Source organism: Aedes aegypti, chromosome 2 (assembly GCF_002204515.2).
Source record: "Aedes aegypti strain LVP_AGWG chromosome 2, AaegL5.0 Primary Assembly, whole genome shotgun sequence".
Lineage (NCBI taxonomy): Eukaryota > Metazoa > Arthropoda > Insecta > Diptera > Culicidae > Aedes > Aedes aegypti.
The window spans coordinates 100,039,406-100,111,494 of record NC_035108.1 but is presented as its reverse complement, the minus strand read 5'-3'; the positions used below and the strand labels follow the sequence as shown (position 1 = coordinate 100,111,494).

Genomic DNA, 72,089 nt, shown 5'->3' with positions numbered 1-72,089 from the left:
TCACTGAGAAGACGTGAAGTTTTTTTTCACAAATTTCACATCAGTTTGTCCATTTAATCCGATTTCAATGTTTAGTTTTTCGGTAGTTGAATGCATTTATCAACTACCGAAAAACTAAACATTGCAATCGGATTGAATGGACAAATTGATGTGAAATTTGCGAAAAAAACTTCACGTCTTATGACAGCGAAAAGTGATAGTTTAAATGGTTGTAGGACAAAAGGTCGAAGGACAAAGGGACGAACGGACAAAAGGTCGAATTGAAGAAAGGTCCAAATTGTACCGTTGAAAAGATTACCCCACACTCAGCTGCTCACATTTTGACTACAAATTCCTCCCTTCGCATCTGAAGTTTTTCCTTCTTTTAAATGATAGCTGTTCTTTAACATTACCGTTTGAAGCAATAATTTGTATTAAGTCTATTATTTTTTAAGCAAAAGATCAATTTTCTGAACGTGGGTTGTTATTATTTTGATACGCATAGAGTTATTTTCATTAGCTTTTCATTTGATACATTTTCAATAGAGATTTGTCCTTCTTCTAAACATTGGCTGTTGTTTTGAAGTTATACATTATAGTGATTTTATACTGTTGTAGACAATTGTATCGAAGATTATCCCTTCTATTATACATCGGCTGTTCTTTCACTTTTACATCTTGCCTGTATATATTTTTTTAGATTGATATGTTGGCTTCTTATGAATATCGGCTGTTCTTCATGCTTTACAGAGTTTATGGGCATTTCAATTGCATTTCTAACAAAGGATTTTCCTTCTTTGGAAGTTTTGCTGTTTTTAGGGCTATGCATTAGAGTTTTATCTGACTGTTGGTTTCGACTGATTTAAATTAGCATCAGGAAAAAATAGTAATCATTTTCTGGAATTAGGTCCCGACTAAGGTAGAACCTGCTTCTCAGCTACCCAAGCATTTACTGAGAGCTTTTCTGATAATTTGATCATTTTTGCATTTGTGAATCGTGCTTTTCATTGGGAGATGATCTGCAACCCGAACTGTGAGAAGATAATTCAATGAATGCGGGTGTGATGTCACACCTCCAACGACCTGAAATCTACCCATGCTCTGAATGGAGGCTTACAGAAAACACATACATTACTCTTGGACTCATTTCTCTTCGGAACCACCTGATGGTTTTACTTCGAGGAGAGGCTGTTGCATGTATCACTTAAACAGATGCAGCAGAAAAAGCCCAGGCAAACTGCTTCTCCTAGCCGCCTTGAACATTGTTATAGGAAACCAGCCTCGTCTTGAAAATGATTCTGAGGCTTCCTCCTATTATGTACTAACCATGATGGTTGAAAACATCTTAGCGTCAGTCATCATCATCAATAATCATTTGCTACGCGCGCGAACAATCACGCAAAGCGTATGCGTAAGTAAACTGGCATCACTGATGCCAGTTATAAAAACAAAATAAACCGCTGAAGAAAGGTCTTCAGTTTGTACACTTCAATCGAACAACAAGTTTATTTAGTGATCCAGAAGAAAACCCCCAAATTAGAAAAAGAGTTTGAGTTTGTAGTTAGTTTTCGGTTGTGGCTGTTTCTCCTCCAGCAGTTGGACTTTTGGTTAGTGGTTCCTGGTCCCGGTACTCCAGATATAGCAGTGGCGACGAGGAAAACGGAGCGGCGGAACAATTTTCGGCGACTTAAGTGACGGCAGACCGGAGTATCAGGTAGTCCACTTTAATCACCACCAGCAGCAGCGTTTTATTGCGTTCGTCAAGGAGACGACAGCACCGACGGTGCAGGTAATCAAGGTAATGAAAAGTGCTGCATAAGTGGAGACTATTGAGAAAAAGTGATTTTCGGCGGAAAATTTTTTTGTCGGTAGTGACTATTAGTGCCATTTTTTTTTGCGGCGTGGGTTTTAGTGAAACAAAAGAACAATAAATTAGCATTTCTTTTCAAAGCTAATCCTTTCAGTGGAAACCATTTTATACAATCAATTAAGAGTGTTTTTTTCTTTGTTCTTGGAGAGCCTAGGTTCTGCACAGTGGAATTGTGTGGCAGGAAATTTGGCCGGAAGTTATTCTAGAACTGCAAACCTTTCGCTAGGTGGCGAGTGGAGCTGGCCGTACGAATCGTTTCGCTGGGTGGCGGCCGTTTCTGGATTCCTTTCTCCCCGTTGGCAATTGGTGCTGGCCATTTGGCATCGTAGTGTGAGTGACGTAGTGCTTGGGTGAGTAACAAAATCTTTTTATTTCTTATTGGAAACGAACATTAGGCTGGCCCAATTTGTGATTGCATTTATTTTGTGAATTTTTTTGTAAAAGATTTTCTCTTTGTTTTTTTTTTTTCAATTGTTGCTTAGATATTGGCAAATATGGCCTATGTAGTGGCTCCCAATATTGAACCCTTCCGCAAGGGTCAAACTTTTGCAACTTGGATCCGTCGTTTAACCTATCATTTCCGTGTGAACAAGGTTCAGGATAACGATAAAAAGGATCAAATGTTCTTGTTGGGCGGTGATTACCTGTTCAGCGAGGCAGAAAAACTTTATCCGACGGAGGCACTGTTGGATGAAGTGTCCTATGAGGTGCTAGTTCAAAAGCTTAGGGAGCGTTTAGACAGAACCGATTCTGTATTGCTTCAACGGTACCATTTTAGTTCGAAATTACAACAGGCCGGTGAGTCGGCAAGCGATTTTATTTTTTCCCTTAAACTACAAGCTGAGCATTGCGAGTTTGGGGACCAGAAGAACAGGTTGATTTTGGACCGTCTTCTGGTTGGTTTGTCAGATACTAAGCTAAAACATCGCCTCCTCACTGAGGACAGTGCAAAGTTAACGCTAGAACAGGCGGAAAAGATCATTGCGACATGGGAAATGGCGGCGACCCATACAAAAGCCTTGGCAAACAATGAGGATGTTGGCTTGGTAGGTTCTTTGAATGCAAGGTACCCTCTAACTGGAGGCAGAGGAGCAGTGATTCAACGATTCAGGGAAGCAGCTCAGGGTTTCCGTGGTCCGGTGAAAAGTCGGCTTGGTGTGCGACCGGAAATTCGACCAGCGGAGGATCGTAAGCAAGAACGTCAGTCCAATTCACGAGTTCGATTCAGATCCCAACAATCCAACCGCCGGGATGCTTCAGTTAGTCCAGCTCATCGGAGGTTCCAGCGAGGATTCCAGCGGGGCAATGAACAATGGCCGGTGGATCAGCGCTACTGTGAATATTGCCAGCGTACTGGTCATGTTCGCAGGAAATGCTACAAGTTGAGGAATGAGCGGAACAGCGAGGTCAACCATGTCGACATGCAGGAAGCGAACAGCAGCACAGGTAGTTTGAGCCAGCTGGCCGAGCGTCTGGACCGGTTGAGGTCCGGGAACTGGGATTCGGATGAAGACGATTCAGGTGATTTACATTGTATGCATGTTTCTTCTATAAATAAGATAAGTGATCCCTGTTTATTGAATATTTCCATTGAAAATCACACGGTACAAATGGAGGTTGACAGTGGCTCGTCTGTTACAGTAATGGGCAAAAATCTATTCACTTCCAATTTTGATCTTCCTTTGGTGAAAAGTTCTAAACAATTAATTGTGATAAATGGTTCTAGGTTAAAAGTTTCTGGAGAAGTTGGAGTTAAAGTTGAATACAATGGTAAAACAGCTAATTTGACACTTTTAGTGCTTGATTGTGACTACCAGTTTATTCCTTTGCTGGGTCGACCCTGGTTGGATGAATTTTTTCCCAACTGGAGAAATTTTTTTGGTAATTTTATGCCATTACACAATATTTTAGAAACTAAAAATGAAGCACTAATTGCTGACATTAAGTTAAATTTTTCTGACATTTTTGTCAAGAATTTCTCTAAGCCTATAAAACACTATGAAGCTGATTTGGTTTTGAAAAGTGACACTCCAATTTTTAAAAAGGCTTATGACGTTCCTTATCGTTTGAGGGAGAAAGTTTTAACATATTTGGACAAGCTTGAGGCAGAAAAAGTGATTACTCCTATTCAAACCAGTGAGTGGGCATCACCTGTTGTTGTTGTCATGAAGAAAAATAATGACATACGACTAGTAATTGATTGCAAGGTTTCAATAAATAAGCTAATAATACCAAATACTTACCCATTACCTGTTTCTCAGGATATTTTCGCTAGTTTGGCGGGATGCACAGTTTTTTGTTCCCTTGATTTGGAGGGCGCATATACACAGCTATCATTATCAAAGCGATCAAGAAAATTTATGGTAATTAACACAATTAAGGGACTTTTTACTTACAATAGATTGCCACAGGGGGCTTCCTCTAGTGCATCTATTTTCCAGCAAGTTATGGATCAGGTATTGCATGGTATTGAGAACGTTTGCGTCTATTTGGATGATGTGCTTATTGCAGGTAAAGACTTGAAGGATTGTAAAGCAAAACTTTACAAAGTGTTAGATAGATTGTCTAAAGTAAACATCAAGATTAACTGGGAAAAGTGCAAGTTTTTTGTTACTGAATTGGAATATTTGGGTCATATGATTAGTGATAAAGGTTTAACTCCTTGTGCTAGCAAAATTGCTACTATAAGAGAAGCTAAAGTACCAACAAATGTGACTGAATTGAAGTCCTTTTTAGGACTCATCAATTACTATAACAAATTTATTCCCAATTTGTCTTCAAAATTGTATTACTTGTACAATTTGTTGAAGAACAATGTGAAATTTGAATGGGACAGTAATTGTGATAAAGCCTTTGAAAATTCTAAAAAGTTGTTGCTTGACACCGATTTTCTTGAGTTTTATGACCCTGAAAAGCAAATAGTTGTAGTTACAGATGCATCTGGCTATGGTTTGGGTGGAGTAATTGCTCATGTTATTGACGAGGTTGAAAAACCAATATGTTTCACGTCTTTTTCGTTAAACGCGGCACAAAAGAAATACCCCATTTTACATTTAGAAGCACTTGCACTTGTTTGCACAATTAAGAAATTCCATAAATACTTGTATGGTCAAAAATTTACAGTTTTTACCGACCACAAACCATTAGTGGGGATTTTTGGTAAAGAAGGCAAGCATTCAATATTCGTGACAAGAATTCAACGCTATATTTTAGAACTATCAGTGTATGATTTTGAAATCCAGTATCGTCCTTCAGCCAAAATGGGTAATGCGGATTTCTGCTCACGATTCCCACTGGACGTGGCAGTTCCCAGTGAATATGACCAAGAATTTGTAAAAAGTATCAATTTTGGGGACAATTCGCCTATAGATTTTTTGGTTATTGCTGAAAAGACGAAAAAGGATGCTAGTTTACAGAAAATTTTGAGTTTTATGCTCGATGGTTGGCCAAAAAGGATAGACAAGCAATTTGTAGATATTTTTACGAATAGGCATGATTTGGAGATCGTTGAAGACTGTTTGTTGTTTCAAGAAAGGGTTGTAATACCGCAGTTACTGAAAAACGACATTTTAAAACTTTTACATGGCAACCATGCTGGTATTGTAAAAATGAAAAGATTGGCGAGAAAAACAGTTTACTGGTTTGGAATCAACACGGATATTGAAAAGTTTGTTGCTGCTTGTGATGTCTGTGCAAGTATGGCAATAGTTCCAAAACAAAACATTACGTCAAACTGGATACCTACCTTGAGACCATTTAGCAGGATACACATTGACTTCTTTTATTTTGAGCATCGTACTTTCTTATCGGTAGTGGACAGTTATTCTAAATTGTTGGAGGTAAAATGGATGAGGAAAGGTACCAACTCTTCGGAGGTTTTGACAAAACTTATCGAGTATTTTGCTCGTTTTGGATTGCCGGACGTCATAGTGTCGGACAATGGTCCTCCTTTCAACTCGCATTCATTTAAAAGCTTTCTTGAAAGACAAGGCATAAAGGTTTTGAACAGTCCTCCATACAATCCTGCTAGTAATGGCCAGGCAGAGAGACTTGTTAGAACGGTGAAAGATGTGCTTAAGAAATTCTTATTAGAACCTGGAATGTTAGAGTTGAAATTGGAAGCTAGCTTAGCTTAGCTTAGCTTAGACTGACTACACATATCAATGGTTGCTATTCCGTGATTGACCGAAGTCAGTGAAAATGCACAAAGAATCAACTAGAAGTTCGGCTGGGATTGGCCATAATCTTCTTCAGTGTGCATAATTCAGTGCCTCTATTTATACAGGGTCAATAACGGCGCCGGCCACGTCCTTGCAGTCAGGTGGGATTGGAGGAAGGAATGTTAGTGTGTAACCTTTGCTATATGGAGACCGTGTTTACCTCTGCATCTCCACAAAGGTTACTGGGAGGGATGTTTGTTAATGGGGAGGATCGTTGGGTCACAGGATTCACTTTGATAAGCGATTAGACCATGATAAATTGTTTGACGCGAGCTAAGGATCGAACACTACCAACCTGCTTCGCGAACCGCGCCACTAATAAATCATGCCACGCGAGCGACGCGCGACACGATTGATCCTGCTCACATCACCCGCCCCCGCAGGAGCAAGCGACGCGAGCAAAGGATCAAACACAACTAACCTGCTTCGCGAACCGCGCCACTAATAGATCATGCCACGCGAGCGACGCGCGACACGATTGATCCTGCTCACATCACCCGCCCCCGCAGGAGCAAGTGACGCGAGCAAAGGATCAAACACTACTAACCTGCTTCGCGATCCGCGCCACTAATAGATCATGCCACGCGAGCGACGTGCGACACGATTGATCCTGCGACGCGAGCAAAGGATCAAACACAACTAACCTGCTTCGCGATCCGTGACACTAATAAATCATGCCACGCGAGCGACGCGCGACACGATTGATCCTGCTCACATCACCCGCCCCCGCAGGAGCAAGCGACGCGAGCAAAGGATCAAACACAACTAACCTGCTTCGCGAACCGCGCCACTAATAGATCATGCCACGCGAGCGACGCGCGACACGATTGATCCTGCTCACATCACCCGCCCCCGCGAGAGCAAGCGACGCGAGCAAAGGATCAAACACAACTAACCTGCTTCGCGATCCGCGACACTAATAGATCATGCCACGCGAGCGACGCGCGACACGATTGATCCTGCTCACATCACCCGCCCCCGCGAGAGCAAGCGACGCGAGCAAAGGATCAAACACAACTAACCTGCTTCGCGAACCGCGCCACTAATAGATCATGCCACGCGAGCGACGCGCGACACGATTGATCCTGCGACGCGAGCAAAGGATCAAACACAACTAACCTGCTTCGCGATCCGCGACACTAATAAATCATGCCACGCGAGCGACGCGCGACACGATTGATCCTGCTCACATCACCCGCCCCCGCAGGAGCAAGCGACGCGAGCAAAGGATCAAACACAACTAACCTGCTTCGCGATCCGCGACACTAATAAATCATGCCACGCGAGCGACGCGCGACACGATTGATCCTGCTCACATCACCCGCCCCCGCGAGAGCAAGCGACGCGAGCAAAGGATCAAACACAACTAACCTGCTTCGCGATCCGCGACACTAATAAATCATGCCACGCGAGCGACGCGCGACACGATTGATCCTGCTCACATCACCCGCCCCCGCAGGAGCAAGTGACGCGAGCAAAGGATCAAACACAACTAACCTGCTTCGCGAACCGCGCCACTAATAGATCATGCCACGCGAGCGACGCGCGACACGATTGATCCTGCTCACATCACCCGCCCCCGCGAGAGCAAGCGACGCGAGCAAAGGATCAAACACAACTAACCTGCTTCGCGATCCGCGACACTAATCTGTTAGAGTTGAAATTGGAAGATCAGATAAACTTGTTTTTATTTAACTATAGAAATAGCAATTTGACGTTGGAAGGTAGTTTCCCTTCTGAAAAAGTGTTTGGTTATACACCAAAGATGTTGATCGATTTGATTAACCCAAAAAAACATTATAAACAAATGCTGGTACCACGTTCCCCCGATGATGATGTTAAAACTAATCAAAATGTCAACGATCAATCTGATCCGTTGGATGCACTGATACCAGGGGATTTGGTGTGGTACAAGCATAATATACCAAATTTACGCGAAAAATGGATTAAAGCATCTTTTCTAAAACGGTTCTCTAAAAATATTCTACAGATCATGGTTGGAAACGAGGCGACGACTACCGCTCATCCAACCCAAATCCGGCTCGTTAAGGACGGAAGTGGTTCGGGTCAGCCAAGACGGTCGATGGTAGTGGTCGATAATGGTCGGTCGATGCTGACTACCGCTGAGCCCGGAGGAACGGCCGTAAACGATGACGATGTCCGGCAACTACCGGATCGAAGCAGCCCGAGAACGGTCGCTCAACCCGGAGAGAGAATCGTGGAGGAACCCGATGTCCGGCAAATACCGGATCTGAGTGTTAACGAAGAAAGAAGAAAAAGTGATCAAATAATAGATAGAAGAAATAGAAAAAGAAAATCACTGTCGGATATGGTAGAGCTCACTGGCCTACCCCGGCGTTCTAAAAGAATTAGAAATATTAAGCATGATGATGAATTCGAATATTATTAATTTTTATTTGTTGAATTATTGTTAAATCTTTGTAAGAGTGAAGAGCTATTATGTACTAACCATGATGGTTGAAAACATCTTAGCGTCAGTCATCATCATCAATAATCATTTGCTACGCGCGCGAACAATCACGCAAAGCGTATGCGTAAGTAAACTGGCATCACTGATGCCAGTTATAAAAACAAAATAAACCGCTGAAGAAAGGTCTTCAGTTTGTACACTTCAATCGAACAACAAGTTTATTTAGTGATCCAGAAGAAAACCCCCAAATTAGAAAAAGAGTTTGAGTTTGTAGTTAGTTTTCGGTTGTGGCTGTTTCTCCTCCAGCAGTTGGACTTTTGGTTAGTGGTTCCTGGTCCCGGTACTCCAGATATAGCACCTCCCTGGTATAGTACCAATGAGTTACATAGAATATCCAATGTTGAAACATTGGAACAAATGTCAAATACAATCATTAATAATTTCAGGCAAAAATCGTTACAATCTTCTATTGCCACGATTAATGCGTTATATGTTTAGGTTAAGTTAGGTTAAGTATATTAAAAACATTTTTTTTTCTTATAAGCAGGTGAAATCAACTCACCTGTAAAAAAAAAACTGAACTGCAACGGCAAATGAAATGTAATATGTTGTTAACAAAATGTTAATTAAATCTTAAATTTGTTTTACCAAATTAGGATGATAGTGTTGTCAAATAACACAGAACACCTAGATATAAGAAATCAATGTAATGTTTGGAATGATACTAATAAAGCCATACTGCCCATAACTGCATATTTGTAACATTCGACAAAAGTAGGCATTGAGTAAATGAAATACCAAGTTTGCGTTTATGGCAGAATGGGAGGAAACTAAAATTTCTTAAAATTACCAAGAACTGAAAACTGATTCTTTAAGTCTGAAATTTTGTACAACTCATATCACATGTTGGGTGAATAGTCAGAAAATAATTCTGATGGGAATTTCATTGATACTATATTATGCGGCTCATGTATAATCTCAATGTGACTGTTATGCGGTTACAATTGCCAATGTGACAAAACAACTTGATATTTTTTTTTCAAATTTTCTAGAACAATCTCACAAATTTCAGTAAGTTGATCGAAAGTATTTATCATTTGATGACTCTCCATGGTATTAACTCCAATTAGTCAAAAATGTCGAATGTGACTGTTATGCAGTTATGGGCAGCATAGGTGCTATAATTCCAGTATAATCTGAATGACAGTCGCAGTTACTGCATTCCAGCATTCGGCATCCCAACACATAGCACTTCGAGTGCCATATACCTCGATGTACCGTTTTGATTCATATTACGGACAGCTTTTTATTCCGGACACTCTACTTTGTATGGGAAACATTTCGCATGAAATGTTTCAATTGTTGGCCGTTCAAAAGTTCACAATCTTAAGGCTCGTTTAAATCAAAATTTTCTATAGATATCTATGGATATTTGTCATACTCAACTGCCTTAGACGCCTTTTTATTTGTTTACCAATTTCAAATAATGATTTGACTCGTGTTTTTATGATTCTCATGAGCTGTCCGGAATTTGAATCAAAGTGTCCGGAGTATGAGGCAAAAGTAAGGAAGCGTCCGGAATAAGAATCATGGAAAGTCCACACATTTATATTTATTTAAAATTATTTATGTAACAGAAACAAAATATTCGCCCACCAGTCGAAAGCTAAGTGTTTTGAAGGCTCGATAGCGCCGAGGAATCATACAGAATGATTTATTTTATATGCTTCCTGATGGGTTATACTTCATTGAGGCCTTAAGTGTCCGTAATATGAATCAAAACGGTACTTAGAGTTACATAATTACCAGGAGAACATAATAGTAGTTTACGGAACAAGTTGCAGAATGATGATTTTTACAGCACGAGTTGTAAATTTATCCTACGAGGCTTGCCGAGTAGGATAATTACGACGAGTGCTGTAAAAATCGAGTTCTGCAACGAGTTACGTACAACATTTTTTGCAATTTTGTAAAAGACCGCTTGAGGGTATCAGAAATTATATCAGAATGCATTCACCTTTATTTTACAATTTCTGAAAAATTGTTGTGTAATGATTCATTACGCAACTCAAAATAGTTACGTAATGAAAAAGCGTTGCGTAATGAATCATTACAGCACTGGTTTCAGTTAGGTAATGACTATTCCCGTACTCCATACTTCAGTGCAGGAAAGTAGGCCGTTCCATGACAGATTGGCATGATGAAAAACAGCCTATTACGATGAGAAATTGCAAAAATGAACTAACGAGTCTCCAACCAAACCGCTTTTCAACGCATCAGAATCGTAGTGTGCTGCGCTAGCCGGATGTTCACGAAAATTCTGAAAGTGCGCGCTAGGGGAGAATCGTTACATGCGCTACTCGGTGCTACGCTCACCATCGGTATCCAAGTTGCAAAACAACTGCTTAGTAACGAAGAGTCTTTACAACTATTTTTTCCTTATAATGCAGATGTCTAGATGGTCTACATAATATGGTTGAAGACGTGCGATCTGGAAGTTACAATTTCGATTCTCGTTTTAGAATTTTGTCTTCACATCAATTATTGTGCTGTTTTTGAACAACACATGTGACGGAGCGCATGAGAAATATCTAAAGAAAAACGAGGAACACCAAACATAGGTCTCAAAATGCACGGGTGAGTCTGAAAGGAATGTGGCTCTTGCACATAAGGCTACAGCACATACACAGTAACTCTGGATGCACTACGACCTAAAAAGTCTAACAAAATTTCACCCCGAAAAGATAGTTGACCAGCTGAAATTGATCCTATATTTCGTCACGTTTAATTTAGCTGTAGCACTTGTGCTTGGTTTAGTGATAGCTTGCTTTTTAATCTAAAGAGTATAGCCTTTTGTTCTTCCTAAATTTATGACCATTCGACATTCTTTGTAATTCGACCTTTTGCCCATTCGACCTTTTATCATTCGACCTTTTGCCCTTCGACCTTTTGTCATAGATTCGGTTTAAATTGGTATCTTTTCTCCACAACTTCATTCATTTTCTGTAGCCGAAGAAGCAAAGGAACAGGACTCCAACAAATCTACATTCCGGCTTGCTCAAGAACATAATTGCAAAATCATAAAACATTTTCAATTTCTCTCAAAATTATGTTACACCTTTTGAAAGTTTGAACTACAATCGATGAAAATGTATGGAAAGACCTCCCTATCTTTCATTTCTGAAAATGATCAAAACGGTTCAATTTCGAAGCTCGCTTGAAGATTGTGATGATTGAAAATGACATCCACGCTTTAAAGCAACGGCGGTTACTCATCTGGAGACGAGGACGAGACCTAGAATTCATCCGCATCAACTACGAATACTAATTCCGACCAGTAGCGACTTGATGAGCACTATTGTTGTTGATACCAGATTACATCCGCCTGCCGAGCACGTGCGAATCGAACTTCGTCCGTTGCAATAAATTTGCATACCATATTGTAAGAAGACCAACAAATATGACCTTCGCGGGGACGCAAAACAGCCGGGGTTCGTCGTCTGCGCGGATCGATGTCACCGCACGCCACTAAGCGCTGCGTGCGAGCAGATACATATAGTATAGATAGAGCTGCCCATGTGACTAAAGGTGCTCTCCATTTAAGTGTTATTAGCCTATATGGACGGCACAGATATAGGAGAGTCACGGTGGGGCTGAAACCGTTATCAACGAAAAATATGACCATCAATATGTAATTGATAATGGAGTTGTTCTGCACCCATCATCCGAAAGATGTGGTGGCTTAACAAATTAGCTAAAATGAGGATTTTTTTTTTGAGAAAACTACTTTTAATTAAGACTAGTTTTAATTTAAGACAAATTTGATGATCTACAAACTTATCATAAATTTCATTTTGAAGAGAATGATGCTAAGAGCTTCAATATTGGTAAGAAACAAAGTTATAAAGACTTCACTGAAGGTTATAATTTATAACTTGGAAATTCATCTTTAAGCCGCTTTCACTACCTCTAAATTTTAATATTTTTGACTCAATCTTTGAGGTATCTCTTTTTATGTGATTTGAAATCGTCAAATGAATTTTTGATTTAGAAAACTTCGAAAAAACATGCCACACCCTATTGTGCACTCAAATAGCTGAAAAAGTATCATCATAATGTCTGCATGTAAGCACTTATAACTGGTGATACTTTCCCAAAACAATAGAGAGTTTTATAGATTGTGCTACTATTTCACGAATGTCGTTTTCCCGGATGTCATTTCCTCTATTGCCAGTTCCCCGAATGGCTTGTTTGCTCGAAAGCCATTTCCCCGAATGACAATTATGAGAACCGAAAACTTCTCGGAGAACTGGGCTTTTCGGGGAAACGTGATATTCGGAGAACTGGCATTCGAGGAACTGGAGTTCGGTGAAACGACATTCGGGAAAACGTAGCTCAACCAGTTTTATTACTTTGGAATTGTGACAAATGAGTGACGATGGTTTTTGTAAAACCGAACATTGTGTACATGAGTGATCTATGTTACTCCCACCGTTGGTGCTTTCGTTACCCTCGATGAAAAATTTTCAGTTCACGAAGAGTTTTCTAGGACACCATGTCATCTAAATGGTGGGTGCATGGTCATTTTTTTGCTAATAACGGTTTCAGACTCACTGTGAGAGTGACCATTGTTACGTTATCATCACCGGGTAGAGGGGCAATGGCAAGCCGTGGCATCCGTTTCGGAATTCACATTTTCCAATGACATCGTTTGACGCATGGGTCATATAACGATAAATTTTGCATACCATTTTGGAGCCCTGTGACTGTGAGGTTGACGGCGAAGAAGATCATAATGTCCTGGCCATCGTTACATCATTCGGGGCTTCATTATCATTTCAATATTTCGGTGGATAGCTGTACCAATCTGGGCGATGGTCAATGTGCGTGCCAACAAAGACGGTAGCAGGTCATCCTTATCACCCCACGAATACTGGTCTTCAATGTCACCCCCCATTTGGCTGTAAGAGAGTGGAGCTTGGCCCATTCAAAAATTGATATGCTGTTGAAGGGAAATGTGTAAAGCAAACCGGCTTTATCGCTTAAAATGATTGCATCGAAACGAGAGCAGGTATTTTGTGGAGAGAAATGAGGAAATGGCATCGAGAAGTGCGAGCCGAAAATTGATTGGAGCTTTTCCAGTTGATTTATTACAATGGTTCTTGAATGTACCTTAAAATAATCAGCTTAAGAATCTTAAGTTAAGGTCCAATGCCATTTTGAAAACGATGATGGCGAACTGAAAATCATGATTTCGATAGCAAATTCCCTAAGGCTCAAGAATCCATCATCTTATCATTACAAACGAAAACCCGTTTTCTCGTTAAAAATTAAAGACATCCTCAGAAAAATTTATCACAGCAATTCGGATATGAAGGGGATTTCAATGATGGATTTTAATAAACATTGCTTCAGTGTTGAGAAAAAAAAGGGGATTGAAAAGTTATAAACCGATTTCGTTAATTTCCTCTCAAAGCTCATCAAACGTTGAAAAAACACTAAAGCCACTATTCTCAGTAAAATGGTCGCTGAGTTCACTGTTGTCGGGACGTGAAGAAAAAGAAACGACAATCTGATAATTTTGGACAAACATTAGATAAGGACCCAAAAGGTCTTGAGCCTTTTTCCAGAAATGTAACTGTTGAGCCCTTTTTAGCCCGCCCACGCACTAATGATGGTGGTATATCAGGAAGATCAAAAGTTAGCTTTTCCTGATAGTGGTATTGGTGAGCGCGATCGAGTTGAATGGGGCTCAACTGCGTATTGCAAAACCATTGTTTACCAATGGCGATGTGACCTTTTCAAATGTTTGTCCAGAATTTAGTTTTTCATATTTTTTTATTCTAAAAACGAACATAAAAAACTAAACTTGATCTCACCCCATTTTCTCGGAATCCAAAATAGTTTTATCGAAATAATTTTGTACAATACTTCTTATCTACAAAAGACAGAACTAGAAACTCACAAAAAATATTATTGCAGCATTTGTTTTTAACCCCTCTATCGGCAGCTTAATTTTTTATCGCTAAAAAAATATTCGAATCGCGATAACTTTTCTGATTCTCAATACTAATATGTTTACACCATTTTTTCATAAGACCTCAAAAAACTCTTCAAGTTTAAGAGTCCGTGCCGACATAAATCATTGGTGATCTAGTTTTGAAAATATTTCGATGTTCCTTGGGGGGCCAATCTTCTCCATATAAAATGTTTTAGGCGGCCATTTTGTTTTTGGTCAGTTTATAAAAAAAAAAAATACGTACTAACAATGCCAGGTAATAAGGAGCTACTCTGAAAAAATCATATAAATCGGTTCAGTATTCTTGGAGAAATTTGAAAATTACGATATGAGGTTTTATAGAGTTTTCAAGATCTTTATTTGTACAGCGTGGTACCAGAAACATAAATGCTCATTACTTAAACACGGCTACACCAAATTTCTTCATTTTTTCACAACATACTCGCATTAATGCATTCCGAGTAGTGAACATCCGGATACGATAAAAAATCTGTAGCCTGAGATATTTACGTGAGCTATGGCTACGCGTTGGTCCTCCAAGGAATCTTGGAATATTTTTGGATCCAGATGACCAATGATTAATATCGACGCATATTCTAAAACTAGAAGAGTATTTTGAGGGCTTGTGAAAAAAATGGTGCAAAAATATCGAGAAACAAAAAAGTCATCGCGATTTAAATATTTTTTTAGCGGTAAAATATGAAGCTGCCGGTAGAAGGGTTAATAACTCAAATAAATTTCAGCAAAGATCTTTCGAACGGCGTAGAAAAATCATTAAAACTAAAATTAAAAAAAAAAAACAAATGGAAATCGCCAAGATACAAGATCAGATGGAATCAATTAGATGCAGTAAAAAATGTATGTGTGGTATTTGTATTTCGGATTTCTAATCAAAACTATTAGCAAAACTCAAATAATCTTAATGTTTCAAACCATCTAAACTTGTTTTTTAGTACCGTAACATTGATCATTTTTTTATATTTCTTAAAAATTTCATTTGAAAATACATATGTTGCAAGTTTTATATTTATAAAACAAGTACTGGCACCCAACGCTCGTGTCCATATACTGTATTTTGTTTTCTGAAAGTTTTAAGCATGTTCAAAAATATTTTAAGTGATTTTTTATTCAGCTGATATGGAATGAACACAACGTTTGGTAATATTGAAATAGTTATTTATGCAACAAGTTGCAAAATTATGATTTTTAGCTTCGGTTCCTGAAATGGCCAATTACATAAATTTCTTATGAGAGTGGCCAAATTAGGAGTACCTTGGTCAGATTAGGTGTATGGGAGTTAAAATTATAAGGAAAATAAATCATTTTTCTTATGTTTTGAATAAATTTGGACGAGTAAATGAATTGAGCTCTGTCATGTGAATGTGATCTACTGAACACAACAAGTTTCATGCTGACAGACTGTGTAAAACGGTGTATAATCCGCTATGGCTACGACTGGCGTATGGCCAAAACCGGTTCTTGTCCCCTACATGGAACGGAATTGCAAAAACTACCTTTTAGAACACATTTATCATTTGTAAACTGAATGTTTTAATACAAAAGGTGTACGTACCAGTGATTTGTAATAAGTTACAATGCACCAGGGAATTTAAAAATGTATAATTAACCTAGAATGATGCTGAGGCCTCCAGAACATTCTGAAATTTTGTCCATTATATACGCAGGTTCAAAATAGTAGTTTACGGAACAAGTTGCAGAATGATGATTTTTACAGCACGAGTCGTAAATATACACTTTTATTTCAGTGCCTCTATTTATACAGGGTCAATAACGGCGCCGGCCACGTCCTTGCAGTCAGGTGGGAATGGGGGAAGGAATGTTAGTGTGTAACCTTTGCTATTTGGAGACCGTGTTTGCCTCTGCATCTCCACAAAGGTTATTGGGAAGGATGTTTGTTAATGGGGAGGATCGTTGGGTCACAGGATTCACTTTGATAAGCGATTAGACCATGATAAATAATTATTTGTGAGATATAAACATGCTTATATGTAAACATAATATTTTCATTTGATTGAAAAATTTCTATGTAGAGGAAAATTATGCCGACACTTGAGGTCAGTGATGCATTTTAAACTGAACGCGAGCCAAAAATGAACTGAACGCGTTCTAATTTTGCACGTGAACGCAGTAAACATTGAACTCTCGTGCAAGTTTCTGACGCTGCTCACGAACGGCCCGTTCACTTTAAAATGCACACTGAAGCACAAAACTTAAAAAGTACTACTTTGAACAGCACTGAGTTCGTATCCCGTACAATGTATGGAACCTTTCATGTTCCTTGACATCTCTAGTAAATATTTCTGCTGTTAAATTTGTTTTAATCTGCCATGAAAACAATTTTCCTTTCGCGTTCATTTTTCTGCTCTTTTGCGTTCAAATTTTTGAACTGCTCAATGTTCAAGCCTACTTGATCTTTCGTTCAAAAATTTGAACTGGAACGCGAACTGAACGCGTTCAAATGCAACACTGCTTGAGGTGACGAACCATTCAAAGTTTGTTGAACAAATACCTAAATGTAACATTCCTAATACTCTTATTCTTATGCCGACACTTGCCTTATGCCGACAGTGACGAACCATCCAAAGTTTGTTCAATAAAGTGAACCTTTCGCAAGTCTACACTTGTAGTGTCGAACCATTCAAAGTATTTTTAATTACAAAAATAAAGGTAAAAATTAAATCAAAAAATCATATATACGATTAAATGTGCAGTCATATATATTTTATAGATTAGAAATAGTAGCATGAAACGAGCTCACCAATTAATCCGTCATCCTTGACTGAGCAGCAACAATCTACTTTCAGATTAACCTTCCTAATGCATTAAGAAAAAGTTACACATTATGCATTAAGGGTTAAAAATGACCCATGACTTTAAAACGCTCTCAAAAATCCATTTCTCAACCGATTTTCGTTCTTTTAGCTTTGTTTAGCTTGTTTCATTTTTGCTAGAAGTACTTTGAATTAATGGAAGAAATTTAAACATAATTGAAACAAAACCATATTAACCAAAGCTGCTTCAAATTTGTTACTAGTTAGAACATAATTATAACACATTTTTTTAAAAAATATGTGAGAGCAATTGCTTATAACAAATTTTGCTATAAATCAGTAATGGAAAATAACAAAATGAGTTAAATTTGGGTTTGATTCGAAACATATTGAGTTACACTTTTGATTGAATTATAACATATTTTATTTCAGTTTAGTTTAGTTTAGAGTAAATTGTGTTATAATTTTTATTATTTTAACTACTAATCATTCAAAATTATACCATACTTTTTTAGAAAACACGCACTAACGGAATAGCAAAATCCTTCCTTGTTCTCTGGTCCGTTCAAAATCCAGTTATGCTGAGTTGACTGTATAATCACTTTTTTTTTGTTTCTAATTTGGCCGTAACGGAAATGATATTCTAATATAATATTTTATGTTTGGGAAGCTAGGGGGGGGGGGGGGGTGGTACTATATGATGGTCTGAAAATGTCCACATCACACCCTAGCGAAACCGGTTCCGGAATACTCCGAAATACCGGCCAAATCTAAATGTTGGTCCTCTTGGTGCTCTTGTAAATCGGAATGAAAAACCATGAAATTTGAACCGTCGTTATATACATGTGTATGAACTGCTGAATGTGATATACGCCAGTTCTTTCTGAAAACAGGTTCCCTTGTGCCCAGAATGGCCATACTGACAAACAATTTCCAGGGTTCCATTCTTGAGTTCCATATCTTTCATATAAAGCTAAAAGAACGAAAATCGGTTGAGAAATGGATTTTTGAGAGCGTTTTAAAGCCATGGGTCATTTTTGACCCTTAATGCATAATGTGTCACTTTTTTTGTAGCGCCGCTCCTAGAGGTCGCTGAAAGCTTTTTCTAGCACGAAAATGTTCGTTTTCAAAAGTTAGGAAAAGTCAGAAAATTTCAGATTTATATCTCTTTTCTCTACAAAGTTACAGCTTATTTACCGTGCCGATTGGTCAAAAATGACCCCAATGCACAAGGAAGGTTAACTCGTTGACTCGGCAATATAAAAGTACTCAGAGAAAATAGGCGCGCGACCCGAGAGGGAAAACAACTGACAACTTCTCGGGCTTTCTTGACGCACTGCCTAGGAGCAAGCGTCAAGGTCGAAGGATCAAAAAGAACTAATCGAACGCGGCACTTTTTCACTCTTAACTATCGACGCGCGACATGTTTGATCCAGCCCTAATCGCCCGCTCCCACAGGAGCAAGCCTCAAGGTCGAAGGATCAAACTTCTTACTGAACCTCAGAAGTTTTCAATCAAAAAGCTGAAAGTTCGGTATTTTTTAAGATTTACAATTCGTACCCAGTATAAAAAAATACCGAACAAGAAAATCTTGATTCAGTGTGTAAACGGAGCCACAAATCCTTTGACTTCTTTTGACGCAATTCGGCTCTTCCATGGGATAACCCAAATTTGGGTTAACTGACATATTCCTATCATTAGGTAGTTTTCGTTTGACAACAGCGAAAAAACAACTCAGTGCAAAACAAAATCTACCCAGCGTTAGCTCTCGAAGTCTTCGTGGTGGGTTAAAACAACTTATAATTGGGTAAACTCGAAAGAACCCAAATTTGGCTTATTCCATTGAACTTTGACGATGGGTCGGTGCGTCGCTCTCTGTTTTTGACAACATTGCTGTTGTGAGAGGCGCAAAACAACCCAACCGTGGGTAAAAACTAAATGTAGTTTACCCAAGTTTGAGTTTAAAGAACTTATTTTTTGAGTAGTCTGATTTTTCCGTGTAGGACGATCTTCGGCGGTGTGCAGGAAAACGGTGTGTGGCGGCGAAGGATGAACCGCGAGCTCGCCCAACTCTACGGCGAACCCAGTATCCAGAAGGTGGTCAAGGCTGGAATGATACGATGGGCAGGGCATGTTGCAAGAATGCCGGACAGCAACCCTGCAAAGATGGTGTTCGCGTCGGATCCGGTTGGTACAAAAAGGCGTGGAGCGCAGCGATCTAGGTGGGCGGATAAGTGCGTATCGATTTGGCGAGCGTGGGCAGAACCGAGTATGGAGAGATGGGGCCACGAACCGAGTATTGTGGTGTGAAATTGTTGATCCAGTCTTATCTGTTTAGATAAATGAAAAATGAATTAAAGGTGTAGAGAAGCGAATTGTATTAAGCGTAAGAAATATGACAGTCTTCAGTGGGCTGGTGAAGAAGGTTAAAAAAATCGATCCATCATCCTTTGGTTTTCTGTAATGATTCTTCAAACTCAGGTATCTGTATTGAGAACAAATCTTATATTTCGTTACGGTAAATTAACTTATGCCATTTAATTCATATATTAATCCACACACCTATTTCGAACCTGGCACGGTTCTATCTGTTTGAGAACAATTGGACTTAAACCATTCGATAACAAATCTCATTTTATTTAACCGCTGCTCTGAAATCGAACTCGTTTTCTTTTATCTAGGTGTATAGTTATATGTTTGTTTTGTTGATGCAAGTTCTATTCATTGTTGTTATTCATTTGTAGAGAGCACAGATTTTGTATGCCCCAAGCCGCAATCGCTCCACGGTGCAACCAATACTAATGGCTTTTTAAGGACGAGTTATTTAAAACGAAAATATTACACGTATTATACCAGCCGGGAGGAAGCTACCAAAGTCGACGAAACGTAGTAAATCGATTTTTCAGAAATATAAAACAGTACATAAAACTGCAGTTAATAAATATACAATTCAAATCAACTGGAAGCCAGAGGGGGCTGTTCAACAGGCAAAACTATAGTTCCTAAGATATTAACGCTACACTTAAAAGAAGATCTAGTTCCGTGCAGCTCCACTGCCGGATTGCGTTTCCTCACACGCACATGCATAGTAAAAATATCACAAACGGGTCTTTTCGTAATACACCCTCGCACACACAAAGACACGCACACGCCCGATTCGTACAATAATCTCACGGGATTCTCCCTTTATCTGGACAAAGACTCGATCACACAATTCTAGGGTGGTTTCCGCAAACGACGAGCTTGGGGCAGGTCACAAACTGTACAAATGAAACTCTGACTCTCTTTGAGTGGGAAGGAAAGGGAATCTCTACTGTGGCTGCTTGGGTTGCTTCAGGGTTACGCCAAGATTTTCGCGTAGTTCGGCGATTTCCTGGGGGCCTTGCAGCAGTCGTTTGACGCCCCGTGGAAGACCCCGACAGGAGGACAGGTTGATCGAATTGATGTGCGGACAGCAGGTGAGGACTTCCTTGACGGCCTCTAGCGAAACGGATGAACCACAGAGGTTGAGGTGGCTGTGAGGGGGGAGGAAATGTTAGATATGTTCTTTGAAGGTATAGTGGATCCTAATACTTACTTCAGCGGTGATTCGGGACCTTTGTCGGCTAGTGCCTTGAGGGCGTCGTCCAACGGTTTGGTGGCGTTGGCCCAAGCAAGATCGAACTCGATGAGGCTGTGGGCCCACTTGGAGGCTATCAGCTCCAGGCCAGATCTGTAATAAGAAAAAGAAAAGTTTGTTATATAAGGTAGATACTTCATTAATACATTCAATCCACTATTTACGTAATGTTACGTAAATAGAATGTGTATGCACTTAATGCAACGAAGCTGTAGGTTGGCACACACTTACGAATGATGTCTATACTCGGAACATTGAAACTTGTGCGAAGACAAGACAACATCTTCGTTGCTACAGTATCGGACATCACATATAAAATGCACCAAAGCCGTTTTCCTATACAAAATTGCTAACTTCAGGGAGCTATACTGCCGTGAATCGCAAGTCAGTCCCATCTGTAAAAAGTAGGCATTGAGAAAATGGACTGTGAAGTATTCAAACTCGTTTTGCATACGAATATTCAAAAAATTCCAGAGGATTGGAACATGTTCCAATCTGAATGAAACTTTCACAACTTGCTTTGCACTACACTATCTTTTCGAGAAAAATATAAATATGATCTAAACAAGTTACATTTTTGTGTTCCACGGTGCGAAAGTCTGTAGTGGGACTGATATGCGGTTACATTTTATTATGGGACAATTTGACTTGCTGTTTTTTCCTATTTTTTCCGAACAAATCATATTATTTCGTTAGTGCAGCTGAAAGAGCACTGGAAGAGATGTTGAAAACTGAACTCAACTCAATTTTGACGAAAATGCAGATGGGACTGACTTGCGATTCACGGCAGTATATTTCCGTCGTTTCTCCACCGATTCTTTTTTTTTTCTGTGGCAAACTAAAAATTATCATAATTTTTTATAAGTTAAAAAAAAATAACAATAAATATGCACCAAGACACCATGCGTCGTATCATCTTGTAACTTCAGAGCATTTGATAATTGAGTGGCCACAGACCAAATGCGTTGAAGACACCAAAATGATACGACGTATAGTTTGTCCGCTACATCATTTTTTGTCCTGGTGCATTTTTTTGGTCAAATTTCAACCTATCCGTAACTTTTGAATCAATAGTTTTCACACAACTATTTCAATAGTTAGCAAAAAAATGAAAAGAATCTGTTGAGAAACGACGGAGAAATAGCTCCCTGAAATTGACCATTTTGTATAGGAAAACTTCGGTGCATTTTATATTGAACATAGGATATATCTCTTTACATTGCGGAATTCCTTGGAGTATCGGTATTCTGATCTATAGGGTTAGCTTTATCGTTGCATTTCATGCTCACTTAACGCTCTCTTTCCACTATGGGCGGTTTCCATACAGACTGGCGGCCAAAGATATTTTTTCAATCTCATGTCCTATTTATGAGTGTTGTGATACAAATTTAATGTTTTATTATCAAAAACAAGTTTTCGAGACTAACTTTTGAATAGGGCCTATAGCGAAATAATAAGTTTTGTTACTAATGATGCATATAAGTCATTTATGTGATTGACGTTGTGCAAATCATTATGAATATTAGAACTCACATAGAAATGATTATATGAATGATTTAGCGATATTCAGTTATTCTCTGAATTATTTTTTAGCTGTTTTTAATTGAAAATTGTTAAAAATAAAGGAAAAATTCAAAAAGCCCTAAATTAAAAAAGTGCAAATTTGTGCAGCTGAATCCTTCACGATCCTTTAGTTTATATCTTAAAGTATTCTTGGAAATACATTTTAGCCTGGGACAACTTGGGACAAAAAAGTATGGGATGTGTAAATTTTCGATAAAAAATCAAATATATTTTTTCAGTGCACTCCCCGCATTTTTTCCGACCCAAAGTACGAAATTGCATTTTATTTTATTTTTCTAAGATAGCTTTTTGAATAAGTTTTCGGACAGTGTATAAAGATATGTATAAAATATTACGGTTATGAAGTATATTGTATTCAATGTGTACCTCGTGTTTGTACTGAATTCTTTATTTTTCTTAAAAACTCTAACTTTGACATACCCCGCATAATCAAGAACTATATTCGTACTGTATCCCATAGTGTACACAACTATTTGCAACAATATAACAATAATTTCGTACAACATCAAAAATAACAATAAATCGACAGTACTGCAAACGATTTTTACAATTTGGTGAACAGTAATCGGGAAAATAACAATATGGGGAATAGGCGGTTAAGTTATGTAACCATTTAAAAATGACGATTTTCCCGAATAAAATTTTTCGTTTACATTTCGTCAAATGGTAGACATACTATCCATTTTTTGGCTAATTTACCATCAACGAAATAGGTTTGATACAGTTGAACTGTAAAATTGAAACAAAAAACAAATACTATAAGTGAAACTATTTATTTATGGTGCCATATGGTATTTTAATTCAATGCTTTACTGTTCCGTTACGTTTACATTGTATGGAAATAATTGATGAATATATACTGCTTTGCGTTAGAAAATGATAAATCAACCAATAAAAATCAACTTTTTACTCGTTTCGTCACATTGCCATGCATTTTGTGTTTAAAATGCGGCAAAATGAATGAAAATACATCGTGGTACTTTGGTTTATCAATTTTCTGACGCAAAGTATTATATGCGGAATAAGAAGCAATAGAACTATTACCATTTAAAAATAAAGACGAATCTTCCTTCATTTTGATTAAATCTCATTCTAATTTAGGGTTTATTCACAAATTTCATAACGCTGAAGGGGGTGGATGAGTGTCCCGAAGTTGTTACAGTTCATACAAAATCCGAAAAATATTCATAAAAAATGCGTTTCGAGATATGTGAACGAACCCTTATAATTGAATACGTGAGCTTACCTATTTGAAGTTTCCGACAGATTTAACTAGTCCAATCCTGTCCGGTCTAGCTTTTCCCTATTGAACAGAATCGAACTCCGTATAGCATTTTCTCCAATTTTGTGGCTGGAGGAGAGGTTTATGATGGCATTAGCAGCACCTTTGCTTGAGCTATTTCCACAACAATTTTTCACTTTCAGCAATGGTGACTATATCACAATTTTGTTACGTATCAGTGCAAATTCCGGTACGAAACTGTTGGTCTTCGAATCAACACGAATATTTGAATTTTACTTGAGATTTTTCAGGTCCACATTTTGTTTTTTTTTTTCAACTGAAAGTGTAAAATTGAATCATACGCAACCACGATGTGAGTTGACGAATACATAGAGCGCATGACAGTTTGCCAAACTGTTCATTTAATGTAAAATATAGTGAAATGGGCATGTATTGGTGTGATCCGCAAGAATTAATTAAAACCGTTCGACAAATTGTAATGTTATATTGCCACTATTTTGTGCGAACATTCATCCCTATATAATTTAACATTATGTGGACAGTTCAATAAACTGTCACTGTTTTGCATATGTAATAAAAAGCGTTCTATATAGTTGAAGGGTTCTGGTTTCATATTGTCCAGCAAAAAAGCAACAGTTTGGGGTACACTAACCCTTTCAGTTAAGAGAACCGTACGGTTTGGAAAGTAAGTCGAACTGTGATTTTCTATGCGGGACTGTATCAATTAAACTATAAAAGATCTTGCCCTGATATTCCAGGAACATCTTAATAGAAGTGTTTACTATGGAATGATGTACAAGAAAACCCTTTCAGGACAAGTCAGTTTTTCGATTATTGGCCTCCTGATTGCCTATAGTGCTTTCCCATGGTAGCACAGGTGGTCCGATTTTCGACGCTTTAGCAATAATGATTGCTCATTTGTCTCATCAAATATCGAAATAAGTAACCTTAGGGTAAAAGTATTGTATTGTTCAAGCAATTCTTATAAAAACCCCATTTTGACAGTTAAATAGGGTCCTAAAGCCCTGTCCCAATTTTAGTGCCAAACGCTTAAGATTAGGCCAAAAACACATGTTTACTTCTTTTTTTTTAGATTTTGTCACACCCCTTGGCTTAAACTCAAATTTTTGGTGTATTTTGTTTTTTTTTTTTTGTTAAGTGTCAAGGTTCATTTATGGACCCAATTTTTAAATTAAAGTTTAAACATGATATAGCCGTTATTTGAGCGGGAAAAATGGCTGAAGTAGATACAGTAAGATGTTTTTTCGTGTTATTGAATAAAAACAAGATTTCATTAAAATTTTTAGGACCCAATTGTCAAACAAAGCTGTGGGAAAGAAAGTGTCAAACAACTATGATCTGTTTTGTTTTCAGTTCAAAGGCTATCTAAGTACCCTTTGAATCTATGACTTCAAATCTACACGCATAACCAGCGTTAGGTTTACACCCAAACAGAATCAATCAAACATGTCCTATCAAGTTTTTAAGCCAACGATTGTTTACGCTTGTCCAAAAACGTCTTTGAGCTAAAGGATTCGTGTCTACCACCAGAGATTTTTCGGAAATTTATGAATGAGGTTCATATCCAAGCAGACTCAAGCAAACATATTCTATTAAGTTTGGAGTCCAACAGCATTCCGAGGTTATTGAAGAACTCTTTAGATCAATAAAAGTGCAATCTCTTGAAGATAAATCAACAAGCTTTACACTCATGTGGGCTCGAACGAATATATCAAACTAGATCAACGTTTTCAGATTACCATTTAAATTCTTCGAGTTATAGCCTTCATTAATAAGGTTTACACTCAAACAGACTAAATAATATATGTCCTATCAAGTTCCTAAATCAAAGATTGTTAGCGGTGTGTGTGTGTGTGTGTGTGTGTGTGTGTGTGTGTATTCCATCTAACACCCACTGTCCGGCAGTGAAATTATGGAAAAAAACCTATCTGCAATGCTACTTTGCTTTTGCAGATAGCTTTAGTCCAGGAGTTAGAAGGTGATAGCTCTATTGCAGATCCAGTGACCCATTTCAGAATGGCTGGAGAGACACGTCCATTCAGAAGTCACCTTCACTTACAATAAGCCCCGCATGTATGCATTACCGTTATCAAATGGATAATGATAATACAAACACACTTCCAAATTCTAAAAATATACTTTTTAGAATTGGCTCGTATTTAGTTTATCAAAGCAACAATCATAACCAGAACAATCTCACCGAATTCATCCAAGTCGGTCGCGGCGCCGTCATCGCCATGGAAACCTGCCAAGCGCCTAACTGATCTTTTTTTTCATCATATTCGCAAATATTCAGCGAACGTAAAATACACGGTTCATTTTCTCAACATTGTGATGAAAAGCATACGCAAATATTATTTCACAAAACAGTTGTTTCTTCAACATATGACGGGTGGCATAGCACCATTAGACAATTATAATATTCACCGGCCGAAAGCCGCTAAGTCGCAAAAACCGTGACAACACACACAACAACACAGCCAAACCCACGTGATTGCAGGAATTTTGTATTTCACTCATGGGCTATAATTCAAATTGTGTATCACCAGCCAAACTACAAGAAATATCACTTCACATCACTTCTTTCTTCGAATTATCTTCCGGGTGGCATAGCACCAAAAACCGTTTAAGCACTTCACCAGCCGAATTCAATATTTTACGGTTCCGATATAAAGGTGACAGCAAAAAACAAAAGCAGCCATTCGCGCGCACAGCCTGTTGCGATCCTAAATCAAAGATTGTTAGCGGTTATCCAAAAACGTTTTTGAGTGAATGACCTTTGTAACCTTCGAAAGTTTATGAGTAAGGTTCATACCCAAAGCACACACATACAAACATATTCCAATAACTTTGGAGTCCGTCGGTATTCTAAGGATTTTCATGAACTCCGTTGAGTATATGGGGTGTGATTTGTGAGCACCCCTATGGACCTATGCACGAGTTCACTAATTTGACGTTTGAGCGATGCCGAATTCACTCGTTGCCATGGTCACATAAATAACACGGCACCGCTCAAACGTCAGATAGTGCACTCGTGCATTGGTCCATTGCAGTGATTTATGATCACCCCTGTCGCAGCGCATCACGAACATTGAAAACAGAGTGGAGAATGAAAAGTGGAGACATCTGTGGCGCCATTCATGTTGCGCCAACCGAAGAGTAAAGAATCACGTTCAGACTTTTGAAGAGGAAATAAATTAGTTATAGATTCAATTCGGTGTATTCATTCTTAATCGCTTCCGTCCACCACAGTTGGTGACCCCGACGTGATTTCGCGGATAAGTTAACGCGTCAGTGATAATCTCGTTAAAATCCGGTTTCGGTTTCGATCGGTTCAGTTTCTGGTTACGTCACCTAACTTCCGCCGATTTTTCGCCATGCCAGATAACGAAGTTCAAAACGTTGCGTCGCAAGCTGCCGTTGTGTCCGTGAAGCTTCCAGAATTCTGGAAAACGGATCCAGAAATGTGGTTCGCCCAGGCGGAAGCGCAATTTGTCCTTGCGAATGTCACGAAGGACGAAACGAAATTCTACCACATTGTGGCGAAGGTGGATCAATCGGTGATATGCCATATCGCCGATCTTGTGTCGACACCACCTCAGCAAAATAAGTACCAAGCAGTTAAAGATCGACTGGTTTCTCGATTTGCTCTTTCGCCACAAGTACGATTGGAACGTCTTCTGGGTTCCTTTGATCTCGGTGACATGCGTCCAACGCATCTTTTGGCCAAGATGCAAGAACTGGCCAACGGCCTGAACGTTAACGAAGAGCTGCGGAAAATGTTATTTTTGCAACGGATGCCGTCTAACATCCGGCCCATATTGGCCATCAGCGACGGTACGTTGGCTAAGTTGGCGGAAATGGCCGACAAAATGGTTGAATCGCCTCAAACATCTGCAGTGTCGTTTACGCTAATCGTCAACGAGCAAATGGAAAAGATGAAGGAGCAACTAGAGGTGCTTAGTGCGGAATTTCGCCGTTTGAAAGCCAGCCCATCTTCCGGTCCGGACCGACGTCGTAACCGCTCATCATCACGCATCAGGAATGGAGCAGAAATATGTTGGTACCACCGTAAGTTTGGCCAACATGCCGAGCATTGCAAGGAAACCTGCAAATACAATCAATCAAAAAACTAAATTCCAACCCATCTGAGTCGGCTGAGGTGGGTAGTGTGTTTTCAAGCCGGCGACTAAAACTATTCGACAAAACAAGTGGTATTCGTTTCCTGATTGACACCGGTTCCGACGTCTCCATCGTTCCAGCTTCAAGACAAGACAAACTCTTCGCTACGATTCCGTTTTTTCTTCATGCTGCTAATGGCTCGGAAATAAAATCATTTTAGACTAAATTTATTACAACGGATCTTGGCCTCAGGAGACGTTTCACTTGGAATTTCCTGGTATCTGACGTCAGCCACGCGATAATTGGAGCCGATTTCTTGGCTCATTTCGGCCTTCTTATCGATATGAGAAACAGAAGCCTCATCGACGTCAAAACAAACTTGCGATCCGCTGGAGAATTGATGATAGCTGATATCCACACTATCACCACCTTCAGTTGTGAACATCCTTTCCACGAGCTGCTAAAGGAGTTTAGAGAAATCACCCTTCCAGCCACTATGCAAGCCGAGACTCAACATGACGTCACACACCATATTGTCACCAAAGGACCCCACGCCGCATCGAAGGCAAGAAGAATGCACCCAGACAAACTCAAAGCAGCCAAAGAAGTATTCGCTCTTATGACCGAACTTGGAATATGTCGTCCATCGAGTAGTAGCTGGGCAAGTCCACTCCATTGCCTGATGAAGAAGAATGGACAATTTCGATTTGTCGGAGATTACCGGGGATTAAATAAAGCCACAGTTCCTGACCGTTACCCGGTGCCACACGTGCATGATCTTCTGAACTCCCTGCAAGGTAAGAAGATTTTTACTAGCTTAGATCTAGAACGCGCCTATCACCAAATTCCGGTGGAGGAAGCTGACATTCCAAAAACAGCCGTTATTACGCCTTTTAGACTTTATGAATTCACCAGGATGCAGTTTGGCTTATGCAACGCGAGCCAGACTTTTCAACGCTTCATGAATAAGATTCTGGGTGATTTAGATTTCGTGGTTACATTCATTGACGACGTTTGCATCGCTTCCGAGTCAGCAAAACAACATAAGGAACATGTCCGAATTGTATTTGAACGGCTGAAACAGAACGGTCTAGTAATTAACGTATCGAAGTGTAAATTTGCACAGCCCGAAGTCGAGTTTCTAGGCTATTTGGTAAACAGCGACGGAATCAAACCCTTACCCTCAAGAGTGGAAGCGATTACTAAATACGAACGCCCAACGACAGTGAAGGAGCTTCGAAGATTCCTGGCACTGATCAACGTGTACAAGCGATTCATCCCAAAAGCAGTAGACATGCAGTTGGATTTACGGAAGATGATTCCTGAAAACCGCAAGAATGACAACCGAACGCTATCGTGGAACGATCAGACAACTTCTGCTTTTGAACGATGCAAGACTTCCTTAGCTGAAACCGCGCTTTTGTATTATCCAGATTCAACTAAGGATTTAGCACTAATGATCGATGCGTCAAATACTGCAGCCGGTGCGGTTCTTCAACAATCATCTGGGTCGTCTTGGCAACCGATTGGTTTCTATTCAGAGAAGTTCGCGGATTCACAGAAGAATTATTTGGACGCGAATTGACGGCTATGAAGATGGCTGTCAAGTATTTCAGATATTTCCTGGAAGGTCGAAAATTCGTCATTTTTACCGACCATTAACCTCTCACTTACGCCATGACCACAAACTCCTCCAGTAGGCTTCCCCATGAAGAACGATACTTGAAATACATATCGCAGTTTACCACTGATATCCGTCACATCAATGGTAACGAAAACACCGTTGCTGACGCTCTTTCCCGCGTGGAAGGTATAAGTGGCATTGACCTTTCGGCCATAGGAGAGGATCAAGCGACCGATGAGCAGTTGAAACACCTGATGAAATCATCGACTCTTAGGATTGAACCTGTCCGAATCTCCAATATCTCTCGGCCCGTTTATTGCGACGTGTCCTTGGAAAATCGTATTCGACCCTTCGTGCCAGAAAAGTATGGTCCACCATCATGCAGCACTTTCATGGTCTATCTCATCCAAGGACGAAAGCCACAAGGAGACTAATCTGCGATAGATTCATATGGGCGTCGATGAATCGAGACATTAACAAATTCGTTCAAGCTTGTGTCGATTGCCAGCTATCAAAAATAAATCGTCACACTATTTCGGCAATGGCTCAGTTTGATCCACCTAAATCTAGATTTCGACATATACACTCCCGTGCAAAAGTTTGGGTTCACCCCCTCAAAAACATACAAAAGTGTTCTGTCCATATATCTGTGAATATTCGTCCAATTGAAACTCTTTAAGCCGCATTCGAAAGGCAAAGAGTTATTCTTACTTCGTATGTATTTTTCTAAAAACGTTTTTTGAATTTTGTATACTAAATTTTAACTTAAAGTTGTGACATTTTTTTAAAAACACACTGAAAAATCATATCTAATTTCCTCAGTTTTGGATCGACGAAAATTTTAAATCGAAGTGTCATTAGAATCGTTATCTCATATTCTTTGAAGAGACCTCACGAAATTTTGGCGGAAAAATCTGGAAAGTATTCAAAATCAATGAAACAGTCAGTCAAGTCATCGTGCAAAAGTTTGGGTTCACCCCTCAATATGATGCAAATCGTGCAAAAGTTTGGGTTCACCTGAGCCGCACGCACATCATTTTTGTCAATATCTCTGCCATTTTTCAACCGATTTTAATAGTTTAAAGCTTTTTCGAGCGCAAATAATGATTGGTTTGAGATTTCACAGATTTTTCATGTTTAAAGTATGTTAAGGTGAACCCAAACTTTTGCACGATACACCATACTGAGGGGTGAACCCAAACTTTTGCACGATGACTTGACTGACTGTTTCATTGATTTTGAATAGTTATCAGATTTTTCCGCGAAAAATTCGTGAGTGCTCGTCAAAGAATATAAGATTACGATTCTAATGACACTTTGATTAAAAATTTTGGTCGATCCAATGCAGAGGAAATTAGATATGATTTTTCAGTGTGTTTTTTGAAAAATGTCACAACTTTAAGTAAAAATTTAGTATACAAAATTCAAAAAATGTTTTTGGAAAAATACATACGAAGTAAGAATAACTCTTTGCCTTTCGAATGCGGCTTAGAGAGTTTCAATTGGACGTATATTCACAGAGATATGGACAGAACACTTTTGTATGTTTTTTAGGGGGTGAACCCAAACTTATGCACGGGAGTGTACATATTGATCTTGTAGGTCCATTGCCGCCATCGAAGGGAAATCGATATGTATTGACTATCATCGATCGTTTCACACGTTGGCCCGAAGCAGTACCATTGCCCGACATGGTAGCCCCCACCGTGGCTAGGGCATTAACTTCGATTTAAATATCCCGATTCGGTACTCCTGAGACCATAACATCGGACCAAGGTCGTCAGTTCGAGTCGGACTTATTTCGTGAGTTGGTTTACATTCTAGCCAACGGATTGGTGGAACGTTTCCATCGAACTTTGAAGGCAGCTTTGATGTGTAGTGCTTATAGAGAAGATTTGAAATGCTCTGCTGCTGATCTCGTCTACGGCCAACCATTGCGCCTACCTGGAGAATTTTTCGATCCTCCCGCTTCGAATGTTGATCGATCGGATTTCGCAAAGGCACTCCATCAGTATTTCTCGAACATGCGGGCACCCAGAACTCATCACCACTCCAAGCCATCGGTCTTTCAACACAGTGCGCTTAAAACTTGTAGTCATGTGTTTGTTCGTGTCGATTCGGTACGACGATCTCTGCAGCAGCCATACGAAGGACCCTTTCAGGTGGTAAGCCGCAACGACAAACATTTCGAAGTAGTCATTTCTGGAAAGAAGCAGATCATTTCGATAGATAGAGTCAAACCAGCGTTCATGTGCGATCAGCAAATCGGAGATCACCCAGCAGATGATACGCGAACAGTAGTTACCCAATCTGGTCATCGTGTCCGATTTTTGGTGTAACTGGGGGGGCGCCTATGGGGTGTGATTTGTGAGCACCCCTATTGCAGTGATTTATGATCACCCCTGTCGCAGCGCATCACGAACATTGAAAACAGAGTGGAGAATGAAAAGTGGAGACATCTGTGGCGCCATTCATGTTACGCCAACCGAAGAGTAAAGAATCACGTTCAGACTTGAGAAGAGGAAATAAATTAGTAATAGATTCAATTCGGTGTATTCATTCTTAATCCCTTCCGTCCTCCACAAGTACATAACATCAGATAAAAAAAACATAACCAGTAATCTCTTGAAAATAAATCAACAAGAATTTAACCTATGTGGACTCATACAATTATGGTGAACCAAATTTAACAGTTTCCGGTATTCAAAACTTGACGGAATATATTTTCTTGAGCTTATTTATCTATATATTTATCTATATTTAGCACCCAATGGTCGTGTCAAACACAGTATTCGAAACAGTGCCCATTATAATCACCGAATTTTCACAGATCATAAGATAAACAACTTACCCCAAATCCCTCGTGATGGAGCATCCGGACAGAAACAGATGCTTCAGGTCCCACGTCGGCAGCCGAATCAAACTGTCGTGGGTCAGTCGGGAGCAGCCTCGAACGTCCAGCAGCTTTAACTGGGTGCTGGTTTTCAGAATCCTCTGGAGGTACTCATCGTTGAACAGCCGCGATTCGTCGGCCAGCGAAGCGACCGAGAGCTCCTCCAGCTCCGGGAAACCGGGTGACTCCATCTGTAGGTTAAGGAGAGAAGCATTGGCGAGTTTGTGTTTATGATAGATAAGATTCATTAACAAACCTGTTCCTGAAGGGTTGCCGTACTCATGTTGATATGCGAATTGGTTATCCGGAGAACCTTCAACTTTTGGCATCCGGCCTGGAGCTGCTCGATGTTGAGTATACCGTGTGAGATGGCGATGGTGGTTACGTTGGAAAGATCCAGTAGTACGAGGTTTGGACATTGAGTCTACACGAGGATAAGTACATCAATAGTTGAACAGTTCGGGTGACGAGGAGAAGGTTAGTACTTACCGACAATGCCTTAACGATTTGTGGAATGCCACTGAGACGATTGTGGGCCAGATAGAGATGGGTTAACCGTTCGCCCATCTCCGTGATGGCTGTGCACAACGAAACTTGGCCGACGGCCGTTTTGTTCGCATTGACTTCGGCCTTAAAAACAATAGATTCCATTATTGAACAAACATTGACCGCATACAACACAACTCACGTTTATTGAGCTAAGATCCAATCTCCGCAGACTTTTGAACTTTTGCACGAGAAACATGAGATGGTCGGAAGTGAGTTGCTTCCAACCCGTCAGGGTGATTCCCGTAAGGTTTGGCGCGGCTACAAGCAGCTTATCCAATACACATTGCACATTGGTGACTTTCCAGTTTCCTGTCAATCAAGAGAATCGAACTGTATAGATCGAGAACCCTGAGCTCTTTCAACTGTTTGAAACTTACCAAAACTGACATCGGTACTATTGCGGAGGCGGTTCTCAATCAGCCATTTGAGTTTAAGTTCGGTTTTGAACCGTTCCTTGGTCCAGTTACCGAGATCCACTGTCCGCCAGAGGGAAGGCACCAGGGAAGCTTTGTGCCACGCGGAGCACACCTTTCCGAACCGGATCAACGATGGAATGCAACCGTCGTCTTGGATGACGTGTTGAAAAATCTAAACAAGAAAGATAGGAGCTCAACTCAGGATTCATTTAAGTATGTAAGGGCAAATTACCTCGCACAGCACATGCTCCGGAAGTTGGTCGGCCCACGCGCTCTGATCTTCGGGCCGTTTGTACTCCTCCGGCGGGGCGACGGCGGCCTTCTCCGTGTTGTTGTTTGTCCGCCGGGAGGTGTCCCGTGGTCGTCGGGTGCGCTTTTCCGGCGAGGCGGCCACCGTCGGTTCCTCCTCGTCGCTGTCCGCTTGGGTAAGGCTCTTGGGTTTGCGTGTCCGCTTGCGGCTTGCTTTCTTTGGTTGTTGTACTGTTGCATCAGATGCCTTCTTTATGCACAGCTTTATGCCGATTTTGTTCTCGCTTATCTGGAAAGGTGATAGAAGAGAAGTTTAATATCCATATCAGTCCATGAGAATCATTTTGGTTGAAACATTTTTTTCGCTCAAATTAGTTATACAGAACTCCTCCGAGTATAGGCCATCAGATCTTAAGGTGATTATAGAATGAAGCCATACCTTGAATTTTCAAGAGCACAAGACTTGTGAACCAAACAGCGCTCCGCGTTGAAAATGTATCCCATTGGTCACCATCAGCAAGCAAGTAATTTGATTGATTTTCAACGCGAACTGTTGTCAGATTCTTCAGTCTTGTGCACTTGAAAATTCGAAGTTTGGCTTCGTTTTATAATCACCTTAAAGCGTAATCAGTGATTTTTTGGAGATTTGTGCACAATAAAGAGTCTAAATTATAAAGAGACGAAATCTGATCATATTTAAAATAAATCAGCTAGCAACTATGCCAAATCTATTACGCAGCACTGCCAATGTTGATTCCCACGCTAAAAGTGAGACACAGGTTTGATGTGTTGAATTTTCACAGGTTTGGATAACGAATGAAAAATTGACTGAATGTATGGAAAACCAATGTAATGAATAGAGCATTATTTATGCAAAGCATGAAAATTGCAACCGACACTCATGTATTCAGAAAATATGCTACTTCAGAAGAAGCAAAATTTTCGTGGGCGCTAACATTTTTGTGTGAGCCGTTTTCAGCTTGTGTGAAAAAGTGTTTGACAAGTCTCCTGCTCGATTGGAATGACATTGACAGTAAACTTGGAATTCCAATTGGAACATTTCGCTTCTTTGCATATAGTTTCTTTAGTTTGCATAGAACATGGGACAAGTAGGCGTTGAAGGGCAGTAGGCTCTTTAACCCTTCTACCGACAGCTTCCATTTTTACTGCCAACAAAATATACGAATCGCGATAACTTTTTTGTTCTCCGATATTTTTGCACCATTTTTCAACAAGCTCTCAAAAAACTCTTCTAGTTTTAGAACATGTGTCGATATTGACAATTCGATATTTCCAATCCAAAGTTTTAGCGGCTCCAGGTATTGAAATACATTGTTGATTAATTAGAAATCGACGTTACGCCTTCAGAAGGCTTCGTAGCCGTGCGGTTAGTGTCACCAGGCATTTAGCCGTAGCGTGCTAGGGAGTGTGGGTTCGATTTCCGCCTCGGCCGGTAAACTTTTCGTGAGGACTGTTTTCCGACTGTGCCACTGGGCGTTGCATGCTAGTCCGTTGTCTAGTGTGGTGCTTCCTTCGAAGGGCATAAATGCCTACTGGAAGCATTAACGCGTCAGTGTCTTAAAAAAAAACTTAAAATTTCGTTAAAGGTTTTTTTTTAATATACCCAGAGGTGTAGAATGAGTAAATGTTTATGTTTTGATGGCAATTTTTGTTTGATAATGACGGTCAATGAAGCACCGTGTATGAATTTTCACTAACCTTTCAACGCCTTTAAATCTTCTGGATAATTTGACGAAACATAATTTTTAACAACTAGTCTGCCCATAACTGCATATTTGTAACATTCGACAAAAGTAGGCATTGAGTAAATGGGATACCAAGTTTGCATTTTATTGCAGTATGGGAGGGAACTGATATTTCAAAAAATCACTAAGAATTCAAAAGTGCTTATTTCAGGCTGAAATTTTGTACAACTCATATCGCTTATTGGGTGAATAGTCAGAAAAAATTCTGATAGAAATTTCGTTGCCACTGCATTATGAGGCTGATGTATAATCTCAATGTGACTGTTATGCGATTACAATTGCCAATGTGACAAAACAACTTGGTATTTTTTTCGAATTTTCTAGAACAATCTCACAGATTTTAGTAAGTGGATCGAAAGTATTTGTTATTTGATGACTCTCCCCGGTATTAACTCGAAATTGTCAAAAATGTCGAATGTGACTGTTATGCAGTTATGGGCAGTAGTGGTCCTGGCAAACTTCATCTTGCCATCAAATAGGCTGTTAAAATTATCATTTAATCTCTTGAAGAAAATAAGCGATTAGTCTGACTAATTTAGTCCCATTTTCCCATTATTCCGGAGACTTTACTAATTATTTTTTTGTCGCGCAAGCACGTCTGAACTCTTGACAAATGGAAAGGTGAAAAAATCATGTACATTCCCGTGCAAAAGTTTGGGTTCATCCCCTCAAAATCATAAAAAAGTGTTCTGCCCATATATCTGTGATTACACGTCCAATTGAAAATATTTAAGCCGCATTCGAAAGGCAAAGAGTTATTCTTACTTCGTACGTATTTGTAATTGTAATTGTAATTCCTCGATCCACACCCTGGCAGACATCCGTCCGCCTATCTAGACACGGGCTAGGTGAGGACCTACCAAGCCTCCCCCGTTAACATGTCCTATACCGTTTAGCACACCGGGATCTTCCACAAGCAGGCGCCGGTATTTAAAGCGGTCCCACAAGTTTCAGATACATTAAATAGATATAGTCCCTCTGGCACTAAACCGAATAGCGCCCTCCACATCATCACCAGCACTGCCCATCCCGCGCGCCAACAAAATGCCGGAAGTAGCGTGCCGTGTAGCACATCAGATGTTTTACACAGCACACCACCTCCGACACCATGCTCAACGTACAGCAAAGACAGCGCTGATAAAAAGCGGAATGCGTCATTCGATTCAGTACCAGAGGGACTATAAATGTAACGAAGAGGAAATGAAAAAGATAGTAGAGATGATTTGGCTGTTGGATTGCTGAAACGAGAAGAAATAAATAAAGTTATTACGTTAAAACGTGGTTTTTATAGTTAAATAAATGTATCGATAGTTTCTCATCTGTTTCTTTTCCGTATCGTAGTTGCGTCGATTATATCCAACTCGAGTTTTATCGTCTCCGCTCGGGCAATGAGGACCGCGATGAAATGAAAATATAAAAATATGAGCATTACTGTTAATCTATTATTTAATGTGGTTCTCATTTGCTTTCCAATACCTAAGTAACATGTGAACTCTGCCTCTATCAGAAAATTCTAATAAATTATAATTTATCCTCCTACACTTCCCTAACACAAAGTATCTCTATTAAATAAAACATTTACAAGTGCAAAAGCGCAAATAATAACCAAAAAAATACCCCAAAATTCTTTCTCATTGTACGACAAACATTTCAAAACAATTACGAAATGCTAAAATTCAACAATAACTACCCTCAACAAAACTTTCATTCAATCACCCTTAAAATACCTACACAGTCATCAGTAGACCCTGCACTATAATAACCTCCTAATATAACGCAGAGCTAAAAATGCTCTCTTGCGTTACACAATCTAAACAAGAAGCCATTTTCAAATACTTCCCATAATTTGTGCGCGGCAAAACAGATTCCACTTTCTACATAATGTAACCCAGCATGAACAGCTGCCCAACTCTCCAGATCTGCGCCCTCCAAGTTCCAAGGTGCTGCTGCCTTACGTTGAAAACTTCTTTCCTCAAAGTCTGTCTATCAATTCCGAACTCTATTGCATTCTACCATACCAATCAGACCCTATCCCTGACTAGACACAAAGTCATAACCCCAATGTGATGGATTTACCCAGTAAATCCACAACCTTGTCATAACCCCTTTTACGTTAAGCAATCCTCGAGAGTCATCCATATTGATGCTTGGCAAAAAAATATAGGTGTCAGTATTCAATCCACAAATTCCAAATTACACCACATTACGTTGGTCCGTTTGGCGTCGCCGGTGGATACCTGTTCTGGCATTCGTTTCTTTCAAATTTTACTTCTGTCCTCCCACTTTATCAATACGAATGTTGACGAATCACGATAATCTGAAGATCGTGACCAGAACGGAGGTAGGATTTATCACTAGGGACCAACCACCACCTTACTTCGTACGTATTTTTCCAAAAACATATTTTGAATTTTGTATACTAAATTTTTATTTGAAGTTGTGCCATTTAAAAAAAAAACACGCTGAAAAATCATATCTAATTTCCTCAGCATGGGATCGACCACAATTTTAAATCAAAGTATCATTATAATCGCAATCTTATATTCTTTGAAGAGACCCCACGAAATTTTGGCGGAAAAATCTGAAAAGTATTCAAAATATATGAAACAGTCAGTCAAGTAATCCCTACCTCCTCGCGGTACTGGCCGGGGTACGAGTAACCTTGGGGAAGATCGGGTAACCAACCCCCGGTGGGAACTTTGGTCGTATGCTGACAGGGAAGGAAAGGGGGGGGGTATGCTTCTGCTTTTGCTTCTGCAAACCTGGAGCGTCTGTACTCCATGTTAGGAGCGGCTCACAACAGCGTCTGTTCCCCATGTCAGGGGCGGCTGATCATCGTCCGAGTGCCAGAGAAGGACTCTAAGCCAAACTGTGCACTATGGCCCTCCGAACATTTAGGGGGAATGGTCCTCTGGAAATCAAGGGGGTTTGTGTCAGGCTCTGCAAGCCAGCCGTAAAAACATCAAGCAACGAATAATCAACGAGAGAATACGAACCGGGACAATCGGTGAAGACCATAGCGATGGATAGGGACTAGCGATTGGAAGCTCGGTACGGGGACAGGGTTGTCCACGATATTTCCAGGATTTTCCAGGTATTACAAAATAATTCCAGGTTTAAGAAATACTCTGATTTTGTGTGACTAAAACAAAATAATGACAAGTTTTAAAGTGATTTTGATTTAATAGCAATGTATTTACTTCTAGACATTTTTTAACGCCGCATGCTGAAGCTATTCCAATATCCAATATGAAGGTGCTTATAATACCAAAGTTCAAGCACAGACAAACAGACGTAACACTTAGAACAAATCTCGATCAAAATCAAAGTCACGAGGACATGTACGCCCAATGCTAAAATTAGTGTGATTGGCCGGCAGGCCAACAGATGGCGGTAGTTTGTAAACGTCAAACGCAAACAAAAACGATGCGAGCGCTGCGGGTGGTGGATTAGCCACCTACCATATTTTTGAATCGACCGTTAAAAGGTGGTCGATGGACAATGATGAGAGTGTGACGTCTGTTTGTCTGTGGTTCAAGTTTTATTCAAATGAATTTTATTTGCCTATGATGGACTTTTTATTTCGTTTGCAAGAGCTTTATTCATCATCGTGAACGGAATTTTCAAGTGCATTAGTATGCTTCTTATTGAAATTTGTTTCAGTACTGCGTTCTCGCAAGTGTACTATTCATTTCCATTGGTTATTTGGATACCTAAATTTTTAGTTGGATTTGTGACAATATGTTAAAATAAAACTAAGTTTGCCAATATTTTCGGAAGTACTTATAAAGTTCTGACCTGCAAAAATGGCCAAATTCTTTAAAATATTTCAATTTTTTTTTTTTTTTTTAGTATCATTCCAAACATTACATTCATTTCTAATATCTAGGTGTTCTGTGTTATTAGACAACACTATCATCCTAATTTGGTAAAACAAATTTAAGATTTTATTAACATTTTGTTAACAACATATAACATTTCATTTGCCGTAGCAGTTCAGATTTTTTACAGGTGAGTTAATTTCACCTGCTTATAAGAGAAAAAAAAACGTTTTGAATATACTGAACCTAACTTAACCTAAACATATAACGCATTAATCGTGGCAATAGAAGATTGTAACGATTTTTGCCTGAAATTATTAATTATTTTATTTGACATTTTTTCCAATGTTTTAACATTGGATATTATATGTAACTCATTGGTACTATACCAGGGAGGAAGCTTCAGAATCATTATCAAAATTTTATTTAGAATTCTCTGCAGAGCTTTCTTCCTGGTATTACAACAGCTAGTCCATATTGGTACAGCATACAACATGGCTGGTCTTAAAATTTGTTTGAATATCAAAAGCTTGTTCTTAAGACAAAGTTTTGATTTTCTATTAATAAGTGGATAGAGACATTTTACATATTTGTTACATTTGGCTTGTATGCCCTCAATGTGATTTTTGAAAGTTAAATTTTTATCTAGCATGAGCCCTAGATACTTAACTTCATCTGACCAATTTATTGGAACTCCTCTCATCGTGACAACATGTCTACTTGTAGGTTTCAAATAAAGAGCTTTTGGTTTATGTGGGAATATTATCAGTTGAGTTTTGGAAGCATTAGGAGAAATCTTCCATTCTTGCAAGTATGAAGAAAAAATATCCAAACTTTTTTGCAATCGACTACAGATGACACGAAAGCTTCGTCCTTTGGCGGAGAGGCCTGTGTCATCCGCAAACAGGGATTTTTGATATCCCTGAGGTAACTCAGGTAAGTCAGATGTGAAAATATTGTATAATAATGGTCCCAAAATGCTGCCTTGAGGAACACCAGCTCTTACAGGAAGCCTTTCAGACCTGGAGTTCTGATAAATAACCTGAAGTGTACGATTTGACAGATAACTTTGAATTATTCTAACAATGTATGTTGGAAAATTAAAGTTTTTTAATTTTACAATCAAACCTTCGTGCCAAATACTGTCGAATGCTTTTTCTATGTCTAGAAGAGCAAGACCAGTAGAATAGCCTTCAAAAAATATTTCAAATTGATTGAATCGTGATAATGATTGTTACAAAAGCCATCTGCTACATATTTGATAAGGTATATTCTCATCCCTGGATTCCTATTTTTCGGATAATAGAAGCATTATCAAGCCCCAGCTTAATCACGTCCGACCTGTGTAACATTTAAATGTGGTAATTAAAATAAATGATGAATTATTACATTTCATTCGAAAGAGTGCTAAATTAAACCTCTTTTTCCATGGTAGCTCCAGAATTCCTTTGATTTTTGACGAACTCAAGAAAAACTGAATCAGATAAATGCAATACAATAGTTACATAAATATGATTCTATGCACATTAGACTAACCCAATACTCAATTAACTGTTCAAATAGTAAAACTATTGATAAACAATATTTTTTCAATTCTGTTTTTTGGCTACGCAGTCTTGATTTTTACAAATTTGCTCGAGGTTTCGACAAGGCATAATTGATTCTACCACATAGTCGATTCTTTACCAGCTCAACAATATTTTTTCTATTGAAAAACAAATATTATCTTACTGTTTCGAATTCCTTAGCAATTTCCATTTGCAATCCTATTTGCTTAACCAATTTTTAAAAACACTTTTTTGTAAATAAATAGTCGATTCAAGTTGTGGAAAAGAGAGGGTTGAATTGTCATGAAATTTTAAATTTATAGCTGTTCAAACTCCAGATTAGGGAAGGTGTACCGGTATTCGCCTTGCACCAGTTATTCGCCACCCAGATTATATACCGTTTTACGACATATATGGTTGCCAATTGTTTAGTGTTCGCTAAATTGCTTTAAGATGATACGGAAATATTCTTGGAAATCGCAAAATTTGCTCAGAAAATAATAGAAAAAAATCATTTTCCTTCAAATTTTTGCTCCTCTGCACCTATTTTTCGCCACCTGTTCCTGATTCGCCACCCTCCATAAGAAATCAACGTAAGTGACGAATTCAGAAATCAAAATTAAAATCGTGGCGAATACTGGTGCAAACGGTCCAGTATTCACCACCACCATTTTTAATACAAAAACAAAGTTTCTGATTAGTTTTTATATTTTCCCTGCTGAGCATGGATTGAAAGCATTCGTTTGATGTATTGACAGTAACCAAAGGTCTTTTGATTTATAAATAAACAATATTTTTCCTTAGGGTGGCCAAAACTGGTACACTTACCCTACTTTTCCAAAATATTTTTGACGTTAACTACGTCTTACGGCAATATACTGGGTGTCAATTGAAAATCTAAATGTTGCGACCGTCGCGACATTATGTAAGATTTTAAATACTAATAACTCAGCCATTTATCGGTAGATTTTCAATATTTTCCCACCAATCGGTCGGAAATTTATATAACATTTTACTCAAATGGAGAAAACTTTTGATTTTTTGACGATAGACTATCGAAAATTGGGAAAATGTCGACCCCTTTCTTACGCAACCAAACTCGTTCATATTGTCTTCCACGATTCTTTTGGGTTGGGAAGCGCACTATAAAAGGAGACTATTTTCTGCTTCTTCGCTCATTCTTCTTTTGATGTTAACTACATCTTACGGCAATATACTGGGTGTCAATTAAAAATCTAAAATGTTGCGACCGTACACAACCCCCTCTGATTTTTTTTTTGAAATCAAATTGGACAAATTGGAAATTTATCGTGGCATTGCGACACAAAATGTCTTCATATATTACTCCTAATCAAGAAAGCCCTTAGTTTCCCAGGACTTTATCCGGTGTTTGTTTCATCGGTTTTTCTAGAATATAATCTAAGACTCCAGTTTTAAACATGTTGGAATATTCAACCAGAAACTACTCCAGATGTCTCCAAGGATTTCTTAGAATTTTCTACAAAATTGTCCTTCATAATTTTTTCAAGATTTTAACTACAAATATCTCTAAATATACTTTCAGGAATTAGTCCAGAGATTGCTCCTAAGATTTCTTCGGGAAGTCATCCAATAATTCTAAAGGATTTTTAAGGAAGTTAAAAAAAACAAGCACTCTTCCAGGAGTGTTCCATGTATTTCTCCATGGAAACGTGAATAAAATTTTCCAGAAAGCTGAGAAATTGAGGAAAAAAAATCATTACGTATTCGTAAAGCAAATCGAAAGGTAACTTCTGTTAAAACTTGTGTAAGTTCTTAAGTCACACTTGATAAATAATGATTTCTAGGGGAACTCAATCTTGATGAAATCTTACAAAATTTTCTAGATTATTGCAAAGATAATTGAAAAAAAAGAAAAAAAAATCAATTGAGCCTCTGGATAATATCCAGCAGAATTTTGTGAAGGAACTCCTGGAAATACTTAGGAAATCCTTAAAAAAGTTGTAGGAATGATCGGAGGATTTCTTGAAAAAAAATGCTGTATTGTTAACTAGTATAAACTGAACTTTTGAATATTCCATGGGGATTTTTTGAGTAATTCATTGAAAAATGTTTGGAAGAACTGCAGTAATCCTAGAATTTAATGCTGGAGAAATTCCTAAAAAAAAAAGAGATTCTAGAGTAACTACTGGAGAATTCGGTCAAAAAGTTAGTGAAAAAATATCTGAAGGAAGTCCTAGGATAGCCCTGAGAAAATTACTAGAAGTACTAACGTTGAAGTGCTCAATGATTTCCTTAAGCAAATTCAGGAAAAAATCCTTCAAGCATCCTTGGAAAAATTACCAAAAGAATTGGTAGAGGAATTTCTTCAAGAATTTCTGAAGAGAACCCTATATTAATTCCTGATAGTATTTTAGATTAAATCCCTGGAGAAGCCAGTAGGATAGTTCCTGAAGCTTCATAATGCATCTTAATGACATATAAGAAAGATAAGGAAAAAAGAGACTTTAGAGATCATTTTGGGAAAAATAAAGACTTGAGATACTTTTCATCAAAAATAGAGACTTTTTAGAGACTTGCATATAAATAAAGACCAAATCTCTAAAAGGAAACTTGCTACCAGCCCTAGATATGACTTTGGGTTTTGACGCAAAAATTCTTTGTCGTGAATATATTTTATCATGAATTACGGCCTCAAAACAATTTCCCTGATTGTGATCGAAATTCCCTGAGAATTCCAGGTTTTTTCCAGGTTGAATAAAATTCCCTGATAATTCCAATGAGCTGGATGAAGCCCCTCTTGAGGACTGCTGGAGAACAGTGAAAGCAGCCATCAACGATGCAGCTGAGAGCAACGTCGGGTACGTGGGACGGAGTCGACGGAACGATTGCTTCGATAAGGAATTTAGGCAGATTTTGGAGGAGAAGAACGCAGCGCGGGTGGTCATGCTGCAGCAAGGGACCAGGCGGAACGTGGAGCGTTATAAACGGAAACGGCAACAGCAGACCCGCCTCTTTAGGGAGAAAAAACGCCGCCAGGAGGAGACGGAGTGCGAGGAGATGGAACAGCTGTGCCGGTCTTAAGAAACACGCAAGTTCTATCAGAAGCTCAACGCATCCCGCAACGGCTTCGTGCTGCGAGCCGAGATGTGCAGGGATAAGGATGGGAGCATTTTGACGGACGAGCGTGAGGTGATCGAAAGGTGGAAGCAGCACTTCGACGAACATCTGAATGGCGCTGAGAGCACAGGCAATGGAGGTAAGGAGAACGGAGGAAATGCCTTCGTCGGTACTGCGGAGGATGGAAACCAACCAACCCCCACTTTGAGGGAGGTTAAGGATGCCATTCACCAGCTCAAGAACAATAAAGCTGCTGGTAAGGATGGTATCGGAGCTGAACTCATAAAGATGGGCCCGGAGAGGCTGGCCATTTGTCTGCACCGGCTGATAGGCACAATCTGGGAAACAGAACAGCTACCCGAGGAGTGGAAGGAAGGGGTAATATGTCCCATCTACAAGAAAGGCGACAAGTTAGATTGTGAGAACTTTCGAGCGATCACCATTCTAAATGTGGCCTACAAAGTATTATCCCAGATCATCTTCCGTCGTCTATCACCTATAGTAAGCGAGTTCGTGGGAAGTTATCAAACCGGCTTCGATGACGGCCGATCGACAACGGACCAGATCTTTACTGCACGGGAAATCCTCCAAAAATGTCGTGAATACCAGGTCCCAACGCATCACCTTTTCATCGATTTTAAGGCGGCATACGATAGCATCGACCGCGTAGAGCTATGGAAAATCATGGACGAGAAAAGCTTTCCCGGGAAGCTCACGAGACAGATAAGAGCGACGATGGAAGATGTGCAAAATTGTGTGAGGGTTTCAGGCGAACATTTCAGTTCGTTTGAATCCCGCCGGGAACTACGACAAGGTGATAGACTTTCGTGCCTGTTGTTCAATATTGCGCTTGAAGGTGTTATGCGGAGAGCCGGGCTCAACAGCCGGGGTACGATTTTTACGAGATCCGGACAATTTGTATGCTTCGCGGATGATATGGACATTGTCGGCCGAACATTTGAAAAGGTGGCAGACCTGTACACCCGCCTGAAACGCGAGGCAGCGAAAGTTGGCCTGGTGGTGAATGCGTCCAAGACAAAGTACATGCTAGCTGGTGGGGCCGAGCGCGACAGGGCTCGTCTAGATAGCAGTGTTAAGATAGACGGGGTTACGTTCGAAGTGGTCGACGAGTTCGTCTACCTTGGATCCTTGCTGACGGCTGACAATAACGTTAGCCGTGAAATACGGAGGCGCATCATCAGTGAAAGTCGGGCCTACTATACTCCACAAGAAGCTGCGGTCAAAAAAGATTCACGCCCGCACCAAATGTATCATGTACAGAACGCGCATAAGGCCGGTAGTCCTCTACACACATGAAACGTGGACGATGCTCGAGCAGGACCTGCAAGCACTTGGAGTCTTCGAACGTCGGGTGCTTAGGACGATCTTTGGCGGTGTGCAGGAAAACAGTGTGTGGCGGCGAAGCATGAACCACGAGCTCGCCCAACTCTACGGCGAACCCAGCATCCAGATGGTGGCCAAAGCTGGAAGGATACGATGGGCAGGGCATGTTGCAAGAATGCCGGGCAGCAACCCTGCAAAGATGGTGTTCGCTTCGGATCCGGTCGGAACAAGAAGGCGTGGAACGCAGCGAGCTAGGTAGATTGACCAGGTGCACCAGGACCTGTAGAGCGTAGGTCGCAGTCGAGGATGGAGAGAAGCGGCCATGAACCGAGTGAATTGGCAAAATGTTGTTGGCGAGGATTTATCAAGCTAGTTGATGTAAAACCAAATAAATAAAAATAATAATGAATGCAAAACTAACTTTTAAGAAAAATTGTTTTGAACCAAGCGAATGATCGTTCATTGATTGTAAAATTCCTGAAATCTGCAGCTCAGTGTACTGAATAGTTCTTAAGATTCAAGCTTTCGAAAACGAGAGTAGGGACTTCAATTCACACTTTAAAAAAAAATACGGTTCAATTTCATTGTAATAAGGTTCGGTGAAAAGTCACCGATAAATCTATACAATTTTTGAACAAAATCATAAAGAAAAACTCGAAAATGGTTCGACCGGGAATCAAACTCTCGACGTACTGATCAGGAAGCAGGCTTGCTACCTCTAAGTCAGCTTTCACTGCTTGTCAGTGGTGTGCAAAAACTGAAACAAAAGGAGCTCGTGCCTGCCAGAGCGGCTGTCAAACGATTTCACAGTATTTCGGTGAAAATAATGTTATTGTCGAACTGTTCGTTAGTATTTCACAGGGTTACAGTAAATTTGTTTGTTTCACGGATTTTTCAGGTAAAATAGTAGATTTCACGGATTTTGTCTGTAAAAAAAGTAGATTTTATAGGAAAATCTGTAATTTTGTTGTTTACAGTTCAAATTCGGTGATTTATTTCACAGGGTACTGTGATTTATTCTAAGTGTGCACATCTTCCCTTCAGATGTTATTAAAAATGTGATGATAAAAAGCCAATTGAATGTTGAAAATACCAAATTTCAAACACAAATTGATGAGTCAACATATTTGACGATAGTTGTTAAGAGAATTATTTAATTGATATAACTGTATTGGTCTTTCTTTTATAGAAACGTAAGGATGACTTCAGTTGTTTAAATTTCTTCTGCACAACAATAACACACTCAAACTATTCGGTAAAAATTACTGGGTTTTTGAACTACCGAAAAAATCAGTAAACTAAGAAAATTTGTTAAAAATAAAAAAACAGGAATTGTTATTTGAAATTTTGCGGTGGGCTATATTTTAATACCAATTATCAATGAAAAATAAAACCTGGGGATATTTTCCATTTAATCATACATAACGATAATTTTACTGGCTTTTTCGGTAGTTCAAAAACCCAGTAGAATTTTACCGAACCCAGTAATCTAATCTGAGTGTGTATATCTAGAATATTTATCATTTTTTATTATTACGCACAGAGCGGTCCGTGCACAATTTTGAATGAGAATTTTTAAAATAAGTAGGAAAATGTGGCTGACAAACTTTTTCTCAGTTGTAAGATTCAGAAACAAAAGCCGTTTAAACCATCTTTCGAACTGTTTGGCGTAACCAATTAAAATTCCATTTGAATGCGCAAATGTCTCAATTGAAACCATAAATGTAGTGCTCCACGAGCCAAAATGTCTGAAAACCCCTGGTCTAGGGGCAGGACACTGTCCAATATCAGGATTAATACTTCTAATATCTCTAATATTTGATGCCACACAAAATAAACAAGTTGTCACAAGCTTAAGACTGGTTGCTTTCGAAAACAAAAACGCCTAGCCTGATGTGTGGAAAATTTCTTCCCAGAAAAGGTCAAGAAAATCTCATTTTTTTTAACGCAGTTGAGAAGAAATATCATTTTAAATGGGGCTTTCTGTAGTAAATTTCTTTGCCCATTCGGTACAGAAATTGCTGTACATTTCTTGAGCGAAACAGCATCCTTAGCTTAAGAGTAAAGTAGGTTCAAATCAGGCACAGGTTTTATATTTTTGTGATAATTAGCCTTTTATTCATAGGTTTAGGAATAATAGTTGACGTACATTCATTTTCCTGATACCGTGGCATGGAGCATATCACGTCGATCAAGCCATGGTGCACAATCGCAGTAGAAAGGAACTAACATTTCGCTTCTAATGCATTCAGATGTAGTGATGTAAAGGCATTTAGAATTGTAGGTTCTATTACATACATACTATGAGAGCATTGGAGTCCAGCAAATGCTGTCATTTTCTTAATCTGCTTTGCCCAAGTACTCCAATGCTGCTACTCAGAAAAAAAACTTCATTTGTATGTTTATAATTTAAAATTAAAGGTTTTTTTTTTTCAATACTTAAGCGATCGCATTGTTTAAAGAGCTTTAAATCGCCCCCTTGTAAGGTTACAGTAAAGCCCACAGTGAGTCGCGTGCGAATAGTCGAAATCCAGGAATATTGTTAGGGTTAATGGGTTAATGTACGACAAGACGAAATAAAGTGTCACATTGTATGAGTATAGAAAGAAGTACAAAATTGTAATTTTTAACGAACAGTGCTTATGAAAAGGTGACCGGACAAGCGACGGCTCAGACCTACACTGAATCATTGTTGAGCCAATGATCGTGCGGTCCATCCTACTAGAGATGATCAAGTTATTCTGTTACAGTACATTACAATCGACTCTTCAAATCTCGATATCGAAGGGACCATCGAAATAGGGAGAGATCGAAACAAAGAACATACTTTTAATGAATACTAGATTGAAAACCACTCCGTTGTCAAGATAATAGGGAGAATAATGAACAATCTGACCTCATTTCGTGATCGAAAATCAGGTATAGTATTCCTTGATAATGGATTGATAATATCGACATATAAGCTAAGTATGCTGCTTCGCTCAAGAAAAGTAAAAATTTCTGCGGAAGATATGGTCACGAAATTTTTTACAGTGAGCTCTATTTGAATTGACATTTCTTTTCAACTGCGTACTGTGATCGAAGAAAACTGCTTTTCTTGACCATTTCTTGCAATAAATTTCCCACGCATCGAGATAGTCGATTCCTTCGCCTTCACATCGAGATATGGAGATATCGAGATAAGGAGGATACCGAGATATAGAGAGGGACATTTTTATTCTGAAAGGACTAAAGAAATCATCGACATAGGGAGAGATATCGATGTAGAACATCGAGATGTGGAGAGTCGCCTGTATAACGGTTGATTATGGTTTTCAAGAAGAAAAAAACTATGTTTGACTTGGATAACAAAACTGTACATATTGCTTTGGTTAATCTCATAGCAAATTGACATACTGATAGTTAATAAATAAATAAATAATTGCATGGCATACTGGATTCATTCTGCGCCTTGACGGTATCATATATTGCCGTTTGCCTTTGAGATGCTAATCTTGACTGAATGCGTTTCAAATGCGGTAAAACAAAACAATCAAAGGACAGCTAGCAACATTTAGCAATATCACTGCCAACCTAGCTAAGAAAAGCTATCTTTGACATCGGATTGCTTGTGGAAAATCTTACCGCATTTAGCGTCCTCGCATTTCAAATTTGCATTTCAAACGCACACAGCAATAAGTATTGATACTTATCAAAGTTGTCTTGCCCCTAGACTACTGTACTTTTCACGTTTTTCACTTTGAAATGCCTCGATTTTCGACATAATCATTTCTCTATTGAAAACTAAATTCTAATTTGTTGATATCATGGTCAAAATTTACAAAATTTAATAATTTTGACCTGATGACAAAAAAAACTGCATCACGTATTTTCATGTGTTGATCGTCAATAGCTATATTATTTTATTTTTAGTATTGTTTGCGACGTGGTGATGAAACAAAACCCTCAGACATACCTAAAGAAACGTTATTTTTTTCTTACCTCACTTTGATACATGGCCACCATGGCGCGCCGTTTGGACCGGCCGCGGGAAGATTTGTTCATCTTCCGGTCAAGATCTCGCATCGTCGTCGGTTTCCCGGACGACTTGAGCGCCAAACTGCCATTGGAAATGGGTGCAATGTGCACCTTGGGTATCGGAGCTGTCTGCTCGGGTTGTACCGCATGTGAGGGAGATTCGTGCTCCGCCGCCGGACCCGGATGAGGGGCACTGCTGGATTCTGTATTGTCCTGGCCCGGTTCCGGTTGGGAATCATTTGTGTTATCGTTGCAGGTGCTGTCCGAGCTCGCATTGCTGTGCTGTAGCTCTCGGGCAATGTTTTCTATGGTTTCTTCCGGAACGTCACCTCCTCCGCCACCTGGCGGAGGTGACACTAGACTACTGCTGCCCTGGGATGACTGGGATTGCTCTTCGAGGAGATTGCTCGGGTCGACGTCTTCATCGTCGTCGTCGTTGTTGTTGTTGTGGTGGTGTTCAATAGAGCGATCCTCGTCCGGGGAGGTCGGAATGAGAGATCCACTGCGGAGTTCCGGAGCGATACTTGGTTCGGTAAGAGTTTCCATCATTTGAATCGCTTCTAATTTCACTGAATACCAATTCACAACGGTTAAGATATGAACTTCGACAGTTACTAGATGCACTTGCTACGATAGGCGTAAGCCATTTTCCTAACGAAGACGATGGACGATATAGAAATTTTGCTATAAAACTGATGGACACTGGAGGAAGTGATTGATGCAAAAAAACTATCTTCTCATTGATTTAGCAGCAAACGGAGGTCCGATGTGTTGGTTGATGACCAAAAACTGCCTAAGCCTACATTTTTTTTTCGTTTCAAATATTTTGTTTGTACATACAGCGCCTCTGCATTTGTATGGCCTATGTTTACATTAATAACGAACACATTCACACGTGCTTCGGATTCCACTTTAATCACTCCAGTACTTCTTCGGCGTATGTCGGTGTGGGTGCCCACCTTTGATCATTAATAACTTTTTCTTCGATGATAATCTTCGCTGATTTCTGCAAATGGTTCACAAGTTTATTCACGATTATGATTTCCATTCGTCCGATTGATAACGTTCGTCCACGAATCGACACGATCCATTTTCCACAACGTAGATCAACCCAAACACTTGTTTTTCACAGTTTTTACGCGTCGCAGTTGACAACAGAACGATCCCTGTTTATAATCGCCAGTTATGAAGATTTCTACTTTTCCAATGCACTTTACAACGCTGACACAAACACACCTTCCGTCGTAGTTTTATCTGCGGGATTGAATTCACGCATACATTGACACCCTGTCGACTAATGTCATAAATTGTAAACAAATCGGTTAAATCACAGCTTTTTCTGCAGTATTTGCATCTGATAACAGTTTATAACGTTAACTCGAAGGTTTGAACATTGATTTTTCACTTTGGAAATCGGTTCCGAAAATTGATCTGATCGCCAAAAGCACAAATTACGTAGACGCGAAAATTAACGTCCTATCAGTTAACAGCAAACAAGCAAAGTGAGATGCTGAGAGTGAATGCCTACATCTTCTAACACCACCTTGAATGTATGCGATAATCGCAAAACTGGGTAATGTGATGTTTTTTGCTAAGCTCAATTTGAATCAAGTGGATTTTTGGGATTTTTAGTCGCTATCTGATTGCTTCTGTTTTAGCATTCATATCACTACGCTACAGTTAGGTTCGGTTATCAAACACTATGTCACCAAAATGATTCACGATAATTGTACAGTCAGGTCACGATAATTAACATCACAGTAGAAGATCTCGCTTTCCAACTATAACACTTGAAATCAGTGGCGGCAGTAGGCTGAATGTTCCGTTGAAAAGCAATAAAATAATTGGCATAATTGAGAGCTATAGAATTAAAAACAGTCATTTATTATTTTTTGACTAGCTGTCCCGGCAAACGTTGTTCTGCCCTTATTTTGAATCAGTTTGCATTAAATGTGCTGTAGTATTTTCTTTCCATTTGCTATTGTCATATAAAAACTGAATGAAGTTTTGGGATATTACTTTTTTTGACGTAGAAGTACGTCTCTCTTCTCTATACAGGAGTAAAATTGGAATTTCAAAACCAAGAGCGTTACGTTGGCATGAAATATTTTAAACGTTTATAACTTTTCGCTGGCTTAACGAAATTTCTTGATTAGCATCTCAATCGAAAGCCAAGACATCAAAGCTTCATGTCGTTTACTTACTGAATCCCACATACCTGTCCAAATAGTTTAATAACTGTTTTAAAAGAGAACGTTGATTTCAAGCAAATCTATAAATAGGGGTGACTAGAGAAAATTTGACGTCATTTGCTTTTCACTCTCCGATTGGCTCGCATCTCAGCAGGTGACAGATCGGCTTGTTCTGACCGGGCGTGCTTCTCAGGCACAGACATCGATAGCGAAGGACGCCCCCGTTTGTCTTGCTTCGCTCAAATCAAACTGTCGAGCGAGCGAGAGAAGATGCCGTCCGAAGCTAAAGCCATCACCGCTGCCGCCGCCTAGAAGAAGTAGAGGAAGCAGTCCACAGGAGAAATTGCGGTCGAACTGTGAACACGGTCGGGCGAGTCATTCTCGCTTTGTGGTTCACCGCTTGTTTGCGTTCACCCAGCCATCGTCATCGCCGCCGCAAATTTCATCGGCCGAGGAGCTGTTGACCCGCGCTTCAAAATTTCGACTCGTGATGAAATCATCATTGGTGGTCAAGAAGCAATCCCGTTAGGAGCAAATACCAGAAGCCCCCTGAGTTTTGCTGGTCCGAGCAGTTATTCGTAACAACATCGAAGCTAACAAAGCCATCGGTTCTTTTCAGAGCCAACAAATTTGTGGAAAAGAGTTAAAAGAGAAATATTTCCGACTTTATTTATAACTTCTAGTATTCCTAAATCAATTTCACGGCCTCATACAAAATTTCATTTGTCGTGAATAATTTATGACTCAACCATTTGAGATTGTACTCGTGGACGCTGCTGCAGTGCCGTCGGGGTGAGTGCTCAACATTTCACAACGATTGCAAAATAGAGTGGCTTTTCCAACAGCGCCTTTTATGTTCCATATTTTGTGGGAACACTTTGATTAGGAAAATTATCCCATGTGACAAAATTGCGACATATTTAGAATGCTTTTGAAAAGACATTCTCATTGAACAATTGTAATAATTTTGGCACCCATGGATCAGAAATTTACCGTCATAATAAAGAAAACTATTAATTATCAATAGCTCGTATTGAATATTTAGGGAATGCCAATCATTCCAACAATTCATGTTCGACCAATTTCTCACGTATTAGTATTCTCCGCAATTTTCAAGTAATTCCAAGCAAAACACATTATTGGCACATATTCATTTCCCAGATTGGTCGATCAGAAAGCAAAGAGCACAAAAGGGAGGAGCATCATCTTCTATTCCAAGGTTATAAAACATGCTGCCTTCGTTGGATTCAGTTTCATTCCATTTCCGCTTTCGAGCTGGTAAGAGCTCCTCCGAACTTGCTTAGTGAGAAGTACCTCGCTGCTAGAAGCCTGCTGAGCTGTTAATCCAGAATCTGGTTTGTGAAATTGCTCAAGATTTCAAGATTGAGCTACGTTTCCAGATTTCAACTAAATCCCTGTGTATGTACTCTGTTGCTGTTGTGTACCCATGAAATATTAGGTTTGTTTGTCGAATAAACAGAGAACTTATTCACATCTTCTTCTTCTTCTTCTTCTTCTTGGCATTAACGTCCTCACTGGGACAGAGCCTGCTTCTCAGCTTAGTGTTCTTATGACACTTCCACAGTTATTAACTGAGAGCTTTATTTGCCAAGGTTTCCATTTTTGCATTCGTATATCGTGTGGCAGGTACGATTATACTCTATGCCCAGGGAAGTCAAGAAAATTTCTATTACGAAAAGATCCTGGACCGACCGGGAATCGAACCCAGACACCTTCAGCATGGCTTTGCTTTGTAGCCGCGGACTCTAACCACTCGGCTAAGGAAGGCCCCAACTTATTCGCATGCATTTGCAACTCTTTCGATTTTCCATACAAAATGACCAACTTTGGTAAGTTAGATCTCAGTTATTTATGGAAATATTTTCGAATGAAACATTCACAGAACATCAGATGTAACTTGAATTTTAACATATATTTTTGAAAATTTTTCCAATCACAAGTTTATAAGTAATAACGGTTTGACTAAACTGTAATTTTCGACGAAAAATTCAAAACTTTTTATCTTAAAATCTGATAGCCTTACACAAAAACTGTCTTCAGCAAACTTATTCATCTCGTCAAAATCTACAACTTTTCTGAAGATACCATGAAGCTATTCCTTCAATATATTTAGTTATGTCAATCATAAAAAATCGTCAAAAAATTCGCTTTAGTCAAACCGTTACTGCTTTTCAACGTGTGATTGGAAAAATCACTCAAAAACATATGGTAAAATTTAAGTTATTTCTGATATTTTGTTAAAATTTCATTCAAATCAGTCCATAAATAACTGAGATATAGTTTATCAAAGTTGGTCACTTTGCATGAAAAATTAAAAGAGTTGAAGTTTTTATTTCTCAGCGAAGAATCACACCATCAACGAAAAAAGCGCGAAAGCAATAACCAATCGCGTGCGAGTAGCGAACGGAGTGACGAAACAACCAAGCGAGAGCCCCACCACTCGCCATCGGTGAACGAAGCTCGAGCAAATAAAACCACTGGTTGTTCTGCTCCCAGCTCATTCACAAATCGAACGGCATAACGAACGGATCAAGCAGCGGAGCAGCAAAGAAGAGCGCGTGAAAGCCACAGCAGTGTGCGAGTAGCGAACGGAACCAGAGAGCGAAAGCAACAACTGAAAATCATTCAGTGGACGGATTAGCAGTCAGCGCCAACCGGCGACCTGTTGGAAAGTAACGCCAGCAAAATATACACCATCTGCCTCTCCTTACCATTCATATTCTTGTACTTGATTAATTCAATGAAATGGTTTGGTTTGGCGATGGAGCAAAGAGTTATTAAGGATGATTTTACTTAACAAAGAGTTGTTGATAAATATTCCATGGGCCCAAATAGCCGTAGCGGTAAACGCGCAGCTATTCAGCATGACCAAGCTGAGGGTCGTGGGTTCGAATCCCACCGGTCGAGGATCTTTTCGGGTTGAAAATTTTCTCGACTTCCCAGGGCATAGAGTATCTTCGTACCTGCCACACGATATACACATGCAAAAATGGTCATTGGCATAGTAAGCTCTCAGTGAATAACTGTGGAAGTGCTCATAAGAACACTAAGCTGAGAAGCAGGCTCTGTCCCAGTGGGGACGTAACGCCAGAAAGAAGAAGAAGATGATAAATATTCCAATCAATAAGAGTTGTTTTGAAAAAGTTCACTTTTATCAGAAATTTCTGCTTTACCAAAGAGTTGTTAATGAAATTCCTGCATCAAAGGGTCGAGTTTCTCCCCACGAATATTTCCAGCCAGGACCAGTCATGGAGGACAATCCATCCCGAGCATCACGGCCCCCGCTTCCAAAATTCTCGAGTACGGAAATTGGAAAATTAATACATAATGCTCATCTTGTACATCCCTTGCCAAGGCATCAATTTCATATAGCCTATTTCTCAGATTAACGCAATAGACTAACATGTAGAAAAATTTCAGATCAATAGTTGCTTATTACAATTGGTCAGGAAACAGTTTATTGAACAGTATTTAAAATCTGTCGCAATTTTAATACATTTTCCAATTTAATACTCGAGAATTTAGGAAGTGTCCCCCATTATATGATAAATCAACGATGCTGTTAGAAATACCATACAATGCTGAGTAGCATGATGTTATTACGGTCCGACGGCGCTGCAGTGGTAAATTCTCAAATTCATGTAATTATGTGGGGTAAATTATGTGAACCAAATTGTAGTATACCGCGATATTTAGATCATTATAGATAAATCAGTAAATATCATCCAATAAACCGTTTTATGAACGTATGTTGGCCCTGAAAAGGGCCGATTGAGCTTGGATGCTGTGACCACGAGTTTACCACGAGGCGAAATCTAGAAGCGCGGATCGGTCAACCTAGAAATCTTGAGCGATTTCACAGACCAGATGCTGGATTGGCAGCTTGAAGAATGACAGCTCAGCAGATTTCTAGCAGCGAGGTACTTCTCGCTGAGCAAGTTCGGAGGAGCTCTTACCAGCTCGAAAGCGGAAATGGAATGTAACTGAATCCAACGAAGGCAGCATGTTTTATAACCTCAGAATAGCAGATGATGCTCCTCCCTTTTGTGCTCTTCGCTTTCTGATCGACCAATCTGGGAAATGAATATGTGCCAATAATGTGTTGGGCTTAGAATTACTTGAAAATTGCGGAGAATGCTAATGCGTGAGAAATTGGTCGAACATGAATTGCTGGAAGGGTTGACATTAACTAAATATTCAATAAGAGATATTGATAATCAATAGTTTTCTTTATTATGACGGTAAATTTCTGATCCATGGGTGCCAAAATTATTAAAATTGTTCAATGAAAATTTCTTTTCAAAAGCATTCTTAATATGTCACAATTTTGTTACATGTGATAATTTTGCTAATCAAAGTGTTCCCACAAAATATGGAACATCAAAGACGCTGTTGGAAATGCCACTCTATTTTACAATTGTTGTGGAATGCTGAGCACTCACCCCGATGGCACTGCAGCAGCGTCTTGTGGACTGGTTCATATTCTTCTTCTTCTTGGCGGCGGCAGCGGTGATGACTTTGGCTTCGGACGGCATCTTCTCTCGCTCGCTTGACAGTTTGATTTGAGCGAAGCAAGACAAACGGGGAGGTCCCTCGCTGTCGATGTCTGTGCCTGAGAAGCACGCCCGGTCAGAGCAAGACGATCTGTTGCCTGCTGAGATGCGAACGAAGCGGAGAATTGAAAGCAAATGACGTCAAATTTTCTCTAGCACCCCTATTTATAAATTTGCTTGAAATCAACGTTCTGTTTTAAAACAGTTATTAAACTATTTGGACAGGTATGTGGGATTCAGTAAGTAAACGACATGATTCTTTGATGTCTTGTCTTTCAATTGAGGTGCCATTCAAGGAATTTCGTTGAACCAGCAAACAGTTATAAGAGTTCAAAATATTTCATGCCAATGTAAGGCTCTTGGTTTTGAAATTCCAATTTCACTCCTGTATAGAGAATTTTTATTTTACTTTCAAACTGTGCGGCATAATCAAATGCAAACGCATTCAGTTCCCGATGGTTAGTGCCTGTGCTTTAACTGTTCATAAGTCGCAAGGTGGAACTTTCCCCGAGGTCGTGTACGACTATGACAAAAGCCAGGATCAGCAATTGGTATATGTTGGTTTGTCGCGGGTTACATCACTGCAAGGACTATTTTTGACAAACTCTACCAATTCTTCCCAGTTCCATCACGCCAAAGGCAGCAATTCCAAGGGTTGACTTGAGGAATGAGCTGCAGCGCTTAGGCAATCATCGATTAGTGACGCTTTGAGACGAACTGCGTGAAATACTGGATCATAGCGGCCAAGCCTGCATATTGATGAGTATCAATGTACAGAGCCTAAATGCTCATGCAATGGATATTGCTACAGACCAAAGCACTGGACCGATTCAATCGATTACCACGATCGAAGCACCCGAGCTATCAAACATCTAATCTACTGGAGGAGTTTGGTGAACTACAGCTGGAGCCAGAAACCGATCACCCAACCAAGCAACACAAGGAAGCAACGACCAAACAAACAAATTCAATCATCTGGCATTATTCCTGGAACACCATACACTGGTTCTCGAAACCACAGAACGACAAATGGTTCTTTTCAGGACTACCAAAATGAGTCCAAAAAGAGTTAACTTCTGAAAACTTCATCCGATCAATAACAACACAAAACTAGTACACTTACAAATTCATGCACATGACAAATCAAATTACTAATCATCGTAGTTCTACGTCAACCCCGCGGTAATGTAATAGACATTACCCACCCCAATTTTTAAATAGATTTTATTTTAGTTCATTGAGTCAACTTTTTTAACACATTCCAATGCTTTCTGATACACTACGTTTTAAGTTTTTCAGTCAGGAGCATAAACATATAATGCTGATCGTTTGCCAACACATGAGCATGCGACGTTTAACTGTCCATGTGAAAAGCATGGAAATTCAATATTGAGGCCACAAACGTCCAAAGATTGTCCTTGCGATTTATTTATTGTCATCGCAAATGCAAGGCGCACATGAAACTGAAAACGCTTAAACTCAAACGGTAAATCGGTTGGTATCATTGGGATTCTTGGAATTAACACGTCCTCGCCTTCATATTTTCCCTTAATAATATTCGCTTGAATGATATTGTTCAAAAGTTTTTTCACCGCTTATCTAGTGCCATTACAAAGTCGTGGTTGATTGATGTTCCGTAACATTATGATTACCTGTAAAATTGATACGGATTATTTTTGATATCGATAAGTTTTTGGTTAAAGTATTATAAGGTTCGTCCATGAAAAAATTAAGCTATTGAGGATTTCAAAAGTGAAAATAACAAATTTTGCAAGGAAATAATAAATTTGTAGTAAATAATCAATTTCGCAAGACATATGTAATGGACGTTTCCTCAATTAATACTGGTAATGACTTGAATAAAAAAAATACCGATCCGACTTTCAACTGCAGCTTATGGGGTGGTAATCCCGGCAGTTCTAACGAATTTAAAAACTCTGTTGGATGTTGACGACATCGTCTTGACTTGTCACGGTATCAACAGATATGTAAGATCGTAGCTGACCATCTATTTCATTTTTAATTATTATGTTTAGTTCGTCAACATCTCAATTTTTTGCTGCCAATATTGCTCGCTGGCTTAACCAATGATGATGTTTATAGTTCTGCGCAACGTCTGGTGTACTGATGAGTTCCGTCTTCGAAGTGGTGAATTGACAAAAAACATGGGAAAAGGTAACAAGCCAGTGGTTATATCAACAGGAATTCGTCCATTATCAATATCAATCAATTGCTGTGAAAACAGTTCAGCGGATGGTTCGTTCAACAATGCAACACGCATGTTTGTTGTCAATTTAAGTGTTTAACCGTATCTCCATAAGTTTGACGATTTCAAACACGCATTGATTTCGTCAACTGCGGTTGATCGTTGAATGACATCCAAAAAATCTCCGGCTAAAAGAATCAATGCACCTCCGAACAGACTTGGGTTGTTTTGCAAATCCTGCAATGTTTGATTTAATGCTTCTAAAGCCTTTTTGTGTGCCTCTTCATTTTGCAATGCGCGATCTTCCTGGGATTGCAATAATCGGACTGTAGCGTTACAGCTTCGTGTGGTCATATTCATCCTGTTCCGTTGGTCTTCATTTTAGCTTGCACGAATGGTTCTTTGATTAACTGCATTACGTGTACGGCGACCAATACAGACACGTTCAGCTCTCGGTATTGTATTTTTTTTTTAACTGGATGTAATGGTAAAAAATAATTGAAATATTTGTGCCGTAAATTAGATGATATAAACCAACCTGCTATTGCTTCTTTAGATTCAATGTCAATATTCGATCTTGAGCACCACCATGATAATAGCAACGCACTCTAGATCACTGCCAGTTAGTTTTTTAGTAATTAGCACTGAAAAGTGTAAAATTTTGATTTTAATCTATTTCTAACCATTAGCAGTGGTTTTTGATAACTTTATTTCCACACAAACACGTCGGAGTCCTAAACGAACACGCCTGTGAAAGAATTATGTGAATCCCTTGACTCATTCTCAAGTTATTTCGTGACATACCATTCCATTTTTATTTATATAGATAGATAGATAGATTGGCTTTTAAATCATACGTATTCGTGACACATTAACATATGTTCCAAGAAAACACTGAAAATTATTCACACGTACGATTCACATTATTTTTAACGTACATCTGTCGTTTCAATCAGCAACATTAAGGTAACACGGGAGACCGTGTTATTTTTTCTATCTTTTGCCTCGCTCTTTCACTTTTCATCAAAACTTTGCAGAAGCAAATCTCGAGTTTTAGTGAACCGATGAAGCTGAAAACTGTATGGGTTGTGCACTACCTATATAGAATTATATAATACATTTTTCGCATCGTTATATAGAGTGGTACTTGAGATTTGCTACTTCAAGTGGATAGGGTGATTATAATGACGTCTCGTGCGGCCTTAAACATAAATAGTTATCGTTTGATTCTGTTAAACACTGTCTATGGTTTGAAATCCTGCACTGAGCCAAAACTACTTAGGTGTGACATAAATCATGGTTTGTGAATCAGTCAATTTATGGTTTCATTGAACACATTACCATTCAAAAAAATGAAATCAAAGGTTTCAAAGGTGAGATCTATGATTTTTTTTAAGAAGCACGGTTTGATATAATGTTCATAGCAATAATTAAAGCAAATTCTCCGTTATCGAACAAGGGTACAAGTTCAAAGATGCTTGATGACGCGTTTCCGTTGTTCCTGCCTGAAATCTTATGAAATCTTATTTCACAATACAATTTACAAGTCGTAAGACATGACGACAAATTTTTCAATTATTTTCACAAGGGATTTCATCAAAACTATTTGAAGTATTTGCCCTAAGTCTTTACTTGGAAAATTTACTCAGGCTAGGATAGATTTCTTCATTTGAGAGATTTGCAGCCTGAGGTTAGCTTACCTCTTAAATTTCTTCAGGAGTTCATGTACTGACTATTTCCTATTGAATCCCTTCGAGAATTTTCCTAAGGAATTCGTTAAGATATTTTGTTTTGGATATCTCAAAAACACAACCTGGTTTTGAGGAATTTTTGAAAAGTTTCTAGTTGAAATGGTAGGAAAAACTGTAGTTGTAATTCTTCCATAAAACTCTAGAGAAATTTCTAGAAAAAAAAAATACACAGGGTCGAGTTTAATGAAGTTTTTGAAAGTTATCAATAGATTTTCTTGAAAAATCCCTCGATAATGTTTTTCGATTCTTTGGAGTTGCCGTGGATGGAATGGCGTAGAAACACTTGTCGAGTTTCTTAAAAAAATCTCTGAACAATTTCTTTCGAAAAATTTGGAATTAATCTTTACGGTTTTTCTTGGAAAAAATCTGTAAAAACCTTGAGGGAATCTCCTAGAATTACTACTGGAATATTCTGCTGAAGGATCAAGGGAAAGCTATTTTTATAATTTTTTGGGGCAAATTTTGAATAAATTTCACAAGATATACTTTGAAAAATCGCTGGAAGAGCATATAAGTTATATTCTACCTACGGGTGCGACACTACAATCCCAACAGAAAAGATGATTGATTGTTGGTCGATCCCGAACAAAAATTATCAATTACTATTTCTGCACCATCTATATTTTACCAACCCGCAATCACACATCTATCACATTCGCTGTATTAGTTTATTGCGTTGATTGCAATGCCCCCAACACGCTCACAAGTCCACCAGAGGAGCAAAACACAACAATTCACACCTTTGGCTATTATTTTCCTTCGGCAGTGATGCTCAAAGATGCTGCTGCCTACTACTTCCAAGTGGGAGGAAGAAGGATGCAAGTGTGAGAAATAAACACAACGATCAATCGAAAAAAAGAGCGAATCAAGAGAGTTAGCATCGTTAGCATATCACTCTCGAACCGCGATTACAGCACAGTGAAGGAGAGAATCCAAACCCAAAAGAGTATGCGTTAACAATCTGAATGCGCCTACTGCCGCCCGCTCTCCCTCTCTGCTCTCTCTGTGTTCAAGTATTTTTAGGTCAGAAACTGGAGTTCTTTCACCGATGCTTTTCTGCCAGCTCGACAATGGTTTCCGAATGAAAAATTTCGCCTTTCAAATGGCGTTCACTTAGACACTGCACCTTATTCCGCTGGATTGAGCGCTTTTGCGCTTGTTTGCACCGTAATTTTGTTCTAAGTTGTCACAAAACTGCACTTATTCGACCGAATTTTCCAAGCACTCGACAAATTGCGTCCGATGCAAATCCGAACCGATGGCGATTTTCTTCTGTTTGATAGTTTCTCTCCGATGGAGTGGTCTTATTGTTCTCCCATGGATGATTATATTTTGCTTGTGTGGGTGCATTTGAGGAAAACAGGTAAACTTTACTTGTGTATAGAACGTTGAATGACTATTCGGTGGCTGTGTATGGAGTAAGAAATAAAATTGACTTGCATTGAGCGATGGAACTTCAAGCTTTTGGCGGTAGAGGCGCTGTTTGAACTGGCGGTTTGGCACGACACGTGCTATTATTCAAACTTCAAGTTACTTATAATTTAATATATTGTATCAATGAGCAGGGGAACTGAGGGGAAGCGCCACCCTCGATTTGGAAGAACGATGTGTTTTGGAGTTTTTGGTTCTACCCGAGTTTATAGAAAAAGGATAAACTAGTTTTCTCTATATATTTATACCGTTTTGATTCATATTACGGACACTTAAGGACTCAGGGAAATTTAACCCAGCATAGAGTATACAAAATAAATCATTCTGTATGATTCCTTAGCGCTATCGAGCGTCGGAAGCCCTTTACTTTCGAACGGTGGGTGAAGAATACGCTTCCGCAGCTTCAATAATTTTAAATAAATCAAAATGTGTGGCTTTTTCATGATTCTTATTCCGGACGCTTCCTCACTTTTGCCTCATATTCCGGACACTTTGAATCGAATTCCGGACAGCTCATGATACTCATTAATGGAACAGTCAAATCATCATTCGAAATCGTTAAACCACCAAAGAGACATCTAAGGTAGTTGGGCATTATAAATTTTCAAAGATATTTATGGAAAAAGTTTTCTAAAACGAGCCTTGAAATTGAGAACTTTTGAACAGCAAAAATTGAAACATTTCGCGTGAAATGTTTCCCATACAAAGTAGAGTGTCCGGAATTTGAAACTGTCCGTAATATGAATCAAAACGGTATATGTCTTTGCGTTTTTCTCAAGAAAATCGTAAAAAAAACGTATAAAACGTTTTTTGCTGTTTTCTTTGTAATTTTGTATGAATTTCAAGGTTATAATAGGTCGATAAATCACCAAATTTCTGAAACTATCACCGATAGCCGACTTGGGCACAGTCATAGTTTGTACTCCATGCGAAAACTATGTTAAATTTGTCGTATCTTTCCTAATTATGAGAAAGTTTACTTAACTGATGACTCACTGCTCATAAATAGCTCTTACTGTACTTTACAATTTGCTGCACCTTCAATCTATATTGTCTTATTCTAATCCAAATTTTCTTTAATAGCCATCAGCGCCTCTGCTCCGGCCCATATTCCGTCTCTTGCTAAATTTTGCAGATATTGGTTCATTTTTTCGTCAAGTTGCCAATCAGATAGCTGGACTTGTTTGCTGCCATGATAATCTCGGAAATTCGCATCCCTCATCTCAACCATGTGTACTTTCATGGCTTCTTTGTAAAATAGCGTATCGAAGGTTTTTCTGCCGAACAGTTGCTGGATAGTTGCATAAAAAAGGCAATTACCATCTCCTGGCACTTCGACCACTTTTACCCACTCATCTCGTAGTTCCATTATTACACCATCAACGTAATTTTCCATACTCACCTTACAATTTAATCCACTAATCCGCTAATCTGGGCTGATTGTTGTGGTTTTCACAAGATCACTATCCGCACTTTGCTCACTAAAGCTCTTGAGTTTTTTACTGCACTTTTACTCCATTTTCATTGGCAGCCGAAGAAATTATCGACCTAAATTCTAATGAACTCATTCCGTACCCCCCATTACGTAAGTTACGGTAACAACAGCTGTTTGAATTCAATTTCTACCAAAAATGATGCCACGCTGAAGCTACGCGCTTATCTGAACCTTACAAATGCGCATTTTTTGCATCAGCATGTATACTATTGCCTTCATCAAAATGTTTTAGTCCGTGGATCAATGCACGAGTTCACTAGTTTGACGTTTGAGCGGTGCCGAATTCACTCGTTGCCATGGTCACGTAAATAGCACGGCACCGCTCAAACGTCAGATAGTGAACTTGTGCGTCGATCGATATTGCATTAATAAATAATTTGATTGCATTTGCAGGGTGTCTACTCGTTTACAGAAATGCAATTCCCTGATATTTTCAGGTTTTTCCAGGTCTTGAAAATTATTTCCAGATTTGAAAAATTCTCCAAAATACATACAGTGACTCAATTTCATTTGCGTACGGGGCACTGTATTCATATCAAGTTGGTATAAAGCTATTAAATGGTGCATGGATCAGACATCATGTATACGCGCTTCACATCAAGAGCTTGAGATCAGCTTGCCATGAGCGCACAAAAATAACCGCGCGCTTGAGCACGTGCTATGGTGAGACACATTTTTTTAGATCTCATGTAGCAATGTACTAGCTCAAACGATCACATCTGCACTGGCTCATGTGCCGTCTCATGAGCAAGCATGGGAAAATTCACTCACTCGCCCGAACGCCACCGATAAGAAATAGCAAAAAATCTGCTGCTACCGAACATTCAGTGATAGCTGAATCGTACTGGGTGGAGTGTAGCATGAAAGCGTCAAAACCGATTGTGTAAAAGCAAGAATCGGAAGGAACACGAAGATAAGTGAATACCAATACACTTGTATCTGCGAGGCACGAGTGAAAGCATTAAGCATCCATTCGCCGAATGCATTGAACTGAGTGAGCGGATTCCCACTCACTGAATCATTCCGTGGTGTGGATTGCCAGTCAGTGAACACTCATCAGCACTCAAATCCGAATGCCACTCCAATGGAATCAGAATGTAAACAATCATTCGGTATGCATTCGGTTGCCTTCGGCTTTTAGAACCGGTAGCGACTCAATCAGTTGCCGTTTTTAGTTTCGCTTGGCGCTCGCCGAAGAAGCAGAATGGGCACTGGAAATTGAAACGTTCGGCTTGGTTAGAGAAACGGCTTTCTCGCTCCCGACTGTGCGTGGAAGCGAGTGAGGGAAACACAAAAACTGAGTGAGTGTTTCCCATGCTTGCTCATGAGAAAATCTCAATGTGACAGTGCATTTGAGACTCGCTGCCAAATGTTCCAAAAGCAAGGGAAAGGGAAAGGGATCAAATCATGGATTAAACCAAGGTGAAAAATTCATTCTACTAGTCAAAATCAAGATGGCGTCAAAATCCAAGATGGCCGCCAGATTTTATCACTCTAAATAATACTCCTATTCTTCATCTGACTCGAAAAATACACCAACTATTGAAAACTTGTATCTTTGTTGTACAAAAAATGATGTTTGCATTGATTGTACTCGCCATATACGTCAAAATCGTGGAACATGTTTTAGAAAATCGTTCATTTCATAGGGTAAATACCATTGCACACCTAGTTTCTGTAGCCTATCTTATGCAATTTTTCCTCAGCTTTCTGATGGTGATCTCAGAATTCAAAACGAGCGGTGCGCTAATGGTGAAAAAACGATTTTTCTAACAAAATTCAAGATGGCGGCCAAATTCAAAATGGCCGCCGGATTATTTTTAACTTCAAATGAAAGCTATATCCTTTCTCTATACGATGCCATTAAGTTTGGTATGTGTTCCAAGGGAAATATGAGACATATCACGTGAAGAAATACCCAAGATTTATCAAAAAATGGGCTTTTTTGCAAACTGTTTAGCTAGCTGGCGTACGAGGGGTCCACCAATTTGAGAAAACAAAAAGGACCACCCTTAAGTTTTATCGAAAGCTAGCGATCAGTGACATAAAATTGGAATTCTAACGATGGGTGCCGATGGCGGCCTGGTTTCAGCGAGAATTGCTCAAATGCAACACTAAAGAATATTAGTACCGTAATTTCTGGTGAAATCTATCATTTTTTACTGTTTTCTTGGTATGCTTTCTGAAATTTTATCAATATCATACAACTAAATGCAGGAAAACAAGTACGACGGTGAATCTCATTGGCTCATGTACCGAAATTTTTCAACAAATGTGATGTTAATGCCAAAAATCTGGTCCAAAATTAAAAAATCGTAGGATCCCATTTCGGGGTGAAATTGATCACTTGTCAATGTGATTATTGTTAGTTTTGAAATCTACTCTACATACTTAATTTGGGCCTTCTGAATTCAAATATGCTTGCCAAATTCTTAACGAGACAATATTTATGGAAATAATCAATAATTAAATTTCAAGAATACCGCAAAAACGCCTAAATGTAGGCAATTTCCAAAAAATTTCTGTACTTTGTAGCAGAAAATCAAATTTTACAACAAAACGAGCAAATTGGTAAGAGTTTCGATAGTAAAATCTGTTTTGGAGATATATTTTAGCATCCTCACAAACTTTCAGGTTTACACCATGTCCAACTCCTTGTTTAGAACTATAAGTTTATGGATGGCTATTAATTTCACACCAAACTTGATTCTGGAAATTTACATTATTTCCATAAAAATAAACATTCTGTGACACAAAAAACTTCACTTTACACAAATATACATTATTTAAGACAAACACCGTTCATTTACTATAGGTTGCAATGAATTTGGTGCACTATTAGTAAGAAATAAAATCGTTTGACACGGTGATCAATTTCACCCTACTGATCAATTACACCCGAATTTACGGTATGACACTTCATGTACCGTAATCCGGGGTAACATTGATCAGCGGGGTAACATTGATCAGCGGGGTAACATTGATCGGTATGATCCTTCTCGTAAAAAGTTAAAATCATCATTTATTGATGAAATATTTTCAAAGCATGAATGATGCCTCTCTTTCTTACATTCATAAGCTAATAAAAATTGAGGTTTTTGTGAAAATTGCATTTCATTCATGCGTAAATTTATCAACATTTTGAATCAATGATTTTTATCTTTATGGATTACACTACCAAAGATTCATGTCTCACACAAGTTCTGCAAATGGTATGAACAAGGAAAATGTGATTGTTACTAGAAATGGCATCGCCGAAAACGATTCCGTTGTCAAATCTTTCATAATTTTAGTCAACTAAGCAACATTAACGAACTACTATTGAGAATTCAGAATTTCCTTAGGAAATTACCTACTGTGGTGATCAGGGTTTTGAATAACAGGAAACAAATAGTTCGTGGAAAAGAAAATCATTCATCTGGTGGCAATCGCCTCCTAGTAGTATGCTCATTTCTTTGAGTGGACATTTTTAATTCTCTAGGCATTATGCATGCTACCTCTGTCGCTAGAACATGCGCTGCTATTCAGCAACAAAGACCCGCTTTCGTTAGACAAAGATCTATAATAAAATTTTCAATGTAATTGGTTGAAAAGACCAAGCTTATGGAAAAACTATGTTTGACTGAAGAAATGGGAGAGGTGGCTAGTGCATGTTCTTCATGTACTACTAGAGAACATTAAAGTTATCAAATAAAAAGTATCGTGAATAAAATATTTGAAATCAAATATTAAATAATATAAACACTAACTCGCATCAGCTCAAAGAATGTAGGGGTATGAAGGTGTCCAATAAATTATACCAAGTGAAAGTAGTTTTCTTATAGTTAATACTAATTTGTATTTCAAAAGCTTCATTCAGGCCAAGTATTGAAATGAGAACATTTAGATTAAAGAAAGGGGGATGTGGTGATGAGCGCCTTATTCGTTCAGCGCATATGTATTATACTCTGGATTCAACGCACAGTAGTGGTACGCAAGCAGCACACGCTCGGTAGCACAGCAGTCAGTCTTGCATACACGCTTGATCAAAGAACACGTGGTTACCACACCTACCTTTAGGCGTATTGCACGGTTCAAAGTGATTTAATTTTTGAAATAACTCAAAAAGTAAATGATTTGTAAGAGTTTGGTCTTCATATTCGGCTTCAGGGGCCATGATTTAAGTAAGCAACGACATTTTCAATATTACCGAACGTTGTTTACATGGGTGATCAATGTTACCCCTGTTATCAGCTAAATCAAAATATCACTTAAAACATTTATTTAAACATACTTAAATCTTTTGTAAATCAAAATGCAGTATATGGTCACGAGCGGTGGGTGCCAGTACTTGTTTTAAAAATATAAAACCTGCGACATTTGCATTTTCAAATGAAAAATTTTAAAAATATCCCAAAAACTGATCAATGTTACCCCGGATTACGGTAACAGCTGTTTTCATTTGAATTGAGAACATTTGAGGCTTGATATAAGAATTTTAAAAATTGAAAAGATTTTAGCATTTTCGGAACGCTTACCAACAATCTGTTCTACGACCACTATATGATGAAGTTTTGAATAGATGGTCACTTATCTTTGACAGCCTAGTTATCATAGAACTTGAATATGGTCTCAAATCTCTTAGCGAATATCATTTTAAAAAACTGGGACCATTTTTGTAATCTACAGTCACCCCACAGTTATGGATAGCACACAGATATGGATCAAAATTGGCTTAAATGGTGAATATCTCATCAAATACAGTTGCAATTACGCAGAGCACATTTTATCTACGTGAACCATAAATCTGTACAGCATTGCAATCAATCATAATATCTTCGAGCATATTTTATTCATCCGTATGAAATAAAATGTTTTCCGTATTCATAGAATCGTTGATTCATAACTGTGGGGCATTGAAACCCGTACCACAGTTATGAATCAACGATAAGACGATTCCGAAAGAAACGCCGAAATGTATACTTTCACTAACACACCATACGTTTAATTCACAGATAAATTGCTTTTGTAGTGTTCTGATCCATAATACGAGTCGATTTGATCCATATTAGGGATCCTCCTGTTCCACTGATCCACATCTGTGGGATGGACAACGTTTTAAATTTCTATCGAAATCGACACTTTTTCGTAAATAATCGCGATTTTTTATATGAATTCTCAAAAACAATCATATTCGGCATTGCCAGGCGGGTAATTTTGCTTTGTACAAGGTCATCATGATTTGTAGTCATATTTTATTCTTAAAAATGACCCTTAGCTGATCCATAACTGTGGGGTGACTGTAAGTCAGAAATTCCCATATAACGTTAAACGCCTAGAGGTATGTAATGCCTTATAAAAGTTCCGTAGCTCATTCAATTTTGTTCGATTTATACTCCATTATCAAAGTTACCCTAAAACAGAAAGCCGACTTTCGATTATATGAAAAATTTTATATCCATTCAAAATAAATCTTTTGGCAATCTTTAAACTGAAATCGATAGCTAGGATGCCAGTACTTATTTTAAAAATATAAACTATAATTCTTTGAAACAGTACTGCCAACCTAGCCACAGGTCTACGCACAAGCCCCCTCGCAGTTTGAACAATAGCTTGCCGAATTCTCCCATCCGCCCCTTGTATCACTTGAACTACGCGGCCTCTTGTCCACTCGTTTCTGTTTCCTTCGCCAATTACCAGCACCAACTGTCCGTCAGCTATGGCTCGTGCTTCACCACACCACTTAGGCCGTTTTGTCAACGTGGGCAGATATTCCCTTATCCACCTTCTTCAAAATACGTCCAACTGTTGTTGAACTTGGTGCCACGATGAACGGAGGGCATCCGACGAACTGGTTGCTTCTACTGCAGGATGACGGACGCCACTTGAATTGCCCAGCAAAAAGTGATTCGGAGTAAGTGCCTCACTTTCCTCCGACGTCAGTGGCAGGTACGTTAATGGACGGCAGTTCACAATTGCTTCAGCTTCCACCATAAATGTTTCCAACGCCTCGTCGTCCAACTTGCGGTTATTGTTGTACGCAGTCTCTACAGCAGCTTTGATGGAGCGCACCATCCACTCCCATGCTCCGCCCATGTGCGGAGTGCCAGGTGGGTTAAACACCCATTTGGTTGCCGTTCCTGTAAAGGTAACGGCCAACTGCTCCTCTTGCTCCTTCAGCAATCTAGCGGCTCCCACAAAATTAGTGCCGTTATCCGAATAGATTTCGGCTGGTGCTCCTCTGCGGCAGATGAAGCGGCGAATGCATTTGACACACGAATCAGTAGTCAGGCTATGAGCAACTTCTACGTGCACCGCTCGTATTGTTAAGCACGTAAAAACGGCTATCCAGCGTTTTGCGCTACTCCTCCCTATCTTTACCATTAGCGGACCAAAGAAATCTAACCCGGTATAGGTGAACGGTCTTACAAAGGACGCCATTCGTGCTAATGGTAAAGGTGCCATGCGGGGAATTTTCGGTAAGCTCTTATAGATACGACACCATTGACACGCCTTGGCTGCGCTATTGACCGCCATCCTGAGCCGTGGGATGTAGTATGACTGCCGCACCTCGTTCACCACAGTTTCAGTGTTTCCGTGCAGGAATCTACGATGGTAGTTGTCCAGCAACAACATCGTAAATTTGTGTTTCCTTGGGAGGATCACAGGGAACTTCGTTTCTTTGTCAACGTTTGGAGCCGCTCCAATTCTACCATCGACGCGAATAATGGCTTGCTCATCTAGCATTGGACATAATTGATGAAGAGCACTGCTTTTATCTAAGGGTATTTGTTCCGTTATCGACTTCGATTGATTGTGCTTCAGGACCGTCATCTCATCTGGGAAGCACTGCCACTGTGTCTCTCGAATAAGTAGGTTTTTGGCACTTTGGAGTTCTTCCGATGATAGTGGACCAACGAATCTTTCACATCGTGCGATCTTCCGCTTTAGGTTTTCCACGAAACGGTAAACGTAAGCGGTAGCCCGGATTGCTTTAGTTAATCGGGAAAAGCGCTCAAGTTCTACGAGACGTTCTGGAATACGTGCTGCCTTGTGAGTGTAACAGGGACGTAGCTCTTCTTCTGTTGATGGCTTGTTCACTTTCTGTTCCGGCCATGCCGGTTCCGACGATCCAAGAAACGCAGGACCTTTGAACCAAATGGAGTTCGCAGTTATGTCAGGCCCGTGGCCCCATTTTGTAGCGATGTCAGCAGGGTTATGCTTGGTGGGAACCCAACGCCAATTTTCCACATCGGTGATCGTCAGCACTTCTCCCACTCTACATGCGACGAATTGCTTATACCGTCGATGATCAGCCCGCAGCCAGCAGAGGACGGTTGCTGAATCGCTCCAAAACACTTTTCTTGTAATGCGTACGGTATGATTTTCTTCAATAAACTGCGACAGACGAGCGCCTAGTACTGCGGCCAGCAGTTCCAGGCGGGGGATTGATAACGTTTTCAGAGGGGCAACCTTAGTTTTCGCTGCGACGAGCGCGCATTCGGTAATTCCATCAGCGTTCGACGTACGAAAATACCCAATCGCACAATACGCAGATTCGCTGGCATCTACAAATATGTGGAGTTGGAGATCTTGGTATCGCTGTTTGGTGGCACATGAGAAGTAACACCGAGGAATTTTGAGGCTGCGAACCTCTTCGAATAGCCTTATCCAATTCTTCCATCTTTGATACAGTTCTTCATTCACCTTTTCATCCCACTGTATCCCTTCTCTCCAGACTTCTTGTAGAAGAATCTTCCCGTGCACTACAAACAGGCTCAATAGGCCCAGCGGGTCGAACAGCGACATTAAACATTTCAGCATCTGCCTTTTGGTAGGATGTTCGTCAGCCCTGATCAGATCACTGATTTCCTGCTTCATCGCAGTTGAGAAACTGAAGGTGTCTTCTTGCGTCAACCACAAGAGTCCGAGTACCCGCTCGTAATCGTTTTGTTTATCCGCTGCAAATCTCTTATCTTCTCCGGGTTTTCCTTCTCCTAAAGCGTCCAGGACATCTCTGCTATTCGATAGCCAGTTTCTTAGCTCAAATCCGCCTTCTTTGTGAATGAAACGCATTTCCTGTGACACCTTGATCGCCTCCTCTGCGGACTCGTAGCTCTCTAGGGAGTCGTCCACGTAATGGTTGTCCACGATGCCTTCAACTGCTCGAGGGTATAGCCCTTGGAACTCCTTGGCGTTTCTGTTCTTGATATATTGAGCAGACGCCGGGGAGCATGTAGAGCCGAACGTAGCAACATCCATAAGGTACACATCAGGTGTTTTGGAAGGATCGTTACGCCAAAGAAACCGCTGGGAATGGCGATCTTCTTTGCGAATTAGAATTTGGTGGAACATCTCCTTTATATCAGAGGAGACGCCCACTTTGAACTGCCGGAATCGTACCAGCACTCCAGGAAGGGAAGTCAGCTGATCTGGACCTTTCAGCAGTACATCGTTGAGGGAGATTCCGTTCACGGCCGCCCTAGCATCCCAGATCATGCGAACCTTGCCTGGCTTCCGGGGATTCGTAATTACTCCCAACGGTAGGTACCAAATGCGTCGCAAGTCGGCGTTGGTCAACTCGTCCTCTGTGGCACGATGCGCGTAACCTTTTATCTGGTAGTCCTCCAGTTGTTGCTGCAGAGTATGTTTGAGTTCAGGATTACGACTCATTCGTTTTTCGAGACACTGGAGCCGTCGAAAAGCCATTCCATAGCTATCAGGTAGCTCAACATGGTCAAATTTCCAGAGCAGACCTGTTTCAAAGCGGCTACCGATTCGAACCGTTGTATCCGCTAATATCCGTAGAGCACGCTTATCGAACTCCGACAAGAGAGCACTTGCGGGTTGCACGCCAGCATCCTCGCTCGCAAAGAAGTCCTTGACTAGATTGTGGAGATTTTGATCAGAAGTACAGCCGCAGACATGGTAGTTTACTGATAGCGTTTGACCATCGCTTGATGCACCACCATAAATACACCAGCCTAATCTGGTTTTAGCAGCGATAGGCTCGCGCCGAAGTCCTTCTCGTACTCTCAACGGAACCATCAAATCCAAGTTGTTGATTCCAATTGATAGCTTCGGAATCGCCTTAGTGTAGCTCTTCACTGGAAGTCCTTTAAGGTGCGCAAACTGCGCAGAAAGATGCTCGTACGAAAGCGATTGAATGGGCAGCGACAACTCCTTAACTGTCTGTACTTCATCTAACTTGTACTGTCTACCTTCAGTCGATGAGA

The 72,089-nt window shown here is 39.5% G+C and overlaps 1 protein-coding gene across 5 annotated transcripts; it reads right to left on the bottom strand.

The window, feature by feature from the left end:
- Positions 1-19,817: 19,817 nt before the first annotated feature.
- On the bottom strand, positions 19,818-61,232 carry LOC5578231 (F-box/LRR-repeat protein 6). Of its 5 annotated transcripts, XM_021841690.1 has the most exons (11): positions 61,075-61,232; positions 50,462-50,519; positions 49,190-50,231; positions 33,615-33,920; positions 33,344-33,554; positions 33,106-33,275; positions 32,907-33,047; positions 32,674-32,841; positions 32,376-32,608; positions 20,889-21,023; positions 19,818-20,826 (listed from the first exon to the last, which is right to left on the bottom strand). In XM_021841690.1, the coding sequence occupies exons 3-11, from the start codon at positions 49,772-49,774 to the stop codon at positions 20,622-20,624; spliced, it is 2,154 nt and encodes a 717-aa protein (XP_021697382.1). In that variant the 5' UTR covers positions 49,775-50,231; positions 50,462-50,519; positions 61,075-61,232; the 3' UTR covers positions 19,818-20,621. The 5 variants fall into 5 exon arrangements, with proteins under 5 accessions (XP_021697382.1, XP_021697380.1, XP_021697381.1 ...); XM_021841688.1 differs by having other exon boundaries at positions 49,190-50,519; XM_021841689.1 differs by having other exon boundaries at positions 49,190-50,479.
- Between the last annotated feature and the right edge of the window lie 10,857 nt (positions 61,233-72,089).

Bases quoted from the DNA above. Each gene is read 5' to 3' on its own strand.
- LOC5578231 (XM_021841688.1), bottom strand. From the start codon at position 49,774: ATGATGGAAACTCTTACCGAACCAAGTATCGCTCCGGAACTCCGCAGT. The intron at 33,276-33,343 runs GTAAGTTTCAAA...CTTGATTGACAG, and splicing joins TAGTACCGATGTCAGTTTTG to GAAACTGGAAAGTCACCAAT. The intron at 21,024-32,375 runs GTAAGTTGTTTA...TTCTTATTACAG, and splicing joins TCCATCACGAGGGATTTGGG to ATCTGGCCTGGAGCTGATAG.